The sequence below is a fragment of the Apium graveolens genome, chromosome 11 (genome assembly GCF_009905375.1).
Source record: "Apium graveolens cultivar Ventura chromosome 11, ASM990537v1, whole genome shotgun sequence".
In the NCBI taxonomy this organism is placed as follows: domain Eukaryota; kingdom Viridiplantae; phylum Streptophyta; class Magnoliopsida; order Apiales; family Apiaceae; genus Apium; species Apium graveolens.
The window spans coordinates 180953205-181025293 of NC_133657.1; the positions used below are offsets into that span (position 1 = coordinate 180953205).

The 72089-nt window shown below is 32.6% G+C and overlaps 1 protein-coding gene, 1 non-coding gene and 1 pseudogene across 2 annotated transcripts; 1 reads left to right on the top strand and 2 right to left on the bottom strand.

Moving 5' to 3' along the window:
• Window positions 1–1010: 1010 nt before the first annotated feature.
• Window positions 1011–2700, bottom strand: LOC141696222 (transcriptional activator hap3-like). Its single transcript, XM_074500395.1, has 2 exons — window positions 2523–2700; window positions 1011–1300 (listed from the first exon to the last, which is right to left on the bottom strand). Exons 1-2 carry the CDS (start codon window positions 2698–2700, stop codon window positions 1011–1013), a joined length of 468 nt encoding a protein of 155 aa, XP_074356496.1.
• A 10971-nt stretch (window positions 2701–13671) lies between these two features.
• On the top strand, window positions 13672–28085 carry LOC141696223 (uncharacterized; annotated as a pseudogene).
• A 24216-nt stretch (window positions 28086–52301) lies between these two features.
• LOC141699020 (small nucleolar RNA R71) lies at window positions 52302–52408 on the bottom strand. Its single transcript, XR_012565511.1, has one exon. It is a non-coding gene; the product is annotated as a small nucleolar RNA R71 (small nucleolar RNA).
• Window positions 52409–72089: the final 19681 nt, after the last annotated feature.

The window sequence follows — 72089 nt, forward strand, 5'->3', positions numbered from 1 at the left end:
TTCCTCTAAAAAATCCCCCACATTTCTTTCAAAGAGTTACACTCCTAGGATCCAAAATGGAATCACATTTAACATCAATAAGATCAATAATTCAATATAGCAAAGATTTTGGAGGAGTTCTAGTGATCTTTAAATTGATTATAGAAAAAAGAAGTGTTCTCATCTCCCTCATTGAGCCATCTACTTCTGGAAGTCTGACCCAAAACAACTTCTCAATAATCAAGGTTTCATCAAGCTCTTTGCAGGTAGAGATTTCTTGTTTTTGAAGTTCAGAGTCAAGCATCATGTCTGGTTGAACCTCTTGTAATTCGTCCTTAAGGATCTACACATTTTTAAAAACATTTCCAGCATTCTAATCATAATATTCCCAAAGAACCCAGAGTTCTTTTTTGGTTTGTTTTGTTTTTTCAACCATTTTATTATAATCTGATTCAAGTAAGAGCGGCAAATGCACCAAGTAACCAGTGTTAGGAAATTGTTTGTCATTATCTGATTCAAGTAACAGCAAATGCACGAACTTATTGGTGCAAGATTTTTTGCTGCAACCAAGTGTATTATGTTTTATGAAGGAAAAATAAGTAGTTAAATGTGACAATAGTGTAAAGATGTGTCAAATGATTAGATTTGAAAATTATAGATTGTGTCAAAAGAAGATTTGGAATGTTTTTTAACACTCCTCCCTAAAAGGTTTTTAACACTCCTCGCTAGTACAAATAAATTAGCCACCATGAAACATATATATATCCAGTTGATAGAAAATTAATTGTCATAGTTACATAGTTTATTACTTTTTAAACTTAAAATTGATAAAGAAAACATGTATTATTTAACTTCTTTAGATATAACAAAGTCCTGAGCCTATTGGCACTTGGAAAATGGTTTATGGTACCATTCGAACCAGCAGCACTACCTAAAGGTCCATCACTACCTGAAGGTCCATCACTGTGACCATCCACTGCCATCACCCCTTGAATATCATAATCCGGTTCAGATTTCAGGGAGCTCACCCCTCAACCGGGATGCTCGTCACCTCCATATGCACGAAAGTGATTTAGATAGAGATATAGTGGGCCAATGTACCTGTAGAACCCATGATTGTTCATTGCTATTAACACATCCTCACCAGTGATGGTTGTCCGCTTCTCCTCCATGCACCTAGTGTTTGCTTGAGTTGTCATAAATCTGATAAATTTGGACACACATTCCTGGATTGATATTACTGCACCAGCAGATATCCCTCGATCATTTGCCACCATTCTGCTCATCTGGCTTAACACATATTCAGCCGGCAACAAGTTTCCTGACAAGATCCAATTTTCATATTAGCTTACATAGTTGTACACAATAGGTAAAAATAACATAAAAGTATATTAACTGTATAAAAGCACATCAAGCTCAAAAATTGTAAAATGATAAATAAATAAATGATCTAGCTAGATAAAGATTGAGATGATAGAAATGATTGACCTGAATCTCTAGGTTGTTGTCTACTAATCTCCCCGCCATAATCAAAACTATCTCTTTCTTGAAATTTTCTCTTCATCTCTCTCAATTTCAAGGCAACTCTGGACACAAGACTCAGAAAATGGAAAAAACCCCTTATTTCTTTCAAGAGAAATAAATTAGCCTTTTATTTATAAACCTGGAAAAGGCTTGACACATTATAATAATGTGACACGCACATGTACATGCACATTGACACCACATGTACATGACGTGAATATGTATATGCACATGCACACTGACAAGTGAACGGGTGATACGTATATGCACAAGATAAGTTGAAATTTACAGAACAAGTGTTATACAGACAAAAAATTATTTAAATTATATATCCCACATTTAAAAACGTCTTATATTCTAAATTAATAAATGGTAACTACATAACAAATACTCTATCGAAAAATATAATTAATTTAGACAGTATTTTTAACCATTATAATCAATTTTTTTTTTATATTTTGTCAAATATAATTAACTTTAAATATGTTTAGTAGAATCAATGGTACTCTCTGGGTATTCTAGTGGGCGGTACACACATATATGTTAAAATGAACTATTTGTATAAGTACACATAATAAATAAAAATGAATTAATATTTTTTTTGAATATATAATATAAAAACATAAATTTGAATTACAAAAATATTAAATAAACACAGTCACTAGTACATTATTTTGTTAATCATTAATGATGACATGTCAATTTTTCATTTTAAATGTCCAGTGCGCATTCTAGAAATAAAAAATATTACATGTATAAGATATACAAAGTAAAATGAACATAAATAATTAAGTCTAAGTTTTAGCAAGTTTTAGCATACTTTGATAAATATTAAATAGTACAAGCCAATAACAATAATAAGAGCTCGACTTTTTCTTTTAAAAGGTCCAACATAGCGGGGACTCAACTTTCCTTTCTTTCTAACTCTGGATAAGCCTTTCCAAGGTGAAATCCTTAATATTATTGCTTCTCCAACTTTAAATTCGATATCTTTAATGAAAATATCTTTAATAGATAACCATTTAACTCCTTTACCGAATAAACAACTTCCCCACCAGAAAGTACTCGTCTTTTTTCAATTTTATCACATACCTCCATCGGAATTCGCAACATACTCATCCAAAAATTTAAAACCACCCATGCAGCCATTTTTAACAAAGTCACCTTCCCTGGCTTAGACAATGCTTCATTCTCCATCGTTGTAACTCCTGTTCAATTTTCTCAGTTAGGAAGAAAATGTTGCAGCTTATCTTCGCCCAATATGCATTGTCATTCCCACATCTTTACCACGATTATGAACCTCCTTAACTCCTAACTGCTCACAAACATCTACTTTGTTACTTGGACTTATATTCAAGGAGAAAATAATCGATGATTTAGCATACCATATTGTTTTCCCTGAAATATTCTCACACATGTCCATAATACTCTTCATAACATCGGCCTCTATCTTAGTATCCTGAAAAACAGTAGCAGTCATCCGCTAACAATAGATGTGATATAAGAGGTGCACCCCGGGCAATATTACATCCATATATTAATGCCACCTCCTCAATTTTTCGAATACTAGAACTAAGCCCATACGCACACATAATATAAATATAGGGAGATATAAGGTCGTCGTCATCAAAGTCCTCGTCATCGGAGGTCTCATCCTCGGACGTGTAATCCATATCGACTTCCATAGCACGCCGATTGTTTTCCTAGATACACAAGTTTAATTAAACTAGTTAAAAAGAAGAAACAAAATTTACATGTGAATGAAACAAATAAATAAACAAGAAGGTCAAAAATTATACCTCCGCAACACGAGCTTCCGTCTTTTGAACGATAAGGTTATTCCATTGCAACCTTTGGCTAGGATCGGAGGATGGATCTGAGGCCTCGAGAGCGGTACGTGCGAATGTAGCTATCTCCGCATCGAAAAATTGGCGAGCAAACCGATTTGGATTAGCACGGATCTTCGTAAGCACATTGCTCACGATGGCAAGATATACATTGCCGGGGATGGCTTCACGTTGTCTCGGAGCCGATGAGGATGAGCCGACTTCATTCCGTGTGGAATCTCGGTACCAGGTAGCAAGTGTATGCAAGAGATCGGTGGCCCGAGCATTGGGGAACCCCACCACATAATCCTTTTTCGGCCTTGTACCTTGGGGGACCTCCAAGGCTTCCATCCACCAATCCCACGGCTCATCCCGATCACCCGTTTGTGTAACCTCCTCGGGCATGCGCTCGAGAATGGCGGCATATCGTTCCTACAAATTTATTTAAAACAATTAATGATGCATTTAAAATAAAATAAAAATGCATATAAAATCACATATAAAAATGCATTTAAAATCACATATATACATATAAAATCACATATTACCAATACATTTATAATCACATAAAAATGCATATAAAATCACATATAAAAATGCATTTAAAATCAATAAATACATATAAAATCACATATTAACGATGCATTTAAAATCACATAAAAATGCATATAAAATTATATAAAAATGCATTTATAATCACATGAAAATACATATAAAATCACATATTAACGATGCATTTAAAATCACATAAAAATGCATATAAAATCACATATTAACGATGCATTTAAAATAACATAGAAATGCATATTAAATCACATAAAAATGAATTTAAAATGACATAAAAATACATATAAATTCTCTTATTAAAGATGTATTTAAAATAACATAGAAATGCATATAAAATCACATAAAAATACATTTAAAATGACATAAAAATACATATAAATTCTCTTATTAATGATGCATTAAAAATCACATAAAAATGCATATAAAATCACATAAAAAATGCATTTAAAATCACATAAATATATATAAAATCACATATTAAAGATGCATTTAAAATCACATAAAAATGCATATAAAATCACATAAAAATGCATTTCAAATTACATAAAAATACATATAAATTCACTTATTAAAGATGCATTAAAATCACATAAAATGGTCATAAATTACATAAAAATTACCGCAATACGCATGGCGGCCGGTGTAGTGTAGACGGGATTTTCCCGATCGGATCCAACTTTCCTATGACATTTATCCCACACCTCGAGTCTCGTCGTCTTTTTCTTATTTTTGTTTGTCAAAACCTTTCAAAATATTAAACAACTTATATTAGCACGTCCTAATAATTAGTTGATTATATTAAATATGGTGAACGTGTATATATGTGCGTGTGATGGAATATAATAATATTACCTCCCGAACTGTATTGAATAACCTTGCGCCAGCACTATGCAATCTTTCAACTTGGTGTCGGTTGGCGGATCCAACCGATGACCGGTGCAAGTGTCCTTCGTTCTTCTCCCAATACTCCAAAAGGTCCTTCCAAAGTGATTTAGATAGAGAAATAGTGGGCCAATGTACCTGTAGAACCCATGATTGTTCATTGCTATTAACACATCCTCACCAGTGATGGTTGTCCGCTTCTGCTCCATGCACCTAGTGTTTGCTTGAGTTATCATAAATCTGATAAATTTGGACACACATTCCAGGATTGATATTACTGCACCAGCAGATATCCCACCATCATTTGCCACCATTCTGCTCATCTGGCTTAACACATATTCAGCCGGCAACAAGTTTCCTGACATGGTCCAATTTTCATATTAGCTTACATAGTTGTACACAATAGGTATATAACATTACGCTCACATTTACTTTAAAAATAGTTGTCAATAACATTACACTAACATTTTGTGATTGATTACCCTATTCATATTATTAAAAGGAAAACTGTTAATAAGATTTGTATATTTTAATTTTTTTTATTATTGTAGAATATGAATTTGAAATTGTATTTTATCTATCAAATGACTCTAATAAATAACATACAAAATATTTTACTGGAAGACTAAAATTTATTTAAAATTTATTTAAGCCTATAACATATAGAATTGTGTATTTGTTAGTACGGTCAATCCATTCGTAGAAGAGAGTATATATTGAAATCCATTCACCACAAAGCATGTGCATAAACACATAAACTGTTACTAAACTCCTACTAAAATATATGGAGACCATTCTCAAAAATTATTACTATTTTAATAAAAAATAACATAAAAGTATATTAACTGTATAAAAGCACATCAAGCTCAAAAATTGTAAAATGATAAATAAATAAATGATCGAGCTAGATAAAGAGTGAGATGATAGAAATGATTGACATGAATCTCTAGGTTGTTGTCTACTAATATCCAGGCCATAATCAAAACTATCTCTTTCTGGAAATTTTCTCTTCATCTCTCTGAATTTCAAGGCAACTCTCCACACAAGACTTGAAAAAACCCCTTATTTCTTTCAAAGAGAAATAAATTAGCCTTTTATTTATAAACCTGGAAAAGGCTTGACACGTTGATAATAATGTGACACTGCACATGTACATGCACACTAACACCACATGTACATGTACACTGACACGTGAATGGGTGATATATATATGCACATGTACATGCACACGGTGATATGTATATGCACATCATATGTTGAAATTTTCAGAACAAGTGTTGTACAGACAAAAAAATAAATTATATATCCCACATTTAAAAATGTCTTATATTCTAAATTAATAAATGGTAACTAAACAAATACTCTATAGAAAAACATAATTAATTTAGACAATTTTTTTAACAATTATAATCATTTTTTTTTATATTTTGTCAAATATAATTAACTTTAAATATGTTTAGTAGAATCAATGGTACTCTCCCGAGTATTCTAGTGATGAATTGATATTTTTTTGAATATATAATATAAAAACATAAATTTGAATAACTAAAATATTAAATAAACACAGTCACTAGTACATTATTTTGTTAATCATTAATGATGACATGTCAATTTTTCATTTTAAATATCCACATTCTAGAAATAAAAAATATTACATGTATATGATATACATAGTAAAATGAACATAAAGAATTTAGTCTAAGTTTTAGCATGTTTTAGCATACTTTGATAAATATTAAATAGTACAAGGTAATAACAATAATTAGAGCTCGACTTTTTCTTTTAAAAAAAGAGCTCAATTTTTTGGTGCAGTTTCGTCATTATTTTCTCCAATATTAACAAAACTAAAAATTTAAAATAAAATATAATGTATACAAATTTGCACGAATATTTGATAAACCAAGGGGAAGATCTTAGGGAAACTTGAAATATGCATTTTATTAATAATATACTTGCATTAATATAAACTGCATCACATTATACATTATGCATGATAAAACCTAGAGTAGTTAACCACTTATCATGCAATAAGTATCTTCCTATAACAAATGTGCTATTATTGGCATATAGTACCAAACATAACTAAAACTCTGTTTAAGTGTTAGTAAAATATCTTTACCATCATTAATAACCGTATCAAAATAAGACTTCCCTCCCTCTACATTATTCACATCCACCATCATTTTGCATCACACTCAAATATGCAACTCTTCGTCCTCCACATCTTAGTCCATGATATTTCCACACGAAAACCTATTATTTCAACTTTTCTAGATTACACTCTACCCTAAATCACCGTGCTACGAGATCAAATAAAGCATCTGCCCCATCTGTCCAGTCCTCATTTGGCATGCCCCATCAGTATTAATTTTTACCCACCCATCAGGTAGCTTGCACCATATTCTACAACACATTCTACTACATGTTTTCTTCTATGCAGATTGCTTAGCCATTTCCTCTAGCCTGGTTCCATTCTGCAACCATACTAGTAGACCTTGACTGAATTCCAAAGTTAGAAGTATTAATACAGTTACATATCTAGTTATTTCGTCTATTACTTATGTTCGAGCACACCATACCCACCATACCATTTTGCACCCCACTGCCACTCCAAAACACTCTTTTTTAATAGGGTGAACAATATCATTTGGTAATACCTGGACCGTATCTACTAACCTTAACCTAGCCCACACCTTCGAAAAAAAATATTCAAATAATACATGTATATCACCCTTCATATATAGCTGGAATCATGAAAACATTGGGCTGTTGTTTACAAATTATTTTTCTCAGGGCATCAGCAGTATAAAGAACTCGACGACATGAATGGTGAAGAAAATTTATAATCTTGTCTGGTAACTTAAGCCCTCATAGCTTCATCTAGAACAGTTTCTCTGGGAATTCTAACTCCCCTCGCAAATGCCTGTAGGAGTCCTTATCTATAAACTGCCCCTTATCATTAAAAAACCAGAACCACGACTCTTCTTTATTACTCATTAATATAGGAATTTGCCTTATTAATTCACAATCACGCTTATTGCATATTATTAGAATTTATGCCCTAGAGACAACACTATAATGTCTTAGTTTAAAATATTTGAATTATTAATATTTATATTAGATCGCTTATTTCCTTTATAATTTATTATATCTTAATTTACCGTGATATATATGTTAGATTAATAAAATATCCTTGGAATATATTATAAATTCTATATCCCTAAGTACGTGACTTAAAAATGAGATTATGAACATAATATCAATATTCTTAAAGCACCCTAGTCGAGTATTATTATTAAGGATCAATAATAATGTATTAAGACTGGTGTGTTTGTTGACTGATGATCACACCTCATTGATTATAGGTATAGTGATACTAATATAAAAAATACAGGCATATGTAGATGTACATGCTGCTGGATAGGCCAAATGTGAGATTTTACATGTCTCTTGTGTCATAAATAATTCTCACTGTGATAATATGATGTAATGGTCCTTAGATTTGAAATCATTATATTTTTATACGAGAATTAATGTACTTTGATTACATTAAAAGTTACCTTTGACCGAGTAATGATAGAAGTGTATTTCGGGTATTTTATGAATCGTATGAGAAATATGAATGATCTAGAAATGATTTAACCCTCCTAATTTTAGAATTGATATTATTGGCCTCTTGTGTAACCTAGACTATAAAATGCGTGGCCACGCTCAAATATTGATTTGATGTGATAGTCTACTTATTGATCAACAAAACCTAGATTAAACTATGATGAGGATGACACATTACATGCCTCTAGTTTAATCTATAATATGTGGTTAAAATGATTATATTATATTATACATTATTCACGAAACACTACTAGAAAAGGGTCAATAGACATCACCCTTTTAACATCAGTTGGAAATATAACCGATGTAAAAAATAGCTTTTACATCGGTTATTTTCAAACTGATGTTAAATATATGTGTTTACATCATATTTTTAAATAACCGTTGTCTAACAGTATTTTTTTTAAAATAAAAAAAATAACTTTGGCATCAGTTGTGTTTAAACTGATGTTAAAATACTAACTTTCATATCAGTTGTTTTCTTACCGATGTCAATGAGAAGAATGAAAAGAGTCTTTGTTCCAATCCAGGATTTTTTCTGGTAAGTTTGATTAGTCCAAGTGCTTTCACTTATTTGATTTGATTGTATGAGCTTCAATTGTAGAATTGATGTTGTTTGTTACTCGAATGTAGCACTCCAGATTATATTACTCCGAATGAGGCTCCAATTACCAACACTTTAAATTGCAATGAGGTGCTTTTATAATATAAGTTTAATTTAGTTATTTGTCAATTGGCTCGTAATTGTACCGATTGTGTATTTATATTTGTTGCAGGAAGATATTTGTCTGTGAGTGAGGACTCAGGTATTGGAAACAAATAAGCTGAAACTATGCAGATACAATTGTTTGAACGTAAACTGAGAAAAACAAAAGAGACTTGCGTGAAGCTGTGTTCTCGTTTCTTATTTCATGAAGTGCACTATATAGAATATGCAGATAAAGAAAAATGGCTACAAACAAGGAATTACTAAAACAAACTACTCCTACATGATCTCTAAGTCTATCCTATCCTGCTTCTCCCAGAAACTCTCCGCACAGTTACGACTAAATTCAAACTAGCATGCAAGTTACTGAATAATGAAAACAAATAAACAAAAAACAAGTTTCATATTAAAATAAATCCAACAATCTCTCCCTTAATTTGAAACTTGTTTCTCCAGCTCTTTGACACCCAACAACTTTCTCATTCTTTCAAACTTAACAGTACTGAGTGCCTTTGTTAGAATGTCTGTACACTGCAAATTTGAGCTCACGTGCCTGATAACAATTTCCCTACGTTCAACGCATTCACGGATGAAGTGATAGTGTATATCTATATGCTTGCTTCTTCCATGGAAGACCGGGTTCTTAGCTAGATCAATAGCAGACTTGTTATCGATATACAGAATGACTGGACCAACATTTTCTCCTATTATTTTACTCAGCAAATTTCTCAGCCAGATGGCTTGACAGGCAGCAGCAGTGGCTGCCATGAATTCAGCCTCACATGAGGACAAAGCAACACATCTTTGCTTTTGTGACACCCAGGTGATCAAGCTATTATTTAGATAAAAAGCCATGCCCCCTGTTCTTTTCCTGTCGTCCGTTTGCCCAGCTAAGTCACTATCTGAATAGCCCACGAGCATATTGTTGCCGCTGTTTTTCGAATATACCAGACCAAAATCTAAGGTCCCCTTCACATACCTTAGTATACGTTTCACAACATTTTTGTGCAGCACCGTCGGTTTCTCCATGAATCGACTTACCATTCCCACCGCATACGCTATGTCAGGACGTGTGTGAACAAGATAACGAAGCCCCCAACCATGCTCTTGTACTTCGTTGAGTCTACATGAATACCTCCTTCATCCTTAGTAATACTTTCCTTTGGATCCATTAGAAATTTTGTAGGATTACACTCTCCCATTCCTGCTCTTTCCAACACCTTTTTGGCATACCCTGTCTGTTTCAACTCAATATATCCTTCTCCTTGTTTTACCTCTATTCCCAAGTAGTAAGACAGTTTACCCAGGTTGTTCATTTCGAATTTGCTGTTCATTTGCTGTTTAAACTCATTGATAGCAGTAACACTCGTCCCTGTGATCAAAAGATCATCTACGTATACACCAACGACAAGAACTTCTCCCCCTTTGCATTTTGTATAAACTGCATGCTCGTGTGGACACCTTGTGAAACCCATACATTCGAGACTTTTGTTCAGTTTAGCGTACCAAGCACGCGGTGCCTGACGTAGACCATAAAGGGCTTTTATCAATTTATATACCAGATGCTCTTGCCCACTTTTAATAGACCCTTCTGGCTGTGTTACATAGACTTCCTCCAGTATTTCACCATTCAAAAAAGCAGTCTTCACATCTAAATGATGTACCTGCCAGCCACACTTTGCTGCTAGTGCTTACAACAAGCGAACGGTTTCAAGTCTGGTAACTGGGGCAAAAATTTCATCGAAGTCTACCCCTTGTTCCTGCACATACCCCTTGGCCACGAGTCGTGCTTTATACTTTATAATTTCCCCATCCGCACCTCTCTTTATTTTGTAAATCCACTTGAGCCCTATCACTTTTCGATCAACCGGTAGCTCTGTCAGCTTCCAAGTATTATTTTGTTCGATCGAATCCATCTCTTGTTGCATTGCCTGCCTCCAGTTACGTTCTTTAGCAGCCTGATTATAATTTCTCGGCTCATCAATGCCCATGAGAAGTAATTCATCATCCAATTCGATTTCTTCTGTTTCATTGTATATGTCACCAATGGATTTGAACCTCCTTGGCTCACTGCTATTTTCTGCATCTTCATTTTCGGATCCATGTGTGAATATTTGTGACTGGGGCGTTGCTGCATCACCATCAGAGTCTGCGTCCGTCTGATGTGCATCTGCTTCAACCATTTCATCCTGTGTAAAACCATCAACAACAGTGAAACTGTGTTGATGTTCCATCAATTCAGTTTGCTGGCCTTGATTCCATGTCCACGTTTTTTCCTCCTCAAAAACTACGTCTCTGCTCACCAGTATGTTGTTATTCTTGGGATCGTATAAGCGATATGCTTTGGTTCCAGGTTCATTACCTAAATGCACAACCACTTTACTTCTGTCATCCAATTTTTTTAAGTGATTCCCAGGAACTTTCATGTGAGCTAAACAACCAAACACCCTTACATGCCCAATGCCTGGTTTTGTTCCCTTCCATGCCTCATATGGGGTTCGTTCATTCATTGAGCGAGTAGGTAATCTGTTGAGTAGATAAACCGAGTGCCTTATAGCCTCTCCCCACAAAATTAATGGTAACCCCATTTGTTTCAACAGACTTCGTGCCATGGCGACAACAGTGCGGTTCCTGCGCTCCACTACTCCATTCTGTTGGGGGGAGTATGGAGCCGTGTAATGCCGTGTTATACCACTTTCCTCGCAGAACACTTTAAAATCTTGAGAACAAAACTCTCCCCCATGGTAAGTTTTGAACACTTTTATTCTTTTGGTTGTTCCATTTTCCACATGTGCCTTGAATTTCTTAAATATAGCCAATGCCTCATCTTTACTCTTAAGCATATAAACCCACATCCAACGACTGAAATCATCGACAAGAAGTAAGAAATATTTGTTACCTCCGGACGTGGTTGGGGATATAGGACCGCATAAATCACCATGCACCATTTCCAATCCCGTTTTTGCACGATAGTTGGCCTTTGGTGGGAAAGACTTTCTTGCTTGTTTTGACATTAAGCACACTGTGCACACGCCCTTCGGTGGAGAAAATTTTGGCATGCCATATACCATTTGGTTTGAGTGCATTAGAGACAAGGCTGGAAAGTTTACATGACCCAGCCGAGAGTGCCACAACCACGACAATTCCTCAGCTTTCAGCTTCAAGCACACTACCTTCTCTGTTTCAATGATCATTTTATACAACCTGTTTGGTGACCTCTTTACTTTCATGAGGAGTTTTCCTTGAACATCATGTACCCACAAAAACTCTCCACTCAGAACAACCCTATTTCCATCCTCAGACAGTTGCCCGAGACTAATTATATTACTACGAAGTAAAGGAATATAATATACCTCATGCAATGTACGTCTTTCTCCATTTTTGCACACGAAGCTAATAGAGCCTTTCCCTTTGATATCTACCGTTGATCCGTCACCAAATTTCACCTGTCCAGTTATATTTTCATCCAACTCCCTGAATTTTGAACGAAGTCCGGTCATATGATTGCTCGCCCCATTATCCAAGTACCACATATTTGATTCCACACGATCATCACCTTGACCCAATTTTGGGACCACCTTTTCTTCGTTCAACAACATCATATCGTCCCTCTTCCCACTGTGTTCTGTCAGTAATAGTGCAGGTTCATCTTCATTGATCTGGGCCATGTTCACTTCCTGTTTTTGATCTCGTTCTCGTCGTGGTTTTTTGCATTCAGCGGCATAGTGCCCATATGCACTACAGTTGTAACACCGTATTCTGCTCTTATCACGCCCCCAACGAGTGCTTTCCTTTCCTCGAAACCTCTGGTTTGAAGATCCCTCAGCTGCCCCTTTATTGCCATTTCTTTTAATCCATTCCTCTCTAGTTAGTAACAATTTTCCTTCGGCATTTTCCCTTTTAGACCACTCTTCTTCTGTGAGTAGGAGTTGTCCTTCACTCTCACCTGCTTGCCCTTTCACTCGCTCCTCATGAGCTTTTAACGATCCTATGGCCTCCTTTACAGACATCGTTTCCAGATCAGCAAATTGTTCTATGGTGGAAACAATTTGCAGAAACTCTCCTTGATTTCTACCCCTAGTGCACGTATGTTTGTCACCATTCCGTTCAGTTTCAAATAGAAGTCATCTAGCATTTCACCGTCTTTCATGCACAGTGACTCAAATTCACTCTTTAACGTCTGAACCTTGGCTTTTTTCACACGCTCCGCACCTTGACACATAGTCTGAATGGCCTCCCAGGCTTCCTTTGCTGTTTCCTTATCAGCCAGAGACAACAAGACATCTTCAGGAATTCCCTGGTATATTGTGGCCAAGGCGATCTTGTCTTGTCTGTCATCAACCACACCTCATTTCTCTTTCTTCTCCACTGCATTCCACACCCCCTGTGCCTTCATGAATACCTTCATCTTAAGTGCCCAGGCTGTGTAGTTACTTCTTGCCAACATTGGATAGTTTAAACCAATCGCACCCTCTTTGAGCTTATTTGTCTCTGTTGTCATCTTTGGCATATACTTGGGCATACAATGAGACCTAAGCTCTGATACCAAATATTGGAAACAAATAAGCTGAAACTATGCAGATACAATTGTTTGAACGTAAACTGAGAAAAACAAAAGAGACTTGCGTGAAGCTGTGTTCTCGTTTCTTATTTCATGAAGTGCACTATATAGAATATGCAGATAAAGAAAAATGGCTACAAACAAGGAACTACTAAAACAAACTACTCCTACATGATCTCTAAGTCTATCCTATCATGCTTCTCCCGGAAACTCTCCGCACAGTTACGACTAAATTCAAACTAGCATGCAAGTTACTGAATAATGAAAACAAATAAACAAAAAACAAGTTTCATATTAAAATAAATCCAACATCAGGTAGTTCAAGTGTGAGCGATGATGGTAAGAATTGGGTTCCGGTGGTTCCGTTAGCTGCATTACCTAAAGGAGAGAGGAGAGTGATTATACATAATGATGAGAGTATATTGTTGTTGTGGTATGAAGATCAGGTCCTGGTTATTAAGAATAGATCTCCTGCTGAGAGAGCTTATACTCAAGGCCTCCTCAACGCTAAGCTCACTCAGGTAACCAAACCCTTTTACCTCCTCCCACACTAGTTTTTTTTTAAATTTAAGTTTTGGGGTTTCACATTGTGTTTTTTCCGTTAATGCGTTATATACTTATAATAAACAGTCCCTTTGGGACATACTACAACTTAATCGAGTCATGCCTGTGTTATTTTCGGGTTTTATCTATAAACCCTTAATCTATATATAACTTTGTGTCTCTGTCGATATCAATGCGGATTTTGGTCTATCATTTATGTAATGTCATCCCTAATCCTGATGCTAAGATTACTAATGTGACCTTGTTGATAAATTCATTCTGAATGACTGCATGACAACATGAGTGTTTTCCATTTTAGCTGTTAGTCTTTTCATGTTGGTTGATATTGAAAAATGTGACTTGCATAACGCTACATCATATATCTAGTCTAAAATATAATCGATATCTAGTTCCAACTCACAATCATAAATTCATTTGGTGAAGTTGTAGTTTATGTTACCGATCTGTACTTTATGGTAAGTACCATTTTCTGTTGGCAAGTTGTGGAAGCTGGATTCTTTATTTTACCATATACTTGGCACAGTTGATAAGAATTTGTTTTGGACTCTTTGAGGTACTGTTTTCTGTTTGACTTTGTCCAGTGTAGCACTAGATTATGTATGTAACTACATCATTGTATTTGTAAAAAACATATGGATATGTTTACCCGTATGATTACGATCTTTCTTTTCTGGGGACTAAATTAATTTTTTAGCATGACACAACATTTAAATTTGTTTTATTAATTTACATACACTTTTTAAGTAGAATTTAATAATTTGTGCTTTTTTTCCCAGGATGGCTGAATTGTTTGCCCATTAACAGATATCACTTTTGATTTACGAACTGGAGCTGTCAGGGACTGGTACCCCAAGAATCCAGTGCTAAGAGCCCTTGCACCAAGTGAGAACCTTATATGTATACCCCGTTAAAACTGATGGTGACAACATTTGCATTAGCTTGGGAAGATGAACCAACTCAGATGCATCTGCATAGATTATTTTTAGTGGCAAAGCACAATTTGGTGCTACCGCTACTAATGTTAATGTCGAAGTGGTAAGAAAGCTCTCATATCAAGGCCTTTTTCTCAACAAGTCAAGGTTGAGTTTTCTGTTAGAAAAATGAAATAGTAAAAAAGTCTATTTGTTGGCATTATGAACACTGGCTTAAATGCTTTGTTCACTGCAATCCTAGTCTTCACATAAATAATCTAAGAACGGGGTACCATAGGAGTCTTTCGTTTAGTCTTCAACACTGTCTCATTTCTTGTTCTATTCCACTTCATTAAAGGTTTAAAAAAGTATTGCAATTTAATTGTCCTCATAATTCAAAACGCTTTAGGTTTCACAGTTTTTAAGCCGAAAACAAGTAGATTATACACATAGACACACACTTAAATATATACACAAACAATATATAAATTGTGCTTCAAGATCAAAGTATACAATTGTCAGCCTCTAAGACTTGCACTTGTTTATGTTCTGGTTAATTCCTCTTTTTGTGTCCAACTGGTGTTGGGAAAACAAAGCTGGCTAAGGCTCTTGCAGAACAGTTGTTTGACGATGATAAACTTTTGATCAGGATTGATATGTATGAGTATATGGAGCAACACTCTGTTTCTCGATTAATTGTTGCTTAAATATCACGAAGTTTATGAGACCAACAAGTTTTACGTATCTTCTTTCGATTTAGTGTTATATTTTTTTATCTCTCTTCTCAACTAGATATAAATATATTAAATTTCTTTGTATAAGGTGATTTTACTGTATTTGGCAGGAAGAAGCCAATATAAGAACTTCACATGATGGTGGATCAAAGTAATCATGAGTACATTATGCCATGTTTTGGAATATACCAGATGCAATAGGCTCGATAATGTAGTAGTTGAGAAACTCATGTTTTTGATTTTCTGGTTGTACACTAAAATCCTTTGGATTGATTTTGTAATGTTAATTAATGTTTTGATAATTTTAATACAATAACATTGGTTGGTTTTTATTTTTGGCAGTTTTTGGTATGTACATGATTAGATATGTAAATATTTTACATCAATTTGTATAACTGTAAAAAATGTCCAAAATGTCTATTTACATCACAAATTTATTAAAAAATCGATATAAAAAGGCCATTCTCTAGACCCTTGAAGACATAAGTTTTAAAATAATAGACACCTGTTTTCAGTTGATGTTTATTAATCATACTTCGTCTAAAACTGATGTCTATATATATATATTAGACATCATTATTTTCAAGGAACTGATATTTGCGGTAATTTTTGCCACTGTTTTGAATTGATTTGAAAAACCAAGAAACCCATGTCTGGGGTGATATTTCACATCGATTTTGGACCGATGTGAAAAAAGTACTTTTCTCTGCACCTGCGTAGACATGGGTTTGAACAAAATATACTTCTATCCAGAACTGATATCTATTGACCTTTTTCTAATAGTAAAAGGTTTAATAGATTACCGATTTAATTATTATTAATTCGATAGCACTGATGTATTAGTAGATGCCGCTCATTGTTTATGATTTTAAATTAGATTTAAAATTCATTGCCAATGTAATAATAATATATATTGTCACACACAAAGAATGCTTGAAGAATTATTTAATTTAAATTGGATTTAGATTAAATTAAAGTAATTCGAATTATTTATAATATTAATTAAGTTTGACATAATTAATTAGAAAATAATGATATTTGAATTTCCTAATATTAATTATGAAACTTATTCATTAAATAATTAAGTGAGACTTAACTAATACAAATATGAATTTCTAATTAATATTAACTCTTAATTAGTTAAGAGTTATAATTCATTTTTATATTCTCTATATAATATCTCCTGTGGTTAATTTTTAATGCAAGACTTTTACGAAAACCCTAGCCACCAAGAGAGAAGATGGACAGAGAATAAGAAGAAATGATTTTGTGCTAGTACACATTCAATCCTTGCGTTCAAGCATTCTTGTGGATACCGATAGAGCGTAGATCGCAAGAGCAGGATGCATGGTGATTGAACAAGCTTTGGATCTCCATTAGTCAACCAATTTATTTTAATATACGGGATATATCGTGTAATTATTCTTATTAATAAATAAATATTCGGTGATTATTATGTGAATTTTTGGTAAATTATTTGTTGAATAGTATTTGTGTTTCGATGTTTAAATGTGATAAAATTTTATTTTAATTTTTATATGTCCAAAATAAAGTATATATAATTTTGATATTTTTCTATTAATTTTTTAACTTGTTATATGATTTTATAAAGGATTATGAATTCAATAAATTACTTTTTCGAGTATTTATAAAATATTTTGTATAATCGGGAATAGACCGACTTCAACCGTTTCAGCGTTCTTACAACATGGAAGTCTCGGAAAAACTTCTTTCTAACCCAATTTGAATATTCCGAGCAGTTTCCATGTTTTGACTTTTTCGATCCGGTGTACGATTTTACTCTTGCGTGTCCAGGCGCAAAATTTTCGATATAATATTCGTTTTGGTAAATCAATAAAACGCGTATTATCAAGAAACGGGATATTTTGATTAAATTATTATATTATCTTCTCGTAATTCGTGTAACAAAAGAGCCGAGACCAAGACTATATTTACAAAAAGCTTGGTTTTGATAATTATCCTAAAACTGGTACCGAATTGGATCTGTTTTATTAATACATAGCGATTAAGTATTCTATTTTATATCCGGTATAATCCAACGGGGTACCAATATTCAGTAAATAAAAATAGCCCTTACCGTATTTTTTTTTGTACAGATAATCACTTGCAAACAGTAAAAATATATAATTTTTAGAGAAAAATCATAATATTCATAGTGTTCTTGAGAATTAAACCTAAGTTTAAAGGTGTTATTGATATCAGATTTCGGAGTTCAAGTAACCAAGATGAAGGTCTTGAAGAATACTTTCAGAATCTGTAAACCACACTGTTGCAGAATCAAAAGATATCTTTCTACAATTTTCTTTAATTTCAAATTATTTGGGTTTAATTATGAATTTTTGATTTTTATGTTGTTTGTGTGATTTGATGCTTTCATGTTGTAGATAATCTGATTCTGGTCATTTTGGTATGTCATAATAGTCATTTGAAGTTCAATAACATTTTCAAAAGTGGGTTTGATTTTCGAATTAAGAAATTGGGATTCTTAATTCGTATGAATGTTTTCAATTGAAATTAGGGGTTTTTGATCTAGGGGTTATTTGAATGATTGATTGGTACCAACGTGTAAAGCTTGAACAGAGGAATCAATTGATGGTGGTTTCATGAACAAACGATAGTGGAGTTGGGATGACCGGAGCAACGAAGAACTCGACGTCCGACGAGTTTTCTTCGAGCTTTTCCGGCCAACTTAGGGGTTATTAACTCGATTTGATTACATGGTTGTATTCCTGGTGAGTTTTAGATGTGATCTGGAGGTGATGGTGGTGTGACTATTGTGACGCCCTCCAAATCCGGGTCTAGATTTGGGGGTCACTAACTACTAAACTATAAAATAATATACACAACGGAATTAAATACTATTTATGACCCATGCATGCAAAAGGATCAAGCACCTGTTATAAAATAAAATAGACACTAAAACAAACCATTAGTTATTACAAGTACAAACCTGATTAGGATAACCTCTACATGAAGTTATGTTAATCCTCAAATGTCTAATAAGTTTTACAAACCAGTTCATTGTTATTATTATACTACAAACTAAGTTAAAAACTATAATAACTCTCAGTTCCTACCTGCTGCTACTGGGGCACCTAAAGCCTAAAGATCCGAGGATGCACCAGAGGCACCCTCTTCCTAGCAGTTTGCAATAAATGAGGCATCTTAAGCCCTCTTTGAAAGATCAACACAATAAAAAAACAAGTATGAGCAATGAAGCTAACAATAAGCTTATAAAATAGTAAGCAATAAGTTTTAGATTGGGAATCACAATATTTCGGCGGATGCACTATCACACACTGATCAACCACTGTGACAGAGCTGAATCACAATTCGTAGAATTCATATCCCAAACACGAGTACTCAAAAAGCTACATATTGGCCATAACCGATATGTACTTAAATAAAAAGTGACACTGTGGCCAAGGACAAAATTGTATTAGCATATTTCAGTTAACACCAAGCCCTAATGCTAGACCATCCGCCTGGGTCACTTATGCATCTTCCAATCAAAATATTTTTATGTCATAAAGGAATCGAATCAATCTATATCCTATCATAATCTACTCCCCATTTCACATGGTCCGGAGTAATCTCAACAACTGATAGCGAAATAACTAGTAAGATTAGTTATTCGCTAAATATCAATATCACAGTCCACTATATTGAGTAAAATGGGATAGCATAGTGATTCACTATCTATCAGGATGAAATTAATATTCTAGTAGAACAACAATTACTAGAATTATCTGTCTCAAACAATCTATGAGTATTCGAAAGTACAGTATCAAAAGGATTTACCTAACAACAATATCAATCCTAAATATATAACCTTTATCTATTTTGAAATTGGAATAGGAGATAGTACTTGCCTGGTATGCAAAGACTGAACAAAATATTTATAACCATGTCTTCCCTCCTGGACTTGATTCTATAAATCAAACACATTTGTTTAATAAACCAGACAAACTCGAATGACGTTCATACGTCTCAGCGTCTACCCGATCGTTTATCTAATCATGGCATCAAAAGTTATAAATAGATAGGATGTATATCACATAACACGTAATCATGTTATTTACATAACATATAACTTAGATCGTTAAAAGATAGGTCTCAGTATTTTTAAAACTGAAATCGGGTCAAAATAGGGATTTTTCGATAACTATTCGACTAAGAACGACTCGTAAAATAAACGACCCTTCGATACAAGAGGATTTGGGCCTCGAAAGTATTTTTAATGGAAGCCGGATATATTTCTGAGTATAGACGCGTTCGTTTCGTATTAAACGGATGAACGGTCTATTTATTATGATTAAAATAAGAATAAATCAATTAATTATGAATAATTATAGGAATTATTTAATTATGAATAATTATACTTTATTTATCGATTTATAAATAAAATTAATTAATTAAATGAATTAATCAATTAATTAAATCTGAAATAATTAATTAAAATAAAATATAAATAATTAAAACAAATCTGTATTTTTGAAAATAATAAAATAAAATAATTTTTGGAATTTATAATAATTCAGTTAATTATCAGTTACTAATTAGCATGTTTGAATTTTATTTTAAAATTTTAAAATAAATTGGTTGATTTTATAGGGTGTTCTTAACAAAAATAATTCAAAACATAAAAAATATTTTAATAACAAATAATATTATAATTCTAACCTTGAGTTAATACTAAACACATTTACTAATTAGAATGTTTGAATATTTTTTTAAAATTTTAAATTTTAGAAAAAGTTGAAAACAACTAATATAATATAATACTAACCTATATTTAAACTAAAATTTACAAAATTCGTAGTTAGGAAAATAACTAAAGAAAAAATTAATAAGCACAAAACTGTTAATAATTTTAAAACTTTGGCAATATAATGAAAAAAGTTGAGTTAATATATTGCAACCTTATGCAAACCAACATTGATAATGTAAAAATTTGTTTTTGGTAAGATTTGAACTTGAGAATTTATATGTATCTTTATTAGTATTACAGGCTCTGATTATTAGATGAAGAAAATCCGACGATCTTAGGGATAACCCAAATGAGGGTTAACCAAACTACAAATTATACCCCATTCTCGTTATTATAGTATAGTATAAAGTATTGATATGTCTAAATTTAGACACTCCAACCATCTTAAACCCCCTTAGCTAGAAATATAGCCAACCTCCTCGTATTGGCTAAACTTTTGTCAATCTTTAGAAAGCTGTAGCAAATCTCTAAGCATAAAATTAACATTATAACGGTCCCTAGTGGAGCAACTCCGTTACAGATTCGATAAATTTTACATAATCATCATTTTATATTGTTTTAGATACCATTTTAGCTAATACTGGATGCTTTAATGTGGTATAAAAAAGTTTAAATTATGTATACACATTTAAAAAGGTTGTATATTCTAAAATAAAGCATAAAGGTAAATATTAACATAATTAATATAAACCAAAATTTCTTTTAACATTATAATCCAATTTTTTTAATTTGTCAAATATAACTTTCCAAAATTAATGGTAATCTCTTAAATAACCGCTGGTATTACTATATATATATATCATCAAATATAAACCTACCTTAAAATAATACTAAAAACATCCATATTTAGCAGTATCGACCGACCTCACTTTTAATTCATTATATTGAATTCCCTTATTCTTCCTTCAAAATCGCACACTTAACTTATCTCATTACAATACACCATATAAGGTCTATCGCAAGGCCCGGACCCCTTGAAGAATGTTACCTGATATGTTACCCTAGATATGGTACTCATGTCCTAATCTAATATTGTGGGTTTTTTTATCCTAGGAAACCCGCAGCCGCTACCATTCGGGTACGCACGGGGTAAACCCACAGGCTGACGCAATAGACGGTAAACCACGTGAACCAAGGTAAATCGCATTTAGGTGACAGACTTTGGCTCAAGAGACATAATCATAATTTATACTCCCCTCTGATTCGAACTTGTGACCAAGAGGATTGTTATCTCTTTTTTAACCAATTGAACCAACCGTGTGGTTTTGTGTTATCTTAGCCAAAAACTTGATGTTGTATTAGGTAGAAAGTGTTGTAGCTTGGAACATTTTGGTCAAAGTATAACATTAGAGTATTGAAATATAATTATAATATTTTTAAGATTAAATATTAGTTTTAATTCATTTTTCAAGAATGTAAGTGATATACTAATACAAATTTAATAAATGAGATATATGATACACGAAGATCTTTATAACAAAATTTAAAAAAAATAAAAAAATATAATATACAAATTTATATAAAATATTAAAATATATAAAAATTGTATAAAGAACTGAATCTATTCTAGTTGTTTTTGCCTTTCAAACGCTAGCAAATATGCTTTCAATATGATGTGTTAGTGTGCTTCACTCAATTATTGAATGATCTTGCTAGCATATACACTAAATTAGTTGACAGACACATCAACCAAATTTCATATAAAATCAATTCATTCAGATGCATGGTCAATTTTTAATGGTGTAAAAGGAAAGAGGAATTAGTTAAATTAATGAGACAACAATCGAAATAAACTTTTTCTTCTAGTTTTTCTAAAATATTATTATAAAATATAATAATAAATTTTTATAATTAAGAAATTTTAAAACTTATATTATTATGAAATATATCTAATCCTCTTAATATGTATTCTTCAGTTTTCTAAAAAAGTCAATTTTACCATACAATAGTGAAAACAGGACACATAAAATGAATGAGATGGCGGCAGTATTACTAATGACTTCTCACCCACACATCTTGTATGTGGAGATAAACCTAAAATTTTGTTATTACCAGATTCCTCTGTTACAGACTAAAAAATGGTTTTTGGTGATAAAGTAGAACTTGCACTCCAGTGCTAGTTGCACTTTGCAATCAAATAATTACAAATTTAACTAAGTTTTTTGCCATCTCTGCAAATATTATTTATTGTAAACCAATTTTGATTTTATTTATGGTTAATTAATAATGTGATCAGATGCATAAATGTATCTTTATTAGCAAACCCAACCATACATATTTGTATCTAATTATGCAACTCCTTGAGAGTTGTGTTTTTTTTGCATATTTCAAATCACAAAAAACCAAGTTTGGCATTGAATTGACTTCCTCGAATAAATGTATTACTTTATAGAAGTATAGGTCAGTCTGAGAAACCTCGGTTATCATATTTAATTTTAGGTTTAAATACATTTTGAGAGTGTATGGATTATTATCTCCGAGACTGAAAAACAACTTCATATTGTCCACGACATGCGGCAATCACACGTTGCTTCAATCTTTTCAAAGATGGGAGAACCTCGCAAGTAGAAATTTGTGGGATTAATTCAATAACATTTAAATGTTGAGTCACGTGTATAGCAAGTCCAGAAGGTCGAGAATGAAAGCAAAAAAGAACTTCATATTCACACTTTTTATGTTATTGAAAATAAATTATATACTAATTTTTGCTTGATGACTTTATGTAAAGATTGATGAAGATGGACAATTCGATAATAATTTTGTTAGAATTTAATCTTAAACTTATAATTTAAGTATTTGTTTTATAGTTTTTGATTTTAAATAAATCTGTAGCTGTGTGCATGGGTGACAGGTTGTGCATATGGAGCATTTTTAGGAGCTGCTTGGAGTAGTTGAAAAAGTAATGAAGTCTTTTTAGGAGTATAGTTGTTGGTTTTTAGCTACTACTTATTTTAGTTGATTCTTTGTATATGCTTCGTATTCAGTTTTACGAAGAAAAGTAATGAACTGCTAGTTTACTTCTTTCCCAGTTTATGTACTTTTAATATTCTCTATAACATGAGTTTTTAAAACACTAGTATTTATACTACACTTGATATCAGAGCTCTGGGTTCTTGGCCCGTGCATGCCTAAATATGCAACCTAAACACATAAAGTAGGTTATGAAGATGTCTAAGGTGAAAGAAGGAAACTCTCTGGGATTGAGTTATCCCATGCTTACAAGAAGCAATTACACATCATGGTCTTTAAAAAGAAAGGTATTCATGAATGCTCAAGGAGTGTGGGGTGCGATAGAATAAAAGGATCCCAAGGCAACCGTAGATGACAAAACGGTTCAGGTAGCCTTTGCAGCGATTTATCAAGGAGTTCCCGAAGACGTACTACTGACTATTGTTGAGAAAGAGACCGCCAATAAGGCATTTGAGGCAATTAAAATGATGTGTATGGGAACTGAATGGTTGAAAAAAATAAAAGTGTAAACATTGAAGGGATAGTTTGAGTCCTTGGTGATGAAGGATATAGATAAAATCGACAATTTCTGCATGAAGTTGTATGAGATTGTGACTATGATTTATGTTCTTGGAGAAACGATGGAAGAGTCAAGTGTGGTGAGTAAAATTCAACGTGCAATTATGGATAAGTTCCTTCAAATAGCCTCAAACATAAAGCAATTTGGAGATGTTAAAAAATGACAGTTGAAAAATTATAGGACGCCTTAAAGCTCACGAGGAAATGATGAAAGGCATGTCCAAGAGCCCAGGTGGACAAATCCTAATGGAATCTCTGAATTAAAGAGTTAGAGGTGGTTCCTTCCGTGATAAGAGTAGGATAAAGTGTTATAACTATTACACCATGGGACACTATGCTGCAGAATATAGTAAACCATGACGAGAACGAGAGAAGATACAAGAAGCTAATCTCACATAGGTCAAGGATGATGAGCCAACGTTGTTATAGCAAGAAGTATGGTGGCAGGTGGGCAAACAAAAGTGATAGATTGGTAGGATTCTTTAAAGCCAAATGGGCTAAGCCAAACGAGTTAATAACAAGTTTAAGATTAAGGGGGTGATTCTTGGAATTTAATCTTAAACTTCCTATTTAAGTATATGTTTTATGTGTTTATATTTTAAATAAATCTGTAGTTGTTTGCATATGGAGCATTTTTAGAAGCTGCATGAAGTTGTTGATAGAGTAGTGAAGTCTTATTCGGATTATAGTTGCTAGTTTTTAGCTACTACTTTGTTTCGGTTGTTTCTTTTTATATGCTTTGTATTCAGTTTTGCGAAGAAAGGTAATGAACTGAGTTTACTTCTTTCCCAGTTTATATACTTTTAACATTGTCTCTAACATGAGTTTATAAAACACCAGTATTCATACTATAAATTTTATTGAAATTTGATTATACAGATTAAAGTACAAGTGGCCTACTTTTAAATTTAGGATTTTTTTTCGTTTTCCACATACTAGTTCGTATTATTTTTTTTAAATAGTTAAATGTTTTAGGTGATACATGATTGATATTATTGTGATATAGAATCGACAAGAGACATGGGCCATACTGGGCCTACATGACTGATAATGTTTGGGATAATATACATATATAAACGTGACTTATTTTTTGAAGACGACTAAACCTAAATTGGGCTTACATGTAAAACAAGCTCGATATTTTGACCAGGGATGGAGCCAAACCTAGCCCAGCCCTCGGTCCACACCCATATATATTATTATTCCTCTTACACTCACATCCACATATCTTTGTTCCTCATGCACTCTCATCATTCTTTCATTTTCCCTATTAGCATTTTAAAAAAAATCATTTTAACCTCTAGATTATAATTTCAGTAACACCTATACAAAACAAATACAATTTCTATAATACCGGAATTAAAAAATTACAATCCGAAGATCGAAGGATGCTGTTATTTGTGATGTTTGATTTGTCGATTGAAGTTAAATGTTTTGACCAATTGTATCTGATCTAATCGGGTAAGTCTTGAACGATTTAATGAATAATGTGAATGTGTCAGGACTGACTAGGACACAAGTAAACAGCCATTTGTAGGTCTTTCTGTAACCTATAGTTGTTTACTTATTATATTAGATTTGAAATCTTTAAATATGATGCTCCATAATTTTTAATCCGTCAAACAGTTAAACTAACATAATTAAGTATGATATATTGTAAAAATCTTAATCCCTTTTTTAGGTTACAAAATGATTTATTATATATCAATATTTATATAGAAAAAATGTCACTTGACCTATTTACTAAGAATATATACCCTCCGTAGAAGCTTGCCAATAAATATTTTTTACTTCTTCGACAACTAGATGCTAAACTTTAATTTATTTGAACTAACAAATGAAGAAATTTCGACAATGGCAGAAGAAATCGTCATAGGCAATTAAGATATATCCACACCCGGTTACAGCTAGTTAGTTGGTGCAAGCTTTTGGTTAATCCAGTACGCTACATCCAACAAATTTAAATTTCATGCTAAAATTATATTTTGAACTACTGAGATGTGCATTGGATGTTCCTGGATTTCAGTATGACACCCTTAAAATTCAGGATTATTGTCCTTGTGTAATTATAATATTTTTTGACTTATTTATTTTGACTCATTCATAGCTTTAATTAATTAGTTGGGAAGGTTTTTGTATTCATATCCTTTTTGTCCTACATGAGAACCTCACTATTTCCATAGCCACGGATCTTTAGGAGTATTGCCGAAGCGAACAAAATTGGTACCTGATTTTAGTTGTTGCAATGTAGCATCACAGTTATTCAAGCATAAACATTGTGAACCTTTGAGTTTTAAATATAATCTTTGAGATTGTCAAGTACTCCACATATTTTCAAGGATTGAGATTTGCACTATGATGTGGATTAAAACATCTCAAGTATATACACACCTGCACTCATACACACAATAACAGGAGAAAATATTATAAGCTACTCACTCGATGGATAATAAATCATCATTCGTCGGGACTATTATAAGTCATCCGTCGGGACTATAAATCTTATACGTCGAGTGCTACATTATTTCACCAAGTAAAATCTACTAAGGTGTTTTGTTCTTGAAATCATCAAGTACACAACATATACACAACAATCAATGATAATGATGATGATTTTGATATGCTACTCAATGTAATATCTATAATTTTTTAATAGCTACTCAATGCTAATTTTGATACTTAGCAGTAATATGTTAATTTTGATGATGATTTTGATGATGATTTTGATTTGCTAATTTTGATATGCTACTCAATGCTAATTTTGATACTTAGCAGTTTTAATAGTTCGGAGGAATTATTTGTTTTTAATTATGTGATATTTTTAAATATCTTGGTTTAATTTATTTTAAATATCTTGGTTTAATTTAGTTTATTTATAAATTTAGTCTAGTTTGGTAATTAATTGGGTATATGCGTAGGATCTTAGAGTAATGAATTAATACTATAAATTATTAGGATATCAAGGTATTTACTCCTTTCTAAGTTTATATAATCAATCCCTACAATAACCAACACAAATTTGATATACCTTTTATTCAGTAATTATAATTATAAATAGGTATGTGTTAGATGTTTAATATTTATAGTGGCTATCAGGTAGGGAAATTTGATGGATAAGACATGGATTTTGCAAGATAGGGATTCTTTAGCATTTGAAAGGGGGGTGGAAAACTTCTTCATATATGCTGAAGAAAATTGTGAAGATCGTAACAAAATTCTTTGCCTTTGTAGACGATGCCCCAATTTTAAAAAAATTCTCTGTAAAAATAATGAGGGGCCATATCTATGACAATGGCTTTTGTCTAGGTTATGTGCGTTGGGTTTGGCACGGGGAGATTGCTTCTACGGGTCCTAAATATTGAAGTGCTAGTTGTCCACCTGAAGAGCAAGCTCCAGACCCAGCTCATAAGCAAGCTTCTGATGAAGTGTCATAGCAAGATCAGAAGCATGTCGCTGCTTCAGAAACTGTTGATGTATGTAAACCATCATATAAATTGGGTCAATATGATAATGATTTGTATCAGTTTAGGAAGTTCGTAGCTGATGTTGAGCAACCTCTATATGAGGGTAATGACTGTACTAAGTTAGAGTCGATGTTTAAGTTGCATAACTGGAAATCTAGGTTTGCTATTACCGATAGTTCCTTCACTGACCTCATTTCTTCTGTTGGGTCTCTACTTCCCAAAGATAATGTGTTACCTAGTAATGCATATGAAGCAAAAAAAACTCTCTCCTACTTAGGTCTAGAGTATATAAAGTTCAATTCATGTCTGAATGACTGTGTACTGTACAGGGGTGTACATGATGACGCAACCAAGTGTCCTAACTGTCGACTTTCTCGGTGGAAGTTGACAAAGAAAAGTGAAGAGAGGGTTAATCTTCCATCCAAAGTCATGTGATATTTTCAAATAATTCCTAGAGTTAAACATATGTTTAAATCTCCTTCCACCGCTGAACTAATGTGTTGGCATGCGCAACAACGGACACAAGATGGTAAAATACGATATCCAGCCGACTCTCCATCTTGGAAAAATATAGATTATAGGTGGCCCTCTTTTGGTAGTGAACCGAGAAACCTTCGCTTGGCTTTATCGACGGATGGTGTAATCCCGCATAATAATCGCCTATCTAATAGATATAGTTGATGTCCAAATGTGTATGATGCCTATAATAAATCATTTTTCACTTTAAAAGAAGTTTTAATGTGGACAATAAATGACTTCCCTGCTTACGAAAATTTATCTGGCTGCGTCAATAAGGTTTATAAGTGTTGTCGAGTTTGTGGAGATGACACCGTAGATAAATATTTGACTCATAGTAGGAAAATGTGCTACCAAGGGCATCATTGATATTTGCCTCTACATCATCCTTATAGAAGGCAAAAGGGAGCTTTTAATGGACAACAAGAGTTTGGGCATATATAAAAGGCAAATTTATATTGTTGTTTGCATGGGTGACCAGGTCGTGCATATGGAGCATATTTAGGAGTTGCATGGAGTGGTTGATAGAGTAGCGGAGTCATATTAGGAGTATAGTTGCTGGTTTTAGCTACTACTTTGTTTCTATTATTTCTTTATATATGCTTTGTATTCAGTTTTATGAAGAAATGTAATGAACTTCTAGTTTACTTCTTTCCCAGTTTATATACTTTTAACATTGTCTAGAGTATGAGTTTGTAAAACACCAATTTTCATACTACAACTTTTCTTGAAATTTGATTATATAGATTAAAGTACAAGTGGCCTACTTTTAAATTTGGGAGTTTTTTCCTTTTCCACATAGTAGTTAGTATTTATTTTTTAAAATAGATAAATGCTTTAGGCGATACATGATTGATATTATTGTGATATGGAATGGACAAGAGACATGGGCCAAACTGGGCCTACATGGCTGATAATGTTTGGGCTTATATACATATATAAGCGTGACTTATTTAATGAATATGTTTGGGCTGATAATGTTTGGGCTTATATACATACATGCTCGATATTTTGATCCAAGATGGAGCCAACCCTAGCCCATCCCTCGGTCCACACCCATATATATTATTATTCTTCTTCCACTCATATCAACATATCTTTGTTCCTCATGCGCTCTCATCATTCATTACCAGAACAAAAAAATACAATTTCTGTAACACCGGAATTAAAAAAATACAAACTGAAGATCGAGGGACCGTGTTATTTGTGATGTTCGATTTTCCGATTGAAATTAAATGTTTTTCCCGATTGTCCAATCTAGCTGGGTAAGTCTTGTACGATCTAACCGGGTAAGTCTTGTACGATTCAATGAATATGTTTTTTCTCATTTCAAATTGGATTCAAAATTTCATATTAAGATTGAGTTTTGAATGAATATCAAATTATGCTAAAATATCATGAATCATATTTGATTTTTGGCTTTTAGCTTAATTTAAGATCCAACTATGATTTGATCTAGATATTAGTATACAATTGCACAAAATATCAAAATCATTCATAGTCTGTTATTTGTTTTCCCCAAACACCAATATATACTTTGAAGATCTTCGGCTCGTCAATGGAATAATATTGAAAACTATGATTTAATATGTTTTTATTTTGATATATAAATTTCTATTAATATTGTAGTAAACAATGAAGAAAGTGCTCCGAAAAATTGTGCTCCTGTTACATTTATTGGAAGGTAAAATTTTAATATATATAAAAATTGTGCAAGAACTTGCCAATTAAGTTCTTTACATTCCTGTAGTTTTATATTTTTTTTGAAAGTAGTACTCATTTATTCATATTTTAATGAAATCAAATTTATTTAAATCCAGAGGACATCTTTATTTAAGAGTAGAAAGCCAATAAAATTTTGACAACTAAGTTTATAATGTATGCACATCATCACATACTATAAAAATGGATTATGAAAGGGCCCCAAGAGTTGATTGGACACATGATCTCCATTCAAAATTTGTGAAAGCCATCAAAGATTTAGGGCCCGAGAGAGATCGAAATTCATAACTTTAAATCATTTAAAACATCTAATTTACAGTATTATTGAAATTCTATTTTTTGTAGGATGTTCTGGGAAGAAAATTTTAAAGATTTTAAAAGTGCCAGGACTGACTAGGACAAAAGTAAACAGCCATTTGCAGGTCTTTCTGCAACCTATAGTAGTTTAATTTTTATATTAGATTTGAAATCTTTAAATACCGTGCTCCATAATTTTTAATCTGTCAAATAGTTAAATTAACATAATTAAGTACAATATATTATGAAAATCTTAATCTCTGTTTTAGGTTACAAAAGGATTTATTATCTATCGATGTTTATCTAGAAAATCATAACTTGGCCTATTTAATGAGAATATATACCCTCCATTCAAGCTTGCCATTAAATATTTGTTACTTCTTCCACAACTAGATACTAAACTTTAATTTTTTTGAACTAACAAATGCAGAAATTTTGACAACTGCAGAAGAAATCGTCATAGGCAATTAAGATACATCCACGCCTAGTTACAACTAGTGAGTTGGTGCAAGCTTTTGGTCAGTCCATTATTCTACATCCAACAAATTTAAATTTCATGCTGAAATTATAATTTGAACTACTATTGGATGTTTCTGGATTCAAGTATGACACCCTTCAAGTTCAGGATTATTGTCTTTGTGTAATTATAGTATTTTGTAACTTATTTATTTTGACTCATTCTTAGCTTTAATTAATTAGTGTTTTTTTCATTCAAATCATTTTTTCCTGTATGAGAACCTCTCCATTTCCATAGCCACAGATCTTAGGTATTGCTGAAGGGAACAAAATTGGTACGTGATTTTAGTTGCTGCAATGTAGCTTCACCATTATTCAAGCATCAACATTATGAACCTTTGAGTTTTAAATATAAACTTTGAGATTGTCAAGTAATACACATATTTTCAAGGATTGAGATTTGCACTATGATGTGGATTGAAACATTTCAAATATATAAACACCTGCACTCACACACAACAATAGGAGGAGACATTAATTTGCAAGCTTATCCATATTTGATAAAAAAAATTCATTTAAAAATTAAGTTCTAAATATATATGAGTTCTCTAATTTGGAATTTTTATTTGGTGCTTATATCCGAGTTAGCAGGGATGCCAACACCAATCTATATATTATCTTATTTGAACTGCTCTCATTAAACTCTATCAAGATGATTAAATTGGTTATCAAAATTCGAGCATCTCATACTTTACATCTACATAAAATTAAACTCTATCAAGATGATTAAATTGGTTATCAAAATTCGAGCATCTCATACTTTACATCTACATAAATTAAGCAAAAAATTATTATTAAAGCACATATTGTTGCCGTTATATAATAGAAATGATATGATATGAGTATTGAATGCCCTTGACTTTGAAAATTATGGAGTCTAGACTTCACGACTTAGCTTACAAGAGTTTACTATACGGTGACTTTTATTGACTATTTTACCTTGTGACTTCATGATATAATATTATGTACTTAATAATACCGCCTTCTCTAGGACTTTAAAATATCAAACGTAGTAGAATTTCCTTCTACCATTTTTGTGCAACTGCATGATTTTGAAAGCCTTCTCGTTCACATAGGGTATGATCAAGTTGTCTCCTTTTAAACATTTTTATACCAACTTGATTATATAGAGAGGATATAAAATGTATCATAACCTACTACATGCAAACTTGAATTTACAATGAAACAAAGGGTTCTACAGTTAATATGTCATGTAATGCATTGTATTACTTTACAATAAGTTAGACAAATACATTTAAATTCTCTAGAAGAACCTTCTTTATAAAATCAAAAATCAATGCAAAATTAGCATAGATAATAACTATACACCTGGTTTTCCACTCCATTGGGATCATCAAGTATTGCCGAGTAAAGTAATTGTTTAAGGGGGGTTGGATACAATTACTAAATAAATCGATGTATAATGCAAGTAAAGTAAGAACAGAAGAATCAAATAACAGTTTATATTGATCTTTGATAAACTGTTACAAAACTCTCACAAGAAAAATATTCTTAAGAGCTGTTAGGTTATATGAATACTCGAGTTAAGCACCACACCTAAAGTGTTAACTTATTATGTGTTTGTATACTACACAATTACAATCAAAGACTATCAATCACAAGATATATTATAGTATAATTCTACCACTTTCTATACATATTTAAATCAACTACGATCCTATAAATCAGTACCTCCCGATTTATCCCGCAGAATTGACTGTCAAACAGATCGTGATTGGCTTAACATATCCTGATTCCTTTGTCACATCCTGACGCCTTGATAAATCCTAATTCCAGATATAGACAGTTCCTAATAATCTCCCCCAATTTATGCTTTGCAAAATAAGCATAAATTCTATTAATTTCTAGTGCCAAACCCCAAAGAGATAAATTGTAGAGTACAAACATACTTTATTTCATACATGAATCTTCATATATCTTGATAAACTCTGCAGTATCTCTGAACAAAAGCTTTAACTCTGTCATCAATCTTCTTCAACAATATCTCTTGTAATGTGATCTTCAAGTTCTTCTCATATCCATATTTATCTGACAGTTGATAGATAGCGGCCCATAAGTTTATGATAGGAGTTGTTTGAATGATCAACTCCTCCACTATCACATAGCAAGCTTTAGAGCCATCAAGATTCATAGTTATGTATCTCTGTGTAAGAACATTTTCAATCATAGTTTCTCCTTTCTTCATGTTGACTTCTTTCCCTTTGAAATTTATGTATGTAGAAATATATGATCCAAAGTAATATTGACCATCATCCAGTATCCTTTTTCTGATATTGGCAAGAATTATTTTTGACCATAACCTTAAAATTTCATCTTCAACTATTAGCAAATAGTGAATGTATTTCAGTTCCTTTGTAGACATGATCACCAGTTCATCCAATAAAAGAAATTGAACTTGATCATTTTGCAATATCAGTAAGATATTCTGTTTAGGTTCAGAACCATCATGTTTGTTAAGAATAATCTTCATAGCTTCAATTATATCCAGATAATCAATAGTTACTTCCCGACCAGGACTATCACCAAGAGTGAAGTTCAACAACTTTAAGTTAACGAGTTTAGTTTCATGATGTCTTATTCCAGCTCTTGTGAATGTTTCAATCAACTTGAGATTCTTGGATTGTACTAACCAAGACTTATTATCTCCCATGGTATTAGAACCAGGTAAACCATCCATCCTTATTTCTCCAGAAGTAAAGCTCAGTTTATCATTACAAAGAGATCATCAATATTTCTCCATTTGTACTTATTCTTGATCTTTGGAAATACTTGAGCTTTCCTTTATGCTCTTTCATGTAACATCTTCATATATGTACTCCTCCATTTATTCCCTTCAGATCTTTCAAGCATATTTTTGTATGCTTGATTTGCTTTGTCAATAGTAATTCTGATTTTTCCTTCCTGTGCCCTTTCTTCTCTATCGAAAGCCATTTATTCTTCCTTGAAATTTTCAGCATTTAAAGCATCAACATAAGCAGAGAGAATCTATAAATCCATCCGAAATAGAATGTCTTCTTCTTCAGTTTTAATAGAATCAGGAATTACTATCACTCTGTTAGTGTTAGGAAAAGAATCAGAACTTGTATCTTTGTTATCAGGAATTAAACTTGGAGTAAAAAGAACAACTTCTAGATTAGATCCATATGATCTATTCTTAAAGACTTGAGTTGACGGTGTAGTTTGATTTTGAATTCCAGTTCAAGTTTGAATTATCACAATATCAGAGGTCTTCTTTGCTTGCTTATCACCATCATCATCAGAATTGGTATTTATCCTCGAATCTAATTCAGGTTGACACTTTGTCTTTGATACTATCTCCCCCGTTTGGCATATAGACTTTGTAGAAGAGAGAGAACAACATCCAACTTAGAATTTTTTGCAATCTAACCATCCTCTAGAGATGTCATCTTCTCATACATGTGATCTTGCTTTGTCTCCATGCTGAACATCCTCTTTATCAAGCCTTTATGTTTGTTTGTTCCTTTAATAGTCACAAAAAAGATCAGCAATATCTTCTCTAAGATCAACATTATCTTTTTTAAGTGTAGAGACATAAGAATGCAATCCTTTGACTAAAACTACTATGGCCTTGAAAGATGCTTTCGTATGAGAAGTAGAAACCAAATGAACAGCATGATCAGCTAAACTCTGAGCAGATTCTAGAGAGATATTTTCACTTGGTAATCTCCAGGAGTGATTCCATTCATGAGCCCTTTGAGTACTAAGAGTAGGAGCATGACCAAATGATGAACCAAAATTATACATTTTAGATGTTTCTATTCCATCTTTCCAAGCAGCATCATCAGGATTATCATCCTGACATAAATAGATGTTAAGCAAATAACATGATAATATAAAATAATAATTTTTACTATTACATGTTATATTAAAATATCCTAACAAAATTGACTAAAATGATTTTGTAAAGCATTAAATTAGAAAAAGAGTGAGTTGTAACAACTAACAAGTATTATATTTGTTTATTTAAATATGGTAAGTAAATTTTATAATATTTTATTAAACTAAAATAACAAATTTATATTTAAAATTATAATGTGAAGATTTTTTAGTCTCCTTAAATGTGCAAATCAAATAATAATAAAAATTATAAAAAAAGTTTTTTAGAGTAAAAGAAGCTATATTCAATTATAAAATCATACTATAGTAAAAGAAGTAAAAGAAGTTTTTACCAAATTGGTTTTCAAATTTTTATAATCATACTAAAGGAAGAAACGAATAAATATTGTTTGAATTTTAGGGAAAAATGTGGTGAGAGTAAAAGGAAAATAAAATAAATCACTATAATGGCCGATAATGTATATATATTTAATGTAGGTGCTAGATGATAATGCCGCATCATATCATTCCGTATATATTTTATGTAGCCAATTATGTGCACCTTGCTCTTCTTTTTAAGTCTCTTCACACTTGACCATCATTATGACCAACCCTCGCAAAGCCTCCCATTTTCATGTACTCTTGCACATTTCGATCATGTTCCAATGCATTATCAATCTCGAGCACCAGGAAGGGATGACAGTGGATGCTCATCACCTTCAGACTCAGGAAAGCTGTTCAGAATTATAAAAACTAGCGCTAAGTAGTTGTAGAAGCCTAAGTTAATCTTTAATGCTATCAACACATCTGTCACTAATAGTGTTGCGCATCTCCTCCGGGCACATAGTGCGGGCTGCAGTTGTCACAGTGCAGATGAAAGCCGAGACACATTCTTTCATAGATATTTTTTAGATGAGTCAACCAGTTCCTTTTTGAACATTTATAAATATCCAGTACTGAATCTATTCTAGTTGCTTTTTTCCTTTCAAACGCTAAAAAACAAGCTTTCAATATGATATGTTAGTGTGCTTCACTTAATTGTTGAATGATCTTGCTAGCATATACACTAAATTAGTTAAGAGACACATTAACAAAATTTCATATTAAATCAATTCATTGAGATTCATGGTCAATATTTTTAAAGGTGTAAAAGGAAACAGGAATTAGTTAAATTAAAGAGACAACAATCAAAATAAACTTTAGCTAATAGTTTTTGGTACTAAAACAAAAGCCAAATCATTCTCATCAGATACTCCTAATAAGATAGAACTACTACTCATTTAACGTCTCTAAGATACTTGACTTACCATCCACTTTGCACTTAAAAGCTCATGGATGACGGCTATTAGCACCAGCACTAGAAGGTCTAGCACTAGGAACATCATGAACAAAGCCTCCAATCATAGCCCCTAAAAACACAGTATGTGGTCCCATATAGTACCACTACAAGAAGTTCGGCTAACACAACTAGAAATATATGATCAGATATCGGTTCAGAACCGATGTTAAAAAAAATCTGAACCAACGTCTTCGTGTGTGATGTTAAATGTCATCAGCCTTTGCCATCGGTTAACAACCGATGTCTATTACAGTGCTATACATCAGTTTTAAGATTAAATGTGATGTCTTTGCAAAAAAATTCAGCTTATATTACAGTATTTTTAAGTGAATATGAGTATATTATGAGGTATTTATCCATTAAAACATGAAACCTACAAGCTCTAAAAGCCATTTATTAAAATTCTATCGAACAAACTGATGTGAAATGCTAGATCAGACATCGGTTAGATTAGTTGCCCGATTTGAAATGTTTGATCAGACATCGGTTAAGTTAGACCCCCTGATATGAAATTACGGATAAGACATGGGTGTTCTTCACGAATCCGATGTTAAATCTTTTGGTATAATATCATCCAATTTCTCTAACCGATGTTATTTGACTTAAAATAATTTGAGTTTTTTTCCAGAACTGATGTCAAATGACTATTTCATATCGGTTTTTTAGTTCTTTTTCATTTAATATTACTTTGTATGATGTCTTTTGTACATTTTTTACATCGATTTACATGTACCATTGTGATGTTAATGTTCTGTATATTGCATATCATCCTAGTACTATTTATAGACATAGGGAACCAAAACAATGCAACATCCCAACAAAAAACATCCAAACAGAAACATAAAGCTACTCATCTATATTACAAGTCTAATATCAAAATGTTACTCATATACCATACTATACATACATTTCAAATAAAATACAAGCATTCCCATAACCAACTCATACTATACTAATTTTTACGTACTAAAAGCAAAAGCAACTTGCTCTGTGCTGCTGCCAGAAACTCACGGCCTCCTTCCTCTTCGACCACCCTTTCTGCGAGTGGTATGAGTGGGGATTGTAGTAACATCCTTTGAGAAAAGGCAAATAGAAAGTCAATTATCAACTCCTTACATGGCTATAGTCTACTCATTTCCAAGTTCATAAGCTAATCAGAAAAAAAGAATTACTAAAAATATAGCACCATACCCAAAAATCTTATTATAATGCACATTATAATAAGAACAAAAGAACTAGCACTTATCTTATTATAATGCACTGAAAATAAATGGCCAATTCTTTCAGATTTAGCACATTACTTGGGCACACAGAGCAATTACATCTGCAAACCGGGATAGGGATTTAACTGGGTAGAGCCCATTTAGTGCTGGATCAACCATCTTAGCCAAAGCATCAATATCATGGAGCTGGAGTGTCGCCCACCAAACAAGAGACTGCTCTGACCTTGGCCTTGAGCTACATCAAAATCACAAGTTGCATCAGATTCAAGCAACTTAAACACTCGTCAACATTTATAAGAATCTTTAGCATAAACAAGAAACATGTCAAATGATTTTCGTCCACTAAGAAGCTCCAACATGGACACTCCAAAACTGTATACATCGCTTTTTATAGTGTATTGGGCAGACATTGCAACCTCAGGTGTACTATATCCAGAACCTGCATTGTGGTTCTAGCAAAGGTATAATAGCAATCCTAGACATGTGCCTAATTACTCAAGAATGATATTAGATAGACAATAGAAAAACAAAAAAACTTCATTTTTATAAAACATTACGTGCTTATTATATCATGTATAACAAAATGATTAATAATCAGTGTAACTTACTCCAATGCACGTGCAGTTCCCAAAGCAATTTGGAGATGAGTCAGATTTTTATAAAATTTTGCATAACGATCGATGGAACTCAACTATATAATTGCAAAACACATTAAAACCTACAGGTAGGAGATAACAGTTCACAATATGTTCCTACATCAGCAAAATTGGTACTATTCCACAGTGCAAAATGGTGTTCTACTACAATGTCTAAAAGCATACTAATCATCCCATTTTGGTTGAGGTGGAGGAAATTATAATTTGCGCAAATGCATAATTTAAGCTTTAGTATTATATATAACATCAACATCTGAATATCCTTTCCTGGTGTCTTTTGAAAATGTAAAAGATAGACAATCAGCACATGAACAGACCTGTAATATCACATGAACAGACCTGTAATGTACAGGGGAATAGCTCTTGTAGAAGACATGGTTCTTTTCAGGATCAAAATTTTGCAAAACCCATGATTTCCATGTTGTCATGGACCTTTGAAATGCTTATATGATATTAATTGTCATGTTAATACTCTCGTTCTATTGAAAATAGAATCCCCTAAAAATCCACACAAAAATCAGTAAACTGTAACAGTCTTCTTCTATTCTATGACACATTATAGTAGAGAACTGTCATCATCTAAGTTGCATTTGATCATACATGATACTAATTTTATGTTTATTTAAATATCATTTAAAAAGAAGAGTCAGTACATTTTTACAGTTTTATCCCGGTTCCACCAATGCCCTGTATTGAATACAAGAATATCGGTATTAGTCCACTTAGAGACAATCTAGCGTAGCTTGTTAACTCTAATGACTCCTCGGACACCCTGTGGTGCATTCTTGGGCACCCGCCCTACGACTAACACACCTTCCACATCACCTCTACTCGCCATAAACAACAATTGCATCATCGAATCCAAATTTATACCAGGAGTATATCTCTCTTGCCATACTTTTTTGTCTAATCATACTGAACCTGGAAATAGGATAACAAACATATAATAAGCTTTGCCAATTGAATCAACAGCGACTCCTTGTAGAAGTCATAGTGTAATGGAGTGCTGCACTTGGACCATCAGCTTTCACCACCTCGCCCAACTGTTTAGCTGCATCTGATAGTTTAATGACCACAGATTTCGCTTGCCCAAGAAATGGTTTCACCAAAGGAGGAGCGAGCTTGTCATATCCTTGTGCCGCTTCATCCACCTGCAATCGGCAAATCAACATATACATAAACCATTTAATCCAAAGAGAATAGCCAAGAGGTTGAAGCTAGAAACATATACATATACATACGTGCTTCATAAATTTGTAATAGGCTCATGAAACAAACAAGGTAACTAAAATTGTCAAAAAAAACATGCATTTAACTATATGTTCTAACTATTGGACTGTAGATATTTCTTTCTTTTCAAACATAAATTAACTAGTTACAAGTCCTGTTATTTCAATCAGAATTCCCAGGGACTGAAATTAAATGTAAAGACAGTCTCCATAAGCTGCACAAACAATAGATAATAGGTTAATTAAACACAATAGCCTAACAAAAAAGAACATTTTTGTAGTAAGAAACAAATCAATTATAGGATAGAGCTAGTGATCTTATAAGGGTCCTGGTAAACGATAGTACCAATCTGATTACAGTATTTATATTCTCCGTAATAGGTATCAAGACACCAAGATCCATGGCCTCTTGGTGTGTTTGGGTCAAAACAGTCTCCCCGGGCTGTATGAAATGAAAATCTATCTTTCCTCCGCATGCGAAGTCTATGAATCTCTGAAGCTGTGCATCTGTTACTGCAGCTGAAGCTACACACCATGTCGGAGGCAGAATCTGTATCGTCAAACAATCTAAATAGTTTAATTTGAATGTGTACTCATATTTTCAGGTGCATTTCAAATAATTCATGTTTTAGTATCAAGTAAAAGGAGCAAAAACTAAAAGGGAAAGATTGTTAACTTACATCACCATCTCTTTGTTTAGTCAATGTAGATTATTCACAAGCAGACCGTGCAAAGAGACCGAGTAAATTTCTATTTAGTCAATATTAAAAGAATGAAAGATTAATACTCTAAAAAACCAAAAACTTTAGAAGATTGATAAAAAATCTTGTCTCCAACTCCATCCCATCGAAACATCAGCTTTAAAATTTTCCCCAACCTAAAAATATAAATAATTTCTTTGTATAATAAATTACATCTACAATAAACTAAAAAGGAGAGCATCCATCTACAATTATTAAACATAACTAACACAAACTCCTTACCATTCATCAAAATATCCTCAATCGTTTTCATCAAGGCCCGAATTATGGTTTGTGGTTTGAATTTGTGAAACTGTGAGTACTAAATTGTTAGAATACGGTAAATTAGTGTTTAAGATGTGTTCATAGGGAGATGGGAGAGGGAGAGTGAGATGATGAGAGAGACGAAAGAAAAAAGAGAGAGAGAAAGAGAGAAAATTAGGGGGTTTATGGGAGGGAGGGTGAAAAAGGAGAGAAAGCAATGAAAGATGAGGGGGATGAAGTCGAGGCTTGAAAGGAACGGCCATGGTGTTTAAGATGGAGTCGATGTTTGAGAAGAGGGAGAGAGAGTCGGGTGTGAGAAAAGGGGGCAAAGGGGGAGATATTCCAAAAGAAGGGGAAATGAAAAACGAGTTGAAGGGGGGGAAATTTTTAGTTAAGGGAGGAATTGTATAATGAACTAGGGAAAAATCATAACTTAAATTTTATTTTTTTTAGAATTGGTTATAGACAACGACTTGTAGAAATAACCGATGTCAAAGTTCAAAACGTTTATTTGATATTTCTAATATTTGAACATAGACAACGGTTACTATACGAAACCGATGTCAAAATTCTTATAAACATTGCTTAATTATAAACTGATGTTAAAAAACCTTTTAACATCGGGTGTATTACGTGCCGATGTCTAAGTACCGATGTCGTATACACTATTTTTAGTAGTGTAAATTCGACCGAATTTTTGGGTCGAATTTAGCTAAATTTTACTGATTTTGGTCAAAAATAGGTATTTTCGAACCAGTTGTTGGTCGAACAAAGGCTAGTCGAAAATAAGGGGTGCGGTTGAATTTAGCTAAATTCGACCTTACTAAATTCGACCGAATAAATTTGACCAACTAAATTCGACCAAATTTTTTGCAAAACTCATCCCCAAAATGTTTTGACAAAATTTCAAAATTTCGTAAAAACTCAAAAATCCCGCTCACAAATCTGGTCGAAATTACTATGCTAAATTCGACCAAATTTGGTAGAATTTAGTAAACGTCATATTCTTAAAAAAATAGCAGCAAAATGCAGCATAATGCATTTTGTTGCTCAATTTTTTTTTGGAATTTTTTACTAGTTTTTCCATAATGTATTAATATAAAATAATAACGGACACAATAGTAATTTTTATTTACTAATATTAAAATTACATAAATATGAAATATAGATTTTAAAATAAAACAAATTATATCCTTTAGTAACATATTGAAAATCAAATATTATTAAATTAACTCACCCAAATGATAAACAAATATGGAAAAAAATTAAAAATAAACTTAAATTGGTTCATATACATGAACTAATTAATACAAGTCTTATTTTACTTCTAAGTTTCCGGAAATGAATTTGTCGGAGGTGATGGCATAAACTCTCGTCGAAGGTGATGGAGTTGAACTCGCCGGAATTGTTGTGAAATGGTGAACTCGCCGGAATTGGTGTGAATCGAATGAATTCAGCGGAATTGGTTTAAATTAATTTTCCATTTGGAGAAATATAACTAGAGGAGATTTAGTATGAGAGATGTGTGGGTGTATGTATATATATATATTATTTGGAATATACAAAATATGAATGAGTGTGTATGTAGTTAGAGAGTAAGGTTTAGTATGAGTGTAATTTTTTATAAGGGAATGAAATTGAATGAGGAATATAAAGAGAAGGAGATGAAGGTGAAAAATTGAATGGTTGGGATGAAAGGATTGAGAAATAAATGAATGAATAAGATTAATTCAAGTTGGCAATCCATGTGCTTTCTTCTCAACCAATAGAAGCGTGACAAATGGCAATTCGAAAATGTGCTAAATTCGACCAATAATGGTCAAATTTACTGTTTTCAACCAGATTTAGTCGAAAATAAAACACGAGTAAATTCTACCATTTTTTTCGAATTTTACGCTTAAATTTGACTAATTTTGATTGAATTTAGCACCTAAATTTGACCATTTTTGTAGAATTTAATAGCTAAATTGAAGAACTATTGTAGTATTTAATGCATATGACACATATATTTGTTAAAATATTTAAGATTTTAATATTTAAACAGATTGATTTTTCACAGGCACTCTTAATTTAAATATATATTTTTGTGATATGAAAAAATGTTAAAAAAATATATATATGAATAATCCAACCGTGTGGATGTTAAGTTTGAATATTACTTCTAACTTGTATTTAGTCTCATATTCATGTTTCAACTAATAGTTTGAATATTACTTCTAACTTATATTTAGTCTCATATTCATGTTTCAATTTTTTTAAAAAATATATATGAATAATCCAACCGTACGGATGTTAAGTTATATATATATTAATGATATCTCAAAATTTTTATAAAAAAATAAATTTATCTAGTTTGCTATTTTAACAGTTAACAAGTAGTCTCACCAGTATTTCTAACTAGTGTCTAATCCTATATTGATGTTTTGATTTTTTAAAAAAAATATTATGAATGACCCAACTGTACGGATGTCAAGATATACATATATATATTTTTGCCATGTGACAAAATTTTTAGAAAAAATAAATTATTTTTGCTTCTTATTTTAACAATCAACCAATAGTTTGAATAATACTTCTAACTACTGTTTAGTCGCGTATTCATGTTTGAATTTTTTTTAAAATATATATGAAAATTCCAACCATATGGATGTTAAGTTTTATATATTTTAATGATATCACAAAAAAATTAGAAAAATATAAATTTATTTAGTTTGCTATTATAATAGTTAACAAGTAGTATCGCTTGTATTTCTTACAAGTGTTTAATCCTATATTAATGTTTTGATTTAAAAAAAATATTTAAGAATGATGTAACTGTACGGATGTCAATATATATATATATATATATATATATATATATATATATATATATATTGGCGATGTGGAAAAGTTTTAGAAAAAAATAAATTGATTTTGCTTATTATTTTAACAATCAACCAATAGGTTAAATAGTATTTCTAAGTACTGTTTAGTTTTGTATTGACGTTTCAATTTTTTTTAAATATATATAATAATAATTCAACTGTATGGATGTTAATATCTATTTATTTTTAATGATATTACAAACTTTTTACAAAAGTATAATTTATTTGGTTTGTTATTTTAACAGTCAACCAGTAGTTAGACCAGTATTTCTTACTAGTTTTTAATCCTATATTGATATTTCAGATTTTTTAAAAATATTTCTAAATATTTTGGTGATATAACAAAAAATTTAGAAAAAAATGATTTGGTTTGCTATTTTTACAGTTAAACAATAGTTTGACTAGTACTTCTTACTATTGTTTAGTCCCATATTCATGTTTTGATTTTTTTTAAATATTTATAAATGATCCACCGGTACACATGTTAAGATCGACATATTATGGTGATATCACAAAAATTTCAGAAAAAATATAATTTATTTTGTTTGTTATGTTAATAATCAACAAATAGTTTGTATAATACTTCCAACTAGTATTTACTCCGAGATTGATGTTAATACTTTTTTTAAATATTTATGAATAATTCAATCGTAAGGATGTTAAGATCCATATAATTTAGTGGTATCACAAAAATTTTAGAAAAAAATTAATTTTTTTATTTAGCTTTTTTAACAGCCAATCGTTTGACCAGTATTTCTTACTAATGTTTAATATATAAGTAAATATTTTTTTATGTACACACTTTATTTTTGACAATCTTCTCATTCATATGGTTGATTCACTTAAAAAAATTAAAAATAAATATTATAACCCTAATTCATACCATAAACTTCATATTTAATTATGAAAACTTGTTCTTCATAATTATTAAATTAGAAGATTTTTTTATCACCATGATATCATGTTCTAGTAAATTTATATTTAAGCATATGCCTTCTTGATATATCAATTTTTTTGTATTTGTTTTAACTAATTTAGATTTTTTTATTTTTTATCAAATATAACAAAAATAGAAATTCAACATAGTTATATTATATTATATATATATTTTTAAATATATTTTTTAAAAAATGAAAGAGTCCTTAATTTAATTTTTTCTTTACATGATATGTACTAATCATTTAAAAAACAAAAAACATTTTTTTTAAAAAAAAACTAGGAATTTCGACCGATTTTTGTCGCTTTTAGATAAATTCTACCATTTTTTGTCTAATTTAGTAAAAAACTTTTGGTGCATTTTCTTTAGCGACAAATTGTTTATTTCCATTCATTTTGAAAAAAAGGCGTGAAATTTCCCACCCAAACCATTTACTAAATTCGTCCTAAAATGGTCGAATTTATTTTTCCCAAATTCAAGTTATAGGTGGGAAGTTTCCCCCTTTTTTTTGGCAAAGTGACCAAAAAAAAGTCATAAAAAATCGGTTGAATTTGGCTGTAAAATTTGACCGATTAAAAATAACTGCTCCTAAATTCGACCGTAAATGATTGAATTTACCCGTGTCCCTTAAAATCGACCAAATATGACTTTCTTGTAGTGTACCCGGGTGGAAATGTAGGAGGAATTCATGTTGCTGGCCTCCTCATAAGTGGCTCAACCCTCAATGCTCTACGCTCACCACCATCAGCCTCGCGGAAGCCGTCTAGGTAGATGGTTAGTGTAGTCGTCAAATCCCAAACTGCTCATCGCCCAAAGCACATCTCCTGTGGTTATGGTCTTATATTTCTCCCTCTGGCACCGGAAGTTTGCTTCACTGGTGACACAGCTAATGAACTCAGACACACTTTCTTGTAATAGTTCTTTGGCATCACCGGATATTTTTCCATGGGATTAAATGCTTTTCCGCGTAAGGAGGATCACATTTACCATCGGCATGAACTGATCTGGGTCTTTGACGATGCATTCTTTATCTCCAATTGTTGGATTATTGTCAATCCGGGCACTTAGGTTGAAAGGTATACAAATAGTTATATAGCATATGAATGCAGATACTCGGCGAATTTCACAAATAAAATTGGAGTACATATCAGTTTGCCAATACTAGTGTGAGCTTTTACTTCAACAAAATCATGAAGATAAACCAAAGAACCGATAGAATTTGCATACTATAATTTTCTATTATCTTATTTTACTTATATTTAGAATTACAATCATTATAATTCTAATGTTTTTTTTGCGCAACCTATAATCTATTGTTTGTTGATAGAAATGGGTTGTTAATTTTAGTTGTATGTTGGGAAAATGGATGCAAAAAAAATCTCACCTACATATTGTTGGGTGTTCTGATAAAATTTTAACAAAATCACAAAAAACTTGTATATGGATGTGCTCTGAATTGTTTTTTGATAAGTATAATAGGCAATATATATCTATAGTTTGAAAACTGTGATAGATTTGGATTTGAATGGGTAAATGTGTGTGTTGTCATCAACCATATATCTTCTTAGTTATAGTTATTATAAAATTGGAGGTGAGGCCTAATTAAAACTATTCATAGTAACTATAGATCAAAGAGAGACATGAAAGTAAAAAAGATGCTTTGTAACATGATGAAGTACCATGGCTAGTTATTAAATGTGAGAAATTAAATGAAAGAAATGCAGCTCACATCTAAATAAATCTAGATCTTCTAATGGAAGCATTTCAAATTGTAAATAAACAATCTTAAAAATATATATGCCCCCAATATACACATAAACACATGTGTGTATGGGCATCTTTTTGTTAGCATAAAAATTAATAATGAAATGATAAAGTGATAACAAAAAATGCACTAAACAGAATGAAAATATTACCAGGAAAGAGTATGTGTTGGTGCCCACTAATTTTTTGATATGGTTGGAAACCTTTCCCAGTGGATGTGTTCTATCCATCTCTCACTCAAGTGAAATGAGAAATGCTAATTGTATAATGTGTTTAAATGAACACAAGAGAGTTGTAGGAGTTGCATATTACACGTGCCTTTGGCATGTGGCAAAGATATGATGAACGAGAAAATAAAAGGCAATATTACAAATTGGTCTTGTTTATCTCTAGTATATTATGTTAGAGCTATTAGTGAAAGTTAAATATTCATAGTTAGTCCCCATTCCGAAATATGCTCACCTTTCATTGTATCTAATTTCTTTATATTTTATCAACTACATCATCTCCTCTCTTACTCACCCTCTCTTTAAAATTTCAAATTGTAATTGAACCTTCTAATGTACATTTTTTAATTTTATTATATTTAATTATATTTTCTAATCATCTTAACAATCAAATATATATTTGATTCCATTTTTTTATCAAAATTTATTGATTGTTTTTGTTTAATTGAATTACTATTAAAATTATTTATAAAAAGTTAGTTAAATTTCTAAAAATGATACAAACAATATAAAAAACATCAAACTATAATTAATTCAAAAGGCTATTTTTTTTAAAAAAAAATTAATGATTGTTATGTTGATCTTACACTAAGTTATTTATTGTGAAAATAAAACTAAATGCTTATATATAATTGAAATAAGTGGTTAATTTGATAGGGTGTTGTTAACAAAAATAATTCTAAACATAAAAAATATTTTAATAACAAATAATATTATAATATTAACCATGAGTTAATACTAAACCCAATTACTAATTAGCATGTTTGAATTTTATTTTAAAATTTTAAATTTTAGAAAAAGTTGAAAACACCTAATATAATATAATACTAACCTATATTTAAACTAAAATTTACAAAATTTGTACTTAGGAAAATAATTAAAGAAAAAATAATAAGAACAAAAGTTTTAATAATTTTAAAACTTTAGGAACATAATGAAAAAAGTTGAGTTAATATATTCCAACCTTATGCAAACACCCATTGATAATGTAAATATTTGTTTGTGGTAATATTTACACTTGAGAACTTATATGTATTTTTATAAATTCGAACTTGAGAACTTTTTAGTATTTGAATCTAACACGCTGATTATTTGATGAAAAAATTCCGATGATCCTAACCGAAACGACGGTTAACCAAACTATAAATTATACCCCATTCCCCTTATTATAGTATAGTATAGTATTGGTATATCTAAATTTGCACACTGCGGCCATCTAAAATCCCCTTAGCTAAAAATATAGCCAACCTCCTGGTATTGGCTAAACTTTTGTGAATCTTTAGAAAGCTGTAGCAAATATCTAAGCATAAATTTAATATTATAACGGTCCGTAGTGGAGCAGCTAGGTTGAGTAAATTTTACATAATCATCATTTTATATTGTTTTAGACAACATTTACGCTAATACCGGATGCTATAATGTGGTATAGAAAAAAATGTTTAAAGTATGTATGCACATTTAAAAAGGTTGTACATTATAAAATAAAGCATAAAAGTAATTCTAAACATAATTAATATAAACTAAAATTTCTTTTAACATTATAATCAAATTTTTATAATTTGTCAAATATAACTTTAGAAAAATCTATAAGATTCTCCAAAATTAATGGTAATCTCTTAAATAATGGCTGGTATTATTATATATATATATGATCAAATATAAACCTACCTTAAAATAATTCTAAAAACACCGTTATTTAGCACTATCCACCCACCTCATTTTTGATTCACCGTACTAAATCCCCCGGATTCTTCCTTCAAAATCGCCCACTTAACTATCCTCATTACACTACACCATATAAGGCCTATCGCAACGCCCCTTGAAGTATGTTACGTGATATATTATCCTAGATATGGTACTCGTAAGCTAATCTACCATTGTGGTTTTTATTTATCCTAGGGAACCCACAGCCGCTACCATTCGAGTGCACACCCGGTAAAGCCACGGGATCACGCAATAGCCTGCAAACCACGTGAACCAAGGTAAATCACATTTAAGTGACAAACTCTGGCTGAGGAGGTATAATCATAAATTCTCTTTCGGTGCGATTCGAACCTGTGACCAAGAGGATTGTTATCCCCTCTTTAACCAACTGAACCAACCATTGGGTGTTGTTTTTGTGTTACCTTAGCCAAAAACTTGATTTTACATTAGGTAGAAAGTGTTGCAGCTTGGAGCATTTTTGTCGAAGTGTTACCTTAGAGTATTGAAACATAAATATAATATTTTTAAGATTAAATATTAATTTTAATTCATTTTTCAAGAATCTAAGCTGATATACTAATACAAATTTAATAAATGTGATATATGATACACGAATATCTTTATAACAAAATAAAAAAAAATGTAATATACAAATTTATGTAAAATATTAAAAAACATAAAAATGGTATAATAATTTGAATATTAATTATTACATAATTTTTGCAGTTTGGGCATGAACATATATCCAAATTATGGGCCCAGTAATTTGTAGAGAGGGGAAATTTTGGGGAAAAAGCCACCCAAATCCTTTTAGACAAATTAAAAATTTTGGTAAGTCAAACTAGACTGCCTCTCATTCTATCTCAACAGACACTCTCTCGTTACCCATCTCTCTCACCACACTCTCTCTATCTACCACTCTCTCATTACTCTCTCTCTCTTTAGGTGCAAGTAGACCTGCAATGGCTACATGGTTTGAGAATGATATTTCCCAGGAAAAACCATTCAAACTCACTTCAATTCAAATGGAGGTTCAGTTTATTTGAATAACATCCCTCACAACTATTGGCTAAGATACACTTCACATAAATGTTGAGACAATAAGTAAAACTATTTTGATTTGTCAAGATAGGAAACCCTTAACAGTGGTAGTCCCTTTTCAAAGGGAACCAGGGTTTGAGAATACTATCTAACTGGAAGATGTAGTTAAATCCCCTCTAGTATACTAGAGTTTCATGAAAGTGAAGAACACATCCATATAACAAAAGAAATGCTTTAATGCTAAATCATTAATTATGTGAGTTCAGTTGTTCATTTCAGAACTAGAGGCATCTCACTCATTGAGACAATGCCTTTCTTAAATTCAGATTGATATGATATCTGTCTCTGCAAAATTATAACCAAAATCTTGTAAATCAATCTTGAAATCAAACTCACATAAATCAATCTTGAATGTGGGTTAAATACCAATACCTCAAGGAAGTTTTACAACTCTTGAATTCATGGTGAAGTCTTTCACTAAAGCTAATAATCATAAGTATCTCATTTAAATAACATGTATCTAAAACTATCCTCTTAAATCTTTAATCAATTTTCACAGACTTTAACCACAGTGACATCTTCTATTCACCTCATCAGTGGCTATCTATCAGCCATTGATAAGTGTTAGTCCATCAATGGTTATTCTAACAGCACAACCATTGATAGTTCAAATTATTTGATCAACTGCTACTTCATAGCAGTTGATTAAGGTACATGTTGTATTGCATCTGTACATGATCAAACTATTACTTTAACACATATAGGTATGATGGAAGGGAGTGACACTCTGAGAGTAAGGAACTGCTCTGGAACTAGTCAACAAAAGAGAAGTGTGAATGAGAGGTAATTCTTCCGATCATGCAAGTAAGACATGGAGTTCCACCTTAGAAGGTGTTAAGTGGCATTTATGTCTACTTAGAACATCCTATAAAGGCTTGGATTGGTGTTTTGTACTCAAGTATTTTGTGTATTTGATTCGTTTTTGTAGTGTTTTGCATTTCAAGCATAAATAAGGGATCCAGGAGAGTGAGCATTGTTTTGGTGCTAAAGTGGTGTTAGGAGGGTGTATAGGAAGTTTGCTCGTGGAACATGGAAGTATTTTGTTATTTGATTTGTTTATATTTAGAATTTAAATTCTCTTAATTGTAATATAACATGGATATTTAAAAATTGGAGAAAACATTGGATTTCATTGCTAGTTGTTGTGGGTAGGCGTCAAATGGCTAGTAACTGGCTTATTTTATATGAGTAGTCTAGGGTTGAACTAGATGGAGTGAAACGCACTCGTTCAGAAATCATAAGAAAAAAAATTATAGAAACAAAAGAAAAACAAAGAAAATAATATGTATCGATGTATAATTGATCATGAGTGGGCTCTTTAATACTCGAGTTATTAAATTCTTAGGGGACTTTGTGCCTAGTGACCTACAGCTTTTAGTCTAGGATTCACCAACCTAATGCTCGCTACATGGTTATTATTGTATAAATCTTTTTTGGACCTCACTCATTGCACGGTCAAATAAGCATATTTGTGATTGTTTACGTGTTATAAATCAAAGCATGAAACATGTAATAACTCCGATAAAAGAATTGAAGTGTTGTTAGTCATTTTGAGTTTAGCTTTTATTCTATTTATAACATTGTGATTGCCTTGATGAGTAGTGAGTCATGATTATTGATCTAGTTATGACAGTATATTTGTTAAGCAATTGCACACACACACATTTCTGGCTTGTGAGTTGATTTGTGGGATTTGATTGATCTTTGTGCGAATAACTTCATTTGTTGAGATGTTACTTATTGGTTGGTTTAGTTATTCTGAGAGGATCATTGCATTCAAATTAGTTGCATTCATGCATTTTTATTTCTTATTCTTTGGGTCTATTTATTCTGGAGGACATGCATCCATCTCAAACCAGTCAAGAAAACAAGAAGAAGTAGAAATTCCGGAATGTCAGCGCACCCGTGCTGTGATAGCGCGCCCGCGCTGTGATAGCGCGCGCCCACGCTGTGATAGCGCGCGCCCGCGCCAAAACTACAGAGAGACATAACCCTGTTTCAAGTAGAGAACTGATTTTCTGGACTTCTAATCTGTATGGGCTGCTATATAATGATGACTTAAAGTTGTTTTTCATAAGAAGCACGTAACGGATCTTAAGGAGAAGACATCGAGAAGACCTAGGAGCACAAATACAACAAAGGAGAAGAAAAGCTTGTTTATACTTGTGATTCTTTAATTGAGTTATAATCTTTGATGCTAGTTTTCTTATTTGTTGACCCTATTACTCTTGATAAGATACTTTGGTTTCTTTGGAACTTACGGTGATGATGAGTTCGGTTATGGGCTAATCGTTATCATGGGGTTCTTGCGGATTTACTTATGGATTTCTTTAGTTAATTTATTTCGATACCTTAGTGTGTGGTGATTGTATGATATCCTAGTTTTGGTTGTGCTTATTCGTCTTATGAGCCTCGCGAACTTATAAGATAACTAGTTAATCTCTGTTGAAGTGAAAGTAAATATAGGGGTTTAGAACTTGCCATTCTGGCATAGGTTCATTTATTTAATATGCATGATTCATAGGTAATTTTAACCATCTTACTTGCTCTATGTAATCATGATAGATAACTTGCACATTAAAATGTTATTTTGTCAAATTATATAGACATATAGGGTTTCAATATAATTGGTGTCTATTCATCTTCTATCTCTTTTGTGGATGTATGGTAGTAGGGTATTCGTACAATGAAAGTTGGCGTTTATTAGTTTCTTATTATCTGATTAGTGTCATCACCATTTCATGTTAAGGCTAAGAACAAAGAGACTAATGAATGAAGTATTTAATGAAGTTAGAATCCCATATTTGTGTCATATAAGTAAATCAAACCTTTTAATCTCTTAGTTAATTGCATGTTAGTTAATATATTATTTATAAACAATCTCAACTTGTTATCATCTTAGCATTGAATAATAACCATACCATTGTTGCATAAGTGCATAGATTGAAGTTAACCTAAACCAGTCTCTGTGGGAACGAACTAGAAATAATTCTATATTACTTGTGAACGCGTACACTTGCGTGAATATTAGCGCGTGTTTTCATCCTAACAAGTTTTTGGCGCCGCTGCCGAAGGCTCGATGTTAAATTTTAGTTTATGTTCTTGACATCAGTGGTCGTTAAAGTTCACTGACTCATATATTTTACTTGTTTGCTTGTTACTTTTTCAGGTACTCTAGAGAGTGTTTATACTAACGCGTTCTCGATCTCGAAAGAGAACACTGAATAAAGCGGATGAAGAAGTTTTAGTAGAGGAAGAAGTTCTTATAGTAGAGGAGAAAGTTGAGGAAGAAGCTCTTGTTGCAATGGGTGAACCAGAAGTAAATCCAAAGGCTTTGATGGACTACTCTCCGCCGAAGATCAATAATATTCAGTCTAGCATTGTCAGGCCAGCCATCGCGGCTAACACTTTTGAAATCAAGGCTAGCACAATTCAGATGGTGCAGAACTCGGTTTAGTTTAGTGGTTATCCAACGGAAGATCCTAATATGCATATTAGAGATTTCATCGAGATCTGCGACACCTTCAAATTCAACAATGTGTCTGAAGATGCTACAAAGTTAAGGATTTTCCCATTCTCTCTAAGGGATAAAGCTAAGTGTTGGTTGCATTCTCTACCACCAGTCTCTATCACCAAGTGGAAAGATCTTGCTCAGAAGTTTCTCATTAAGTTCTTTCCTATGGTGAAGACTGCTGCAATCAGGAATGCTCCTACACAATTTGCGCAGCAATCGGGAGAATTTTTGTGTGAAGCTTGAGATCATTATAAGAAGATGCTTAGAAAGTGTCCTCATCATGGGATTCCTGACTGGATGATCATTAACTGCTTTGATAATGGTTTGGGTGCGACTTCTAGACCCGTGCTTGATACAGCATCAGGTGGAGCCTTATGGGCTAAGAGCTACGATGAAGCGTATGATTTGATTGAACTGATGGCTGCTAATGAATACCAGAACCCATCTCAGAGACTGACTCAAGGCAAGGTAGCGAGAACTCTCAAGGTAGATGCAGCTACAGCTATAGCTGCTCAGCTTAAGCCTTTGACGATGAAGGTGGATTCTTTGGGTAATTATGGAATTAATTAGATCACTAGTGTATGTGAGCTTTGTGCTGGTGCCCATGAGACAGAGCAATGTGCTATTTCTAGTGAATTAGCTCAGTTCGTGAGCAACTTTCATAGGTCGTAGCAACCAGTTCTAGCCACCTATTATCCCAACAACCGCAATCATCCTAACTTCAGCTGGAGCAACACTCAGAATACAGTGCAATAGCCTTATCAGTAGTATACAGCAAAGTAATACAACCCTCCTAGTTTTCAACAACCGCAATATGCCCGAAGATAACAACTCCAACTACAATAATCTAATGAAAAATCTGAATTGGAGGAGTTGAGGCTCATGTGCAAGAGCCAAGCGGTATCTATCAAGACCATGGAGAATCAAATTGGGCAGATTGCCAATGCCTTGCTGAATTGATAACTATGTACACTCCCTAGTGACACAGAAGTACCGGGTAAGAAGGAAACAAAAGAGCAGGTGAAGGCAATCACATTGAGGTCTGGGAAGGTTGCAAGCCAAGAAAAAGTGGAAACAATTTTTGGAATCTGAAGGTGTGGCTGAAGAAGAAGAGCAGAAGGAAGCAGAAGTGGAAACAAGGAAAAAAACTGTAGAACACACTCCTCTTAAGGGTAATATAGGGGAGAAACAGGTCTATCCTCCACCTCATTTTCCTAAATGGATACAGAAGCAAAAGTTGGATAAGCAGTTTTCTAAGTTTCTAGAGGTGTTCAATAAACTTTATATCAACATACCTTTCGCTAAAGCTCTTGAACAGATGCCTAGCTATACGAAGTTCATGAAAGGTATTCTCTCTCGGAAAGAAGCTAGATGACTTAGAGACCATTGCTCTCATGAAGATCCTAGAAGCTTCACTATTCCTTGTACTATCGGAAAAGTGTCATTCGACATATGCTTATGTGAATTGCTCTCATGGAGGAATGCAGTGATGTACTGCAACAGAAGTTGCCTCCAAAGCTTAAAGATCCTAGAAGCTTCACTGTTCCTTGTACTATCGGAAAAGTGTCATTCGACCTATGCTTATGTGAATTGGGAGCTAGCATCAATCTGATGCCTTTGTCTATCTTCAAGAAGTTGGACTAACCTGATCCAAGGCCCACTTATATGTCCTTGCAGTTGGTCGATCGCTCTATTATGTATCCACGAGGCATTATGGAGGATGTCTTGATCAATGTGGACAAACTCATCTTTCCTGCGGACTTTGTAATTCTTGATTTCGAGGAGGATAAGAAGATTCCCATAATTTTGGGAAGACCATTCTTGGCTACGGGACGAACCTTTATTCATGTATAGAATGGTGAGCTCACTATGCGAGTGTTGGATCAGGTTGTGACATTTAATGTGTTTAACAACATGAAATTCCCTACTGATAATGAGGAGTGCTTAAAAGTGGAGTTGGTCAATTCTGTGGTTACTTCAGAACTTGATCAAATGTTAAAGTCTGATGCCTTAGAAAAGGTCTTCTTGGGGAATTCAGATAGTGAAGATGATGAAGGTGATGAGTAGTTGTAATATTTGAATGCTTCTCCTTGGAAGCGAAGGCTAGATATGTCTTTTGAATCTTTTGGATTGGAAGAGCTGAAAACTTCTACAAAGCGCCTCAAGGAGGAAGCTCTTAAACTCGAGCTTAAACCTTTGCTTAAACACTTAAGGTATGCTTTTTTAGGTGATGCATCTACTTTGCCTATTATTATTGCATCTGACCTTTCAGGTAGTGATGAGGAAAAGCTTTTGGTAATTTTGAGAGAATTCAAATCGGCAATTGGATGGAACATAGCATATATCACGGGAATCAGCCCTTCTTATTGCATGCCTAAAAGTCTGCTAGGGGAATGAAGCAAGCCAAATGTTAAGCCGCATAGAAGGCTAAATCTGATAATGAATGAGGTTGTGAAAAAGGAAATTCTCAAGTGGCTAGATGCAGGGATCATCTATCATATTTCTGACAGTTCTTGGGTAAGTCCAGTACAGTGTGTACCGAAGAAAAGAGGTATCACTATGGTCGCTAATGAGAAGAATGAGTTCATTCCTACTCGAACAGTCATGGGGTGGAGAGTTTGCATGGATTACAAGAAGCCGAACAATAATTGAACTTCTAAGACTATAGAGAAATACTGAGAATCCTGTTTACAAATGTTTCTCTGCTTTCTTTCTTAGATTCATAGTCTTAGTTGCTACTTTTTGGTTTATATATCACCAAAATTATAAAGTAATAAGACAAGATAATAAAATAAAAACTATCTAATCTATTACAATGCTGCTTCATTACTCTATTCCAGCATCTTTGAATATCTTCAAAATAGTATGGAAATGGTAATGCTTCTTTGTTCTCGAAAACCTAGTTGAATAGGATACCATATTCCATTTCCATCCACTCGACGCATGTGACTGTTTTTTCACTGTCAACAGATATTTGAATTCTTTATCCGTCAGGTTCATGATCATCCGTCGAGTTATTGATCATCCGTCGAGTTATTGATCATCCGTCGGGTTGTCTATTTGATCATCCATCAACTTCATTGTAGGTTATCCGTCGGGTAGCAAACTGGCACTTGACTTCATTTCATTTATGCGGAATTACAAGACATCATTTATGTATAATTAATCAACCTATTCTGCATATCTAGTTAAAGTCAACATGACTTGAATACTACTTAAAGAATCTATACAATGGTGAATATATAAATGTGCTACATACTTATTGTTACATAAGCTACTCACTCGAAAGATAATAAATGGATACAGAAGCAAAAGTTGGATAAGCAGTTTGCTAAGTTTCTAGAGGTGTTCAATAAACTTCATATCAACATACCTTTCGCTAAAGCTCTTGAACAGATGCCTAGCTATACGAAGTTCATGAAAGGTATTCTCTCTCAGAAAGAAGCTAGATGACTTAGAGACCGTTGCTCTCACGGAGGAATGCAGTGCTGTACTGTAATATAAGTTGTCTCAAAAGCTTAAAGATCCTAGAAGCTTCACTGTTCCTTATACTATCGGAAAAGTGTCATTAGACATATGCTTATGTGAATTGGGAGCTAGCATCAATCTGATGCCTTTGTCTATCTTCAAGAAGTTGGACTTACCTGATCCAAAGCCCACTTATATGTCCTTGCAGTTGGTCGATCGCTCTATTACATATCCACGAGGCATTATGGAGGATGTCGTGGTCAAGGGGGACAAACTCATCTTTCCTACAGACTTTGTAATTCTTTATTTCGAGGAGGATAAGAAGATTCCCATAATTTTGGGAAGACCATTCTTGGCTACGGGACGAACCTTGATTCATGTATAGAAGGGTGAGCTCACTATGCGAGTGCTGGATCAGGTTGTGACATTTAATGTTTTTAACGCCATGAAATTCCCTACTGATAATGAAGAGTGCTTAAAAGTGGAGTTGGTCGATTCTGTGGTTACTTCAGAACTTGACCAAATGCTAAAGTCTGATGCCTTAGAAAAGGTCTTCTTGGGGAATTCAGATAGTGAAGATGATGAAGGTGATGAGTGGTTGTAATATTTGAATGCTTCTCCTTGGAAGCGAAGGCTGTATATGCCTTTTCAATCTTTTAGATTGGAAGAGCTGAAAAATTCTCCAAAGCGCCTCAAGGAGGAAGCTCCTACACTAGAGCTTAAACCTTTGCTTAAACACTTAAGGTATGCTTTTTTAGGTGATGCATCTACTTTGCCTGTTATTATTGCATCTGACCTTTCAGGTAGTGATGAGGAAAAGCTTTTGAGAATTTTGAGAGAATTCAAATCGGCAATTGTATGGTACATAGCAGATATCACAGGAATCTACCCTTCTTATTGCATGCATAAAATTCTGTTAGGGGAAGGAAGTAAGCCAAATGTTAAGCCGCAGAGAAGGCTAAATCAGATAATGAAAGAGGTTGTGAAAAAGGAAATTCTCAAGTGGCTAGATGCAGGGATCATCTATCATATTTCCGAAGAAATGAGGTATCACTGTGGTCGCTAATGAGAAGAATGAGCTCATTCCTACTCGAACAGTCATGGGGTGGAGAGTTTGCATGGATTACAGGAAGCTGAACAACAATTGAACTTCTAAGACTACAGAGAAATACTGAGAATCCTGCTTACAAATGTTTCTCTGCTTTCTTTCTTAGATTCATAGTCTTAGTTGCTACTTTTTGGTTTATATATCACCAAAATTACAAAGTAATAAGATATGATAATAAAACAAAAACTATCTTATCTATTACAGTGCTACTTCATTACTCTATTCCAGCATCTTTGAATATCTTCAAAATAGCATGGAAATGGCAATGCTTCTTTGTTCTCGAAAACCTAGTTGAATAGGCTACCACATTCCATTTTCATCCACTCGACGCATGTGACTGTTTTTTCACTATCAACAAATATTTGAATTCTTTATCCGTCAGGTTCATGATCATCCGTCGAGTTATTGATCATCCGTTGAGTTATTGATCATCCGTCGGGTTGTCTATTTGATCATCCGTCGACTTCATTGTAGGTTATCCGTCGGGTAGCAAACTGGCACTTGACTTCATTTCATTTATGCGGAATTACAAGACATCAATTATGTACAATTAATCAACTTATTCTGTATATCTAGTTAAAGTCAATATGACTTGAATACTACTTAAAGAATCTATACAATGGTGAATACAGAAATGTGCTACAGACTTATTGTTACATAAGCTTCTCACTCGATGGATAATAAATCATCATTCGTCGGGACTATTATGAGTCATCCGTCGGGACTATAAATCTTATCCGTCGAGTGCTACATTATTTCACCAAGTAAAATCTACTAAGGTGTTTTGTTCTTGAAATCATCAAGTACACAACATATACACAACAATCAATGATAATGATGATGATTTTGATATGCTACTCAATGTAATATCTATAATTTTTTAATAGCTACTCAATGCTAATTTTGATACTTAGCAGTTATATGTTAATTTTGATGATGATTTTGATTTGCTAATTTTGATATGCTACTCAATGCTAATTTTGATACTTAGCAGTTTTAATAGTTCGGAGGAATTATTTGTTTTTAATTATGTGATATTTTCAAATATCTTGGTTTAATTTGTTTTAAATATCTTGGTTTAATTTAGTTTATTTATAAATTTAGTCTAGTTTGGTAATTAATTGGGTATATGCGTAGGACTTAGAGTAATGAATTAATACTATAAATTATTAGGATATCAAGGTATTTACTCCTTTCTAAGTTTATATAATCAATCCCTACAATAACCAACACAAATTTGATATACCTTTTATTCAGTAATTATAATTATAAATAGGTATGTGTTAGATGTTTAATATTTATAGTGGCTATCAGGTAGGGATATTTGATGGATAAGACATGGATTTTGCATGATAGGGATTCTTTAGCATTTGAAAGGGGGGTGGAAAACTTCTTGATATATGCTGAAGAATACTATGAAGATCGTAACAAAATTCTTTGCCTTTGTGGATGATGCCCCAATTTTAAAAAAATTCTCTGTAAAAATAATGAGGGGCCATATCTATGACAACGGCTTTTGTCTAGGTTATGTGCGTTGGGTTTGGCACGGGGAGATTGCTTCTACGGGTCCTAAATATTCAAGTGCTAGTTGTCCACCTGAAGAGCAAGCTCCAGACCCAGCTCATAGGCAAGCTTCTGATGAAGTGTCATAGCAAGATCAGGAGCATGTCGCTGCTTCAAAAACTGTTGATGTATGTAAACCATCATATAACTTAGGTCAATATGATAATGATTTGTATCAGTTTAGGAAGTTTGTAGCTGATGTTGAGCAAACTCTATATGAGGGTAGTGACTGTACTAAGTTAGAGTCGATGTTTAAGTTGCATAACTGAAATCTAGGTTTGGTATTACCGATAGTTCCTTCACTGACCTCATTTCTTCTGTTGGGTCTCTACTTCCCAAAGATAATGTGTTACCTAGTAATGCATATGAAGCAAAAAAAACTATCTCCTACTTAGGTCTAGAGTATATAAAGTTCAATTCATGTCTGAATGACTGTGTACTGTACAGGGGTGTACATGCTGACACAACCAAGTGTCCTAACTGTCGACTTTCTCGGTGGAAGTTGACAAAGAAAGGTGAAGAGAGGGTTAATCTTCCATCTAAAGTCATGTGATATTTTCAGATAATTCCTAGATTTAAACATATGTTTAAATCTCCTTCCACCGCTGAACTAATGTGTTAGCATGCGCAACAACGGACACAAGATGGTAAAATGCGATATCCAGTCGACTCTCCATCTTCGAAAAATATAGATTATAGGTGGCCCTCCTTTGGTAGTGAACCGAGAAACCTTCGCTTGGCTTTATCGATGGATGTTGTAATCCCGCACAATAATGGCCTATCTAATAGATATAGTTGATGGCCAGTCATATTGGTGACTTACAATCTTCCTCCCTGGTTATGTATGAAAAGAAAATTTATGATGTTGTCGGTATTGGTCCCTAGCCCGGATGAGCCTGGTAATAACATCGACATCTACTTACAAACAATGATTGATGATTTGAAAAAGCTTTGGGAGGAAGGGGAACCAAATGTGTATGATGCCTATAACAAATCATTTTTCACTTTAAAAGAAGTTTTAATGTGAACAATAAATGACTTCCCTGCTTACGAAAATTTATCTGGCTGCGTCAATAAGGTTTATAAGTGTTGTCGAGTTTATGGAGATGACACCGTAGCTAAATATTTGACTCATAGTAGGAAAATGTGCTACCAAGGGCATCATTAATATTTGCCTCTAAATCATCCTTATAGAAGGCAAAAGACAGCTTTTAATGGACAACAAGAGTTTGGGCATATATAAAAGACAAATTTATATTGTTGTTTGCATGGGTGACTAGGTCGTGCATATGGAGCATTTTTAGGAGTTGCATGGAGTGGTTGATAGAGTAGCAGAGTCTTATTAGGAGTATAGTTGCTGGTTTTAGCTACTACTTTGTTTCTATGATTTCTTTATATATGCTTTGTATTCAGTTTTATGAAGAAATGTAATGAACTGCTAGTTTACTTCTTTCCCAGTTTATATACTTTTAACATTGTCTACAGTATGAGTTTGTAAAACACCAATTTTCATACTACAACTTTTACTGAAATTTGATTATATAGATTAAAGTACAAGTGGCCTACTTTTAAATTTGGGAGTTTTTTCCTTTTCCACCTAGTAGTTAGTATTTATTTTTTAAAATAGATAAATGCTTTAGGCTATACATGATTGATATTATTGTGATATGGAATGGACAAGAGACATGGGCCAAACTCGGCCTACATGGCTGATAATGTTTGGGCTTATATACATATATAAACGTGACTTATTTTTTTAAGACAGCTAAACCTAAATTGGGCTTACATGTAAAACATGCTCGATATTTTGATCCAAGATGGAGCCAACCCTAGCCCATCCCTCGATCCACACCCATATATATTATTATTCTTCTTCCACTCATATCAACATATCTTTGTTCCTCATGCGCTCTCATCATTCGTTACCAGAACAAAAAAATACAATTTCTGTAACACCGGAATTAAAAAAATACAATCTGAAGATCGAGGGACCGTGTTATTTGTGATGTTCGATTTTCCGATTCAAATAAAATGTTTTTCCCGATTGTCCAATCTAGCTGGGTAAGTCTTGTACGATCTAACCGGGTAAGTCTTGTACGATTCAATGAATATGTTTTTTCTCATTTCAATTTGGATTCAAAATTTCATATTAAGATTGAGTTTTGAATGAATATCAAATTATGCTAAAATATCATGAATCATATTTGAGTTTTGGTTTTAGCTTAATTTAAGATCGAACTATAATTTGATCTAGATACTAGTATACAATTGCACAAAATATCAAAATCATTCATAATCTGTTATTTGTTTTCTCCAAACACCAATATGTACTTTGAAGATCTTCGGCTCATCAATGGAATAATATTGAAAAATATGATTTAATATGTTTTTATTTTGATATATAAATTTCTATTAATATTGCAGTAAACAATGAAGAAAGTGCTCCGAAAAATTGTGCTCCTGTTACATTTATTGGAAGGTAAAATTTTAATATCTATAAAAATTGTGCAAGAACTTGCCAATTAAGTTCTTTACATTCCTTTAGTTTTATATTTTTTTTTGAAAGTAGTACTCATTTATTCATATTTTAATGAAATCAAATTTATTTAAATCCACAGACATCTTTATTTAAGAAGGACATCTTTATTTAAGAGTAGAAAGCCAATAAAATTTTGACAACAAAGTTTATAATGTATGCACATCATCACATACTATAAAAATCGATTATAAAAGGGCCCCAAGAGTTGATTGGACACATGATCTCCATTCAAAATTTGTGAAAGCCATCAAAGATTTAGGGCCTGAGAGAGATCGAAATTCATAACTTTAAATCATTTAAAAAAATCTAATTTACAGTATTATTGAAATTCTATTTTTTGTAGGATGTTCTGGGAAGAAAATTTTGAAGATTTTAAATGTGCCAGGACTGACTAGGACAAAAGTAAACAGCCATTTGCAAGTCTTTCTGCAACCTATAGTAGTTTAATTTTTATATTAGATTTGAAATCTTTAAATACGGTGCTCCATAATTTTTAATCTGTCAAATAGTTAAATTAACATAATTAAGTACAATATATTGTGAAAATCATAATCTCTATTTTAGGTTACAAAAGGATTTATTATACATAACTTGGCCTATTTACTGAGAATAGATACTAAACTTTAATTTTTTTGAACTAACAAATGCAGAAATTTTGACAACGGCAGAAGAAATCGTCATAGGCAATTAAGATACATCCACCCCTAGTTACAACTAGTGAGTTGGTGCAAGCTTTTGGTCACTCCATTATTTACATCCAACAAATTTAAATTTCATGCTGAAATTATAATTTGAACTACTATTGGATGTTTCTGGATTCAAGTATGACACCCTTCAAGTTCAGGATTATTGTCTTTGTGTAATTATAGTATTTTGTAACTTATTTATTTTGACTCATTCTTAGATTTAATTAATTAGTGTTTTTTTCATTCAAATCCTTTTTTCCTGCATGAGAACCTCTCCATTTCCATAGCCACAGATCTTAGGCATTGCTGAAGGGAACAAAATTGGTACCTAATTTTAGTTGCTGCAATGTAGCTTCACCATTATTCAAGCATCAACATATGAACCTTTGAGTTTTAAATATAAACTTTGAGATTTGCACTGTGATGTGGATTGAAACATTTCAAATATATAAACACCTGCACTCACACACAATAATAGGAGGAAACATTAATTTGCAAGCTTATCCACATTTGATAAAAAAAATTCATTTAAAAATTAAGTTCTAAATATATATGTGTTCTCATAATTTGGAATCTTTATTTGGTGCTTATATCCAAGTTAGCAGGGATGCCAACACCAATCTATATATTATCTTATTTGAACTGCTTACATTAAACTCCATCAAGATGATTAAATTGGTTATCAAAATTGGAGCATCTCATACTTTACATCTACATAAATTAAGCACAAAAATTATTATTAAAGCACATATTGTTGCCGTTATATAATAGAAATGATATGATATGAGTATTGAATGCCCTTGACTTTGAAAATTATGGAGTCTAGACTTCACCACTTAGCTTACCAGAGTTTACTATATGGTGATTTTTATTGACTATTTTACCTTGTGACTTCATGATATAATATTATGTACTTAATAATACCGCCTTCTCTGGGACTTTAAAATATCAAACGTAGTAGAATTTCCTTCTACCATTTTTCTGCAACTACATGATTTTGAAAGCCTTGTGGTTCACTTAGGGTATGATCAAGTTGTCTCCTTTTAAATATTTTTAAACCAACTTGATTATATAGAGAGGATATAAAATGTATCATAACCTACTACATGCAAACTTGAATTTACAATGAAACAAAGGGTTCTAGAGTTAATATGTCATGTAATGCATTGTATTACTTTACAATAAGTTTGTTACATAATGCCTTTATGCCTAAAATAATAAAAAATAAATATCATGAATTTTTAGTGGCCAAAGTACACATAAGTTAGGCAAATACATTTAAATTCTCTAGAAGAACCTTCTTTATAAAATAAAAAATCAATGCAAAATTAGCATAGATAATAAGTATACACCTGGTTTTCCACTCCATTAGGATCATCAAGTATTGCCCAGTAAAGTAATTGTTTAAGGGAGGTTGGAGGAGGTTGGATACAATTACTAAACAATCAAATACTCTTAAGAGCTGTTAGGTTATACGAATACTCGAGTTAAGCACCATACCTAAAGTGTTAACTTATTATGTATTTGTATACTACACAACTACAATCAAATACTATCAATCACAAGATATATTATAGTATAATTCTACCACTTTCTATACATATTTAAATCAACTATGATCCTATAAATCAGTACCTCCTGATTTATCCCGCAGAATTGACTGTCAAACAGATCATGATTGGCTTAACATATCCTGATTCCTTTGTCACATCCTGACGCCTTGATCAATCCTAATTCCAGACATAGACAGTTCCTAATAATCTCCCCCAATTTATGCTTTGCAAAATAAGCATAAATTCTATTAATTTCTAGTGCCAAAACCCAAAGAGACAAATTGTAGAGTACAAAGCATACTTTATTTCATACATTAATCTTCATATTTCTTGATAAACTCTGCAGTATCTCTGAACAAAAGCTTTAACTCTGTCATCAATCTTCTTCAACAATATCTCTTAAGTTTATCTGACAGTTGATAGATAGCGGCCATTAAGTTTATGATAGGAGTTCTTTGAATGATCAACTCCTCCACTATCACATAGCAAGCTTTAGAGCCATCATGATTCATAGTTATGTATCTCTGTGTAAGAACATTTTCAATCATAGTTTCTCCTTTCTTTATGTTGACTTCTTGCCCTTTGAAATTTATGTATGTAGGAATATATGATCCAAAGTAATATGGACCATCACCGAGTATCCTTTTTCTGATATTGGCAAAAATTATTTTTGACCATAACCTTAAAATTTCATCTTCAACTGTTAGCAAATAGTGAATGTATTTCAGTTCCTTTGTAGACATGATCAGCAGTTCATCCAATAATAGAAATTGAACTTGATCATTTTGCAATATCAGTAAGATATTCTGTTTAGGTTCAGAACCATCATGTTTGTTAAGAATAATCTTCATAGCTTCAATTATATCCAGATAATCAATAGTTACTTCCTGACCAGGACTATCACCAAGAGTGAAGTTCAACAACTTTAAGTTGACGAGTTTAGTTTCATGATGTCTTATTCCAGCTCTTGTGAATGTTTCAATCAACTTGAGGTTCTTGGATTGTACTAACCAAGACTTATTATCTCCCATGGTATTAGAACCAGGTAAACCATCCATCCTTATTCCTCCAGAAGTAAAGCTCAGTTTATCATTATAAAAAGATCATCAATATTTCTCCATTTGTACTTATTCTTGATCTTTGGAAATACTTGAGCTTTCCTTTATGCTCTTTCATGTAACATCTTCATATATGTACTCCTCCATTTATTCCCTTCAGATCTTTCAAGCATATTTTTGTATGCTTGATTTGCTTTGTCAATAGTAATTCTGATTTCCTTCCCGTGCCCTTTCTTCTCTGTCGAAAGCCATTTATTCTTCCTTGAAATTTTCAGCATTTAAAGCATCAACATAAGAAGAGAGAATCTGTAAATCCATCCAAAATAGAATGTCTTCTTCTTCAGTTTTAATAGAATCAGGAATTACTATCACTCTGTCAGTGTTAGGAAAAGAATCAGAACTTGTATCTTTGTTATCAGGAATTAAACTTGGAGTAAAAAGAACAGCTTCTAGATTAGATCCATATGATCTATTCTTAAAGACTTGAGTTGACGGTGTAGTTTGATTTTGAATTCGAGTTCAAGTTTGAATTATCACAATATCAGAGGTCTTCTTTGCTTGCTTATCACCATCATCATCAGAATTGGTATTTATCCTCGAATCTAATTCAGGTTGACACTTTGTCTTTGATACTATCTCCCCCTTTTGACATATAGACTTTATAGAAGAGAGAGAACAACATTTAACTTAGAATTTTTTGCAATCTAACCATCCTCTAGAGATGTCATCTTCTGAGACATGTGATCTTGCTTTGTCTCCATGCTGAACATCCTCTTTATCAAGCCTTTATGTTTGTTTGTTCCTTTAATAGTCACAAAAAAGATCAGCAATATCTTCTCTAAGATCAACATTATCTTGTTTAAGTGTAGAGACATAAGAATGCAATCATTTGACTAAAACTACTATGGCCTTGAAAGATGCTTTCGTATGAGAAGTAGAAACCAAATGAGCAGATTCTAGAGAGATATTTTCACTTGGTAATCTCCAGGAGTGATTCCATTCATGAGTCCTTTGAGTACTAAGAGTAGGAGCATGACCAAATGATGAACCAAAATTATACATTTTAGATGTTTCTATTCCAGCTTTCCAAGCAGCATCATCAGGATTATCATCCTGACATAAATAGATGTTAAGCAAATAACATGATAATATAAAATAATAATTTTTACTATTACATGTTATATTAAAATATCCTAACAAACTTGACTAAAATGATTTTGTAAAGCATTAAATTAGGAAAATAGTGAGTTGTAACAACTAACAAGTATTATATTTGTTTATTTAAATATGGTAAGTAAATTTTATAATATTTTATTAAACTAAAATAACAAATTTATATTTAAAATTATAATGTGAAGATTTTTTAGTCTCCTTAAATGCGCAAATCAAATAATAATAAAAATTATAAAAAAAGTTTTTTAGAGTAAAAGAAGCTATATTCAATTATAAAATCATACTAAAGTAAAAGAAGTAAAAGAAGTTTTTACCAAATTGGTTTTCAAATTTTTATAATCATACTAAAGTAAGAAACGAATAAATATTGTTTGAATTTTAGGGAAAAATGTGATGAGAGTAAAAGGAAAATAAAATAAATCACTATAATGGCTGACAATGTATATGTATTTAATATAGGTGCTAGAAGACAATGCGGCATCATATCATTCGGTATATATTTTATGTAGCCAATTATGTGCACCTTGCTCTTCTTTTTAAGTCTCTTCACACTTGACCATCATTATGACCAACCCTCGCAAAGCCTCCCATTTTCATGTACTCTTCCATATTTAGATCATGTTCCAATGCATTATCAATCCCCAGCACCAGGAAGGGATGACCGTGGATGCTCATCACCTTCAGACTCATGAAAGCTGTTCAGAATTATTAAAACTAGCGCTAAGTAGTTGTAGAAGCCTAAGTTAATCTTTAATGCTTTCAACACATCTGTCACTAATAGTGTTGCGCATCTCCTCCGGGCACATAGTGGGGGCTGCAGTTGTCACAGTGCAGATGAAAGCCGAGACACATTCTTTCATATATATCTTTTAGATGAGTCAACCAGTTCCTTTTTGAACATTTATAAATATCCAGTACTGAATCTATTCTAGTTGCTTTTGCCTTTCAAACGCTAGAAAACATGCTTTCAATATGATGTGTTAGTGTGCTTCACTCAATTGTTGAATGATCTTGCTAGCATATACACTAAATTAGTTAAGAGACACATTAACAAAATTTCATATTAAATCAATTCATTCAGATTCATGGTCAATTTTTTTAAAGGTGTAAAAGGAAACAGGAATTAGTTAAATTAAAGAGACAACAATCAAAATAAACTTTAGCTAATAGTTTTTGGTACTAAAACAAAAGCCAAATCATTCTCATCAGATACTCCTAATAAGATAGAACTACTACTCATTTAACGTCTCTAAGATACTTGACTTACCATCCACTTTACACTTAAAAGCTTATGGATGAAGGCTATTAGCTCCAGCACTAGAAGGTCCAGCACTAGGAACATCATGAACAAAGCCTCCAGTCATAGACCCTAAAAGCACAGTATGAGGTCCCATATAGTACCACTACAAGAAATTCGGCTAACACAACTAGAAATATGTGATCAGACATCGGTTCAGAACCGATGTTAAAAAAAATCTGAATTGACGTCTTAGCGTGTGATATTAAATGTCATCAGCCTTTGACATCGGTTAACAACCGATGTCTATTACAGTGTTATACATCGGTTTTAAGATTAAATGTGATGTCTTTGCAAAAAAATTCAGCTTATATTACAGTATTTTTAGGTGAATATGAGTATATTATGAGGTATTTATCCATTAAAACATGAAACCTACAAGCTCTAAAATCCATTTATTAAAATTCTTTCGAATAAACCGATGTGAAATGCTAGATCAGACATCGGTTAGATTAGTTGCCCGATGTGAAATGTTTGATCAGACATCAGTTAAATTAGATCCCCCGATGTGAAATTACGGATAAGACATGGGTGTTCTTCACGAATCCGATGTTAAATCTTTTGGTATAACATCAGCCAATTTCTCTAACCGATGTTATTTGACTTAAAATACATTGAGTTTTTTTCCAGAACCGATGTCAAATGACTATTTTATATCGGTTTTTTTAGTTCTTTTTCATTTAATATTACTTTGTATGATGTCTGTTGTACATTTTTTTACATCGATTTACATGTACCATTGTGATGTTAATGTTCTGTATATTGCATGTCATCCTAGTACTATTTATAGCCATAGGGAACCAAAACAATGCAACATCCCAACAAAAAACATCCAAACAGAAACATAAAGCTACTCATCTATATTACAAGTCTAATATCAAAATGTTACTCATATACCATACTATACATACATTTCAAATAAAATACAAGCATTCCCATAACCAACTCATATTATACTAATTTTTACGTACTAAAAGCAAAAACAACTTGCTCTGTGCTGCTGCCAGAAACTCAAGGCCTCCTTCCTCTTCGACCACCCTTTCTGCGAGTAGTATGAGTGGGGATTGTAGTAACATCCTCTGAGAAAAGGCAAATAGAAAGTCAATTATCAACTCCTTACATGGCTATAGTCTACTCATTTCCAAGTTCATAAGCTAATCAGAAAAAAAGAGTTACCAAAAATGTAGCACCATACCCAAAAATCTTATTATAATGCACATTATAATAAGAACACAAGAACTAGCACTTATCTTATTATAATGCACTGGAAATAAATGGCCAATTCTTTCAGATTTAGCACATTACTTGGGCACACAGAGCAATTACATCTGCAAACTGGGATAGGGATTTAACTGGGTAGAGCACATTTAGTGCTCGATCAACCATCTTAGCCAAAGCATCAATATCATGAAGCTGGAGTGTCTCCCACCGAACAAGAGACTGCTCTGACCTTGGCCTTCAACTACATCAAAACCACAAGTTACATCAGATTCAAGCAACTTAAACACTCGTCAACATTTACAAAAATCTTTAGCATAAACAAGAAACATGTCAAATGATTTTCGTCCACTAAGAAGCTCCAACATGGACACTCCAAAACTGTATACATCGTTTTTTATAGTGTATTAGGCAGACATTGCAACCTCAGGTGTACAGTATCCAGAACCTGCATTGTGGTTCTAGCATAGGTATAACAGTAATCCTAGACATGTGCCTAATTACTAAAGAATGATATTAAATAGACAATAGAAAAATAAAAAACTTCATTTTTATAAAACATTACCTGCTTATTATATCATGTATAACAAAATGATTAATAATCAGTGTAACTTACTCCAATGCACGTACAGTTCCCAGAGCAATTTTGAGATGAGTCAGATTTTTATAAAATTTTGCATAACGATCGATGGAACTCAACTATATAATTGCAAAACACATTAAAACCTACAGGTAGGAGATAACAGTTCACAATATGTTCCTACATCAACAAAATTGGTACTATTCCACAGTGCACAATGGTGTTCTACTACTATGTCTAAAAGCATACTAATCATCCCATTTTGGTTGAGGTGGAGGAAATTATAATTTGCGCAAATGCATAATTTAAGCTTTAGTATTATATATATAACATCAACATCTTAATATCCTTTCCTGGTGTCTTTTGAAAATGTAAAAGATAGACAATCAGCACATGAACAGACTTGTAATGTACAGGGGAATAGCTCTTGTAGAAGACATGGTTCTTTTCAGGATCTAAATTTTATAGAACCCATAATTTCCATGTTGTCATGGACCTTTGAAATGCTTATATGATATTAATTGTCATGTTAATACTCTCGTTCTATTGAAAATAGAATCCCCTAAAAATCCACACGAAAATCAGCAAACTGCAACAGTCTTCTTCTATTCTATGACACATTATAGTAGAGAACTGTCATCATCTAAGTTGCATTTGATCATACATGATACTGATTTTATGTTTATTTAAATATCACTTAAAAAGAAGAGTCAGTACATTTTTAAAGTTTTATCCCGGTTCCACCAATGCCCTCTATTGAATACAAGAATATCGGTATTAGTCCACTTAGAGACGATCTAGCGTAGCTTGTTAACTCTAATGACTCCTCGGACACCCTATGGTGCATTCTTGGGCACCCGTCCTACGACTAACACACCTTCCACATCACCTCTACTCGCCATAAACAACAATTGCATCATCGAATCCAAATTTATACCAGGAGTATATCTCTCTTGCCATACTTTTTTGTCTAATCATACTGAACCTGGAAATAGGATAAAAAACATATAATAAGCTTTGCCAATTGAATCAACAGCGACTCCTTGTACAAGTCATATTGTAATGGAGTGTTGCACTTGGACCATCAGCTTTCACCACCTCGCCCAACTGTTTAGCTGCATCTGATAGTTTAATGACCACAGATTTCGCTTGCCCGAGAAATTGTTTCAACAAAGGAGGAGCGAGCTTGTCATATCCTTGTGCCGCTTCATCCACCTGCAATTGGCAAATCAACATATACATAAACCATTTAATCCGAAAAGAATGGCCAAGAGGTTGAAGCTAGAAACATATACATATACATATGTACTTCATAAATTTGTAATAGGCTCATGGAACAAACAAGGTCGCTAAAATTGTCAAAAAAACATGCATTTAACTATGTGTTCTAACTATTGGACTGTAGATATTTCTTTCTTTTCAAACATAATTTAACTAGTTACAAGTCCTGCTATTTCAATCAGAATTCCCAGGGACTGAAATTAAATGTAAAGACAGTCTCCATAAGCTGCACGAACAATAGATAATAGGTTAATTAAACACAATAGCATAACAAAAAAGAACATTTTTGTAGTAAGAAACAAATCAAGTATAGGATAGAGCTAGTGATCATACAAGGGTCCTGGTAAAAGATAGTACCAATCTGATTACAGTCTTTATATTTTCCGTAATAGGTATCAAGACACCAAGATCCATGGCCTCTTGGTGTGTTTGGGTCAAAACAGTCTCCCCGGGCTGTATGAAATGAAAATCTATCTTTCCTCTGCATGCGAAGTCTATGAATCTCTGAAGCTGTGCATCTGTTACTGCAGCTGAAGCTACACACCATGTCGGAGGCAGAATCTGTATCGCCAAACAATCTAAATAGTTTAATTTGAATGCGTACTCATATTTTCAGGTGCATTTCAAATAATTCATGTTTTAGTATCAAGTAAAAGGAGCAAAAACTAAAAGGGAAAGATTGTTAACTTACATCACCATCTCTTTGTTTAGTCAATGTAGATTATTCACAAGTAGACCGTGCAAAGAGACCGAGTAAATTTCTATTTAGTCAATATTAAAAGAATGAAAGAAAACGAAAAACTTGAGAAGATTGATAAAAAATCTTGTCTCCAACTCCATCCCATCGAAACATCAGCTTTAAAATTTCCCCAACCTAAAAATATAAATAATTTCTTAGTATAATAAATTACATCGACAATAAACTAAAAAGGAGAGCATCCATCTACAATTATTAAACATAACTAACACAAACTCCTTACCTTTCATCAAAATATCCTCAATCGCTTTCATCAAGGCCCGAATTATGGTTTGTGGTTTGAATTTGTGAAACTGTGAGTACTAAATTGTTAGAATACGGTAAATCAGTGTTTAAGATGTGTTGATAGGGAGATGGGAGAGGGAGAGTGAGATGATGAGAGAGACGAAACAAAAAAGAGAGAGAAAGAGAGAACACAGAGAAAAAGCTCGATTTGGAGCTTAATTAGGTCCCTATATCTAAATTAGGGGGTTTATGGGAGGGAGGGTGAAAAAGGAGAGAAAGCAATGAAAGTTGAGGGGGATGAAGTCGAGGCTTGAATGGAACGGCCATGGTGTTTAAGATGGAGTCGATGTTTGAGAAGAGAGAGAGAGAGAGAGAGTCGGGTGTGAGAAAAGGGGGTAAAGGGGGAGATATTCTAAAAGAAGGGGGAAATGAAAAATGAGTTGAAGGGGGGAAATTTTTAGTTAAGGGGGGAATTGTATAATGAACTAGGGAAAAATCATAACTTAAATTTTATTTTTTTCAGAATTGGTTATAGACAACGACTTGTAAAAATAACCGATGTGAAAGTTCAAAACGTTTATTTGATATTTCTAATATTTGAACATAGACAACGGTTACTATACTAAACCGATGTCAAAATTCTTATAAACATTGCTTAATTATAAACTGATGTTAAAAAACCTTTTAACATCGGGTGTATTACATGCCGATGTCTAAGTATCGATGTCGTATGCACTATTTTTAGTAGTGTAAATTCGACCGAATTTTTGGGTCGAATTTAGCTAAATTTGACTGATTTTGGTCGAAAATAGGTATATTCGAACAACCAGTTATTGGTCGAACAAAGGCTAGTCGAAAATAAGGGGTGCGGTCGAATTTAGCTAAATTTGACTTTACTAAATTCGACTGAATAAATTTGACCAACTAAATTCGACCAAAATTTTTGCAAAAACTCATCCCCAAAATGTTTTGACAAAATTTCAAAATTTCGTAAAAACTCAAAAATCCCGCTCACAAATACTAAACTCAACCACATCTGGTCGAAATTACTACGCTAAATTCGACCAAATCTGGTCGAAATTACTATGCTAAATTCGACCAAATTTGGTAGAATTTAGTAAGCGTCAGATTTTTTAAAAAATAGCAGCAAAATGCAGCATAATGCATTTTGTTGCTTAAATTTTTTTTTCGAATTTTTTACTAATTTTTCCATAATGTATTATTATAAAATAATAACGGACACAATAGTAATTTTTATTTACTAATATTAAAATTACATAAATATGAAATATAGATTTTAAAATAAAACAAATTATATCCTTTAGTAACATATTGAAAATCAAATATTATTAAATTAACTCACCCAAATGATGAACAAATATGAAAAAAAATTAAAAATAAACTTAAATTGGTTCATATACATGAACTAATTAATACAAGTCTTATTTTACTTCTAAGTTTC

Coding starts and splice junctions, on each gene's coding strand:
- LOC141696222 (XM_074500395.1), bottom strand. CDS start 2,700: ATGGAGAATGAAGCATTGTCTAAGCCAGGGAAGGTGACTTTGTTAAAA. Junction 1,301..2,522: donor TTCGGTAAAGGAGTTAAATG/GTTATCTATTAA, acceptor GGATCTTGTCAG/GAAACTTGTTGCCGGCTGAA.